At 45.9% G+C, this 71,482-nt stretch overlaps 1 protein-coding gene across 2 annotated transcripts; it reads left to right on the top strand.

Moving 5' to 3' along the window:
* The first annotated feature begins 22,395 nt into the window (after window positions 1-22,395).
* Snx3 (sorting nexin 3) lies at window positions 22,396-58,937 on the top strand. 2 transcript variants are annotated; one of them, XM_028890241.1, is made up of 4 exons: window positions 22,396-22,862; window positions 52,418-52,513; window positions 56,394-56,518; window positions 58,553-58,937. In XM_028890241.1, the coding sequence occupies exons 1-4, from the start codon at window positions 22,701-22,703 to the stop codon at window positions 58,656-58,658; spliced, it is 489 nt and encodes a 162-aa protein (XP_028746074.1). In that variant the 5' UTR covers window positions 22,396-22,700; the 3' UTR covers window positions 58,659-58,937. The 2 variants fall into 2 exon arrangements, with proteins under 2 accessions (XP_028746074.1, XP_037056404.1); XM_037200509.1 differs by having other exon boundaries at window positions 22,608-22,862; window positions 58,608-58,692.
* The last annotated feature ends 12,545 nt before the right edge of the window (window positions 58,938-71,482 follow it).

The following is a 71,482-nucleotide window of genomic DNA, read 5'->3' as shown; positions in this document are numbered from 1 at the left end:
CATGGTGGGTCAGTGATGGGCAGGACCACACCTTGACCAGGACGGCTTAGCTGGTCGCCCCTCTGCCTGCGATTTCAATCAGAGCCTTAGGCCAGGCCCTCAGAGACGGACTTGGCAGGCGGGAGTACTGTTTCTCTTCCTTTGTTTCTGTTGTGTGTTTCGCTTTGTGTTTTGAATCAGGGTCTCGCTCTGTAGCTCAGGCTGGCCTCCCTCAAATTCCGGGTGATCCTCTTGCCCTACCCCTTCAGCACTAGAATCAGAGGTGGGGGCCACGGCTGCCTTACCTCTTTTACTTGTTTCTTAAATTTGGCCCATGAGGACTGGTAGCTGATTCTAGTTTGTTAAGGCTGCCAAGCTCTGACCCCAACGACTGTACCCTCTGATTTACACATCCAACTGTATAGTTTTAATGTCATTGTTCTGATAGGAACAACTGTTTCTCCATACCACAGGGAACGTTTTTCCATCACCATTACTAATTTTAGTGTGACACTTTGTAGAAAAACATTAATTAATTAATTAATTAATTAATTAAGTTTAGTTTAGTTCTGGGTAGTGAAAGACCTTTATAAAAAATTAGGTTGTTTGGCTGGGCGGTGGTGGCGCACGCCTTTTTAATCCCAGCACTCAGGAGGCAGAGGCAGGCGGATCTCTGTGAGTTCGAGGCCAGCCTGGGCTACCAAGTGAGTTCCAGGAAAGGCGCAAAGCTACACAGAGAAACCTTGTCTCGAAAAACCAAAAAAAATTAGGTTGTGAGCTGGAGTGACAGTTCAGCAGTTAAAAGCACTGACTGCTGTCTCAGAGGACCTGGGTTCAATTCCCAGTACCCACCTGGAGGCTCACAGCCATCCATCTCCAATTCCAAGTGATCTGATGCCCTCTTCCAGCCTCCTCAGGCACCAGGCACACATGTGGTACACAGACATACATGCAGGCAAAACACTCATACACATATACATGCAGGCAAAACACTCATACACATAAAATGAATACATTTTTTAAAACATAGGTTGCTTCAGTCAGGCACACCTTTAATCCCAGCACTTGGGAAGCAGAGGCAGGCAGATCTCTGAGTTCAAGGCCAGCCTGGTCTACAGAGCAAGATCCAGGATAGCCAGGGCTACACAGAGAGCCCTGTCTTGGGGGGGAAAAAAGATCTCTTCACCTTTGACTGACTTAGTTATCACACTCAAAAGACACTCAGAGGGCATTTAGGTACCACTACTACTGTTCTGGAAAAACAATTGCCTTGGTCAGTGAGATTATCCCTTATTAGAAATTCCAACAGCTTAATAATGACAGACATGAAATCGGTAGTCATTTCGTGTCAAATGAGCAGGAATATCTACTAGAATTATTTGTGTGGCTGTGCAAGTACATGGAAGTGGCAAACTGAACATTACTCAGGTAAGCATCATATAATTGAGAGGAAAATAACTTAATCATACTTTTTTTTTTAAGGTAAGAAAACTAACTGGGTAATGGTGGCCCAGACCTTTAATCCTAGCATTCCTGAGGCTGAGGCAGATGTATCCTTGAGTTTGAGTCCAGGATGGTTTACATGTCAATCCCACTGGGCAAGAATAAGACCACAACCATAATTTTTGAGCCATATTTGAAGCAAACTTTATTAAATTCTGGTCAGAATGATGGTCATTTACCAGGTCCATGCCCATTAGCACCAAATTACACTAGTCAGAGGCTTATAAAGGCAAAACCAACAAGGCTATGTACTTCCTGCCTTCATCCAACCAGGTCAAGCATATGTCCTGACGTAGACAGGAAGTGTACATTATTTCCTGTCTATGTACCTCCTGCCTATGTGTGATCAAGCAAATCCTGTACAGTTGGGGCACTCAAGCTTCTTTACAGAAGCAAAAAACAGTGGCTTCTAATCTTACATGAACAACAGGCCTCAGCATTCCAGGAAGTTATCTGTCCTTGAGTAAGTGGGGCATATAGGTTAGAGGCATTTTTGTTTTATAGATCTTGTAAGCACAGTACTTTAAACTTAAAACACAACTTTAGCCATTACATACAGAGCAAATTTCAGGACAGCTGGGGCTACAAAGAGAAATCCTGCCTCAAGAAAGAAAGAAAACTAATTAAGAGACTGGAGAGATGGCCCAGGAGTTAAGAGCACTGGCTGCTTTTCAAAAGGACCTGGATTCAGTTCCCAGCATCCACATGGTGGCTCACAACCATCTGTAACTCCGGTTCCAGGGGATCCAACACCGCCTTCTGGCCTCTTTGGGCACAGGGCAAGCATGACACAGACATACAGGGAGACAAAACATCCATGCACATAAAATAAAAAGAAAATTAAGTAACCATTGTAAGTATTCAGTTGGAACCTCCAGCCCGCCCCTGCACAATGAGGAAAGTCCCATCTCTCCCCCCCCCCAGCCGCCCCGCCCCTCCCCTCTCCAAACTCCACCCTCCCAGAGAATCTCCAACATAGAAGAGGCACCAGAAAGCCCAGCTCGGCATTGCTGGTGGTGATTGCAATTCCCTCCTCTGCTGCTGCCGCAGCCCAAGTCCCCGCCTAAGTGTTCCCGCTTTGGACTCTACTTGAGTACAAACCCAGCTTCTGGCAGACACATCATCACCCCTCACCTACAGGCTATACAATCTCCCCGCTTTTAGTTCAGGCATGTGGCTTCTCTCGCCTCTATATCTGGAACTGGAGAACCCACCCGAGAGTTGCTTTGCTCAAATAAACCTGCTCTCATACTTTTTCAGTTCAGCTTGATCGGTCTTACTGCATCGGCTGAGACACCGATTATTGGGGGACAGAAAAACCTATTAGTAAGAAAGTTAATAAAATGTCAATCCTGCTGTTCCTGCAATCCCTGAAACAACAAAAAGAAAAGAAGCCGTCTAATGAGCACAGGGTCCTCACTCCAACCTCAGAAGTCATCCCTTCCTATTTCTATCTTTTACAATAATCCAAAGGGAGGAACGTTGGACATACCACCATCACTAACTGCCAGTGCGACATCCTCCACCGTTGCCATATTTCCCTTTGCCTGCCATCACGGCGTGGCCTGTCGCTGTCCCCAGCCTCACTCAGAAGCAGCCGTTTGCATCCCTCCCCATGCCCAGTAAATGTCTTATGTGAGGTCTGTTGCTTTCGGGGTGTGGTTTTTGTGGTGTTCCTTGGCCCCCAATCACCAAGATGCTCTTTCGCCGAAGAACCCTTTCAGCCTTCACTGGTCTCCTTGCTTTCTCTCTGAACCCAGTCTGTCCTCTGCACTACAGCAACGTACCCTTTCTAAACTTCTAAACTGACCCGTGCCATTCAAAGGTACCTTACCACATCACCGTCACAACAGGCTCTCTTCTCTCAAGCCACTCTGCTTCCCTCTCCTTGTCCTTATGTTGGCTTTCTTGACCCTGGAATTCACCAAGCCTTCTTCCTATACCTCAATCAGCAGCAAGGAGAAGGAGTTTCCAGCTGTACGTTCCACCAGCCATGACCTCACCAGCCTGCACCTGTCTCCCCACGCATCAGCAGTCTCCTACAGAGCCTCAGCTGACCTGGTACTATGTAGCCCCAAATGGCCTTGAACTGGCAGTAATCCTCCTATCTCAGCCTCCCATGGAGTGATTATACATGCGAGTTTCATCATATGCATTCCAGCTGCAAATTTGGAATCCAGGAGCCACTTTCAATTAATTTCTGACTCTCAACCCTCACACCCAATCCTTTCTCAAATATGATTGACCCTATTTGTCTTAAAATACCTTAAATCCGTCCACTGTCATTTGGTCCACCAGAGCTGATGTAGTCTCGTTACTCTCCAGATCACTCTATGTGTATACTGTGCTTCCAGCCATCTAAATTAGTGAGGCTTCCCTGTGGACCAAAGAATGAAAGAATGAAGCACAATTCTTCCTTCCTTCCTTCCTTCCTTCCTTCCTTCCTTCCTTCCTTCCTTCCTTCCTTCCTTCCTTCCTTTCTTTCTTTTTCTTTTTGGATAGGGTCTCACCATGTAGCCCTGGCTGTCCTAGAACTCGCTTTGTGGAGGCTGGCCTCCACAGAGATCCACCTGCCTCTGCCTCCCAAATGCAGGGAGTAAAATCGCTCACCAACACACCCAGCACAATTTCTTTATAACCAGTCTGAAAACAGGCATGGCTCCTGTATCTGATCAATGACTTGGGCTTGGAAAATCAGTGTTTTACCAACTATCTTGCTTTTATGAGCCTCTATATATTATTAATAATCCCAGAATAAGTAGGAAAGTAGAACAGTAATCCAATCTACCAATTAACTGCCCCCCCCCATTTCCTAAGTATGTATTCTGATACTATTTCTGGGTTGCTGCATTTTTCATAAGTAATACACATTTTAAGTCAGGTATAGTGGCACACACCTATAATCCCAACACTCCGGTCACAAAGGTAGGAAGATCACCACAAATTTAGGTGGCTGGAGCTGTACAGTTTTTTTTGGTTTTTGTTTGTTTGTTTGTTTGTTTGTTTTTTAAGTAAGTATTAGAAGAACTAACTGAATTTTAAATCTCCAGGACAATTCCAAGAATGTTTCAGGCCTAATACTTCATATGCATTGAGTATCTATGTTTCAGTTAAAACTCAGAAGCCTGGGAATCTCTGAGATAAAAGGATTTAATAATCTGTTATATCTGCTAGCCAGCAACCATGCTGACAGTGGGATTTTAGGTTTAGGATTTTTCTTTAATTTTTAAAAAATGTGTCTGTTTTTAGCTTGATATGCACTGATGTTTTGCATCTGTGTGAGGGTGTTGGGTCCCCTGGACCTGGAGTTACAGATGGTTGTGAGCTGCCATGTGGGTGCTGGGAACTGAACCCCGGTCCTCTGGAAGATCAGCCAGTGCTCTTAATCACGGAGTCATCTCTCTGGCCATCTCCCGGTTTGTTTGTTTTAAACATTTATTTATTTGTGTGTGGTTGTGTGTGAGTGTGTCCGTGCACACCTACGTGGGCCCACACACTCCTGTCACTACATGTGTGCCAACGCCAGAGGACAGTTTGCTGGAGTTGGCTCTTTCCTCGCACCACATGGGTTCTGGAGATTGAACTCAGGCAACCCTGGAGCCATCTCCCCAGCCCTATGGTGGGATTTTAAATAGATTTCAACAACTGGGTGTTCAGGGGTGGTGGCGCACATTTGTAATTACAAGCACTTGGCAGGCTAAGGCGGGAGGACCATGGGTTGAAGGCAGTCAGGGCTCTGTCGCCAGACGACATTCATTACTTTTGTGCTGCTGTGAAAAGATACCAGACAGGATCACCTAAAAGAGGGAAGGCTCCTTTAGCTCCTAGTGGCTAGATCAAGTGGCCTTACTGTTCACATGACGGTAGATTGAGAAGAAAAGCTTAGTGGCAGTAGGAGCCAGGCAACACCCTTCAGAGACCTCCCCTGAGGTGTGTTTCCAACAGCCAGGCTCTACATCCCTAGGCCCACAGACCCCAAAAGAGAACCGACAGCTGGGGAACAAGATTCAAAACCCGGGGCAGTGTGGCGGTGCTCCAGTTTAATCCTAGCCCTCGGAGGCAGAGGCATGCAGATCTCCGAGTTGGAGGACAGCCTGGGCTACACAGTGAGTTCCAGGACAGCTAGGGCTACATAGAGAAACCTTGTCTCAAAAAAGAAAAAGAAAGAGAAGGAAGAAAAAAAAGAAAGGAAGAAAGAAAGAGAAAGAAAGAAAGGAAAAAGAAAGAAAGAATCAAAACCTGAACATTTCTGATTGAAACCACAAAGAGCCTCTGTCTCAAAAAAAAAAAAAAAAAAAATTAAAAAAACCAACTATGATAACTGCTCTCTGATAATGTAGCCATTATAGTTCTGCTGATTTCTGTAACTAACGGATGTGCCGAAGCAATAAGAAGAACTGAACGGTTTTCTACATAGCCCACTTATGCAGAGGAACTGAGTGAGGTTGGCCTGCAATGAAGCCAGTCTTCATAACTCATGGTAAAACTTCGTGAACCTACTGGACTTGCTCTAGGCGACTACACTCAGAATGGCCTAGACTTCAAAGGCATCATATGGGTTTGCTTTTGTTTTCCTTTTCAAATGGACAGCTGAGATGATTTAGATAAGATTTAAGTCAGGGAAGTTTTATGTATCCAAGGATAATGGAGAAGTTCTCAAGTGAGATTCTGGGAGGACAATAACTTTAATAACTGAATAACTTTAATCCTGGATATCATGGACATTATCTTATTCAAGGGATGTTCGTTCCAAAGCTGAGTATCTCCTGCCAAAACCAAGACTGGAAAAAGTGAGGGACCAGTTCAGGAAAGTGTCATGAGACCAATAATGTCGACACACACCAACGTAAGGGTCCAATTTTCCCAGCATGTATCTCACTTAACGCAAGCAATTCTCATCAGCTTCAAAGGGAGAGATGTGCACCCACAGACCGGAGTTTGCCGTACCCAGGCTCACTCAGCAGGAATGCAGACTGTAAATTACGAGAGCGGGCTTCACTTTCTTTTTAGACAAATCAACCCAGCTGGATTTGGAACTGTTCGTTCTTGGAAATAATCAAAAGTCCCTTCTAATATCAAATCCACTTGGTTTGATTTCACACATCAATCCTGTTGCTTACCTAAGAAAAGCCATAGTCTAGCTTTATAGGTTGATGTGTAAAACATGTGATGTCTGAGATGGTCTCATGCCGCTTCTTAGAACCACACCAAAATTAATTTTGGTGGTAATTTTGTACACAGCAAGGGGGAAAGAAGTAGAAGAGATATAATTTCATGTTTGCTGTTCAACAATTTTTAAAAGTACATATTTATTTCTGTTTATAAGTAGTGCTTTTCAGCTTTAATTTGATACTTTACTACCAGGTAAATTATCTTTTAATGTAATTACTTTTATGTAATAATTATGATCTTGAAAGTCTGCAAAGTGATTAAAGGGCATTTTCTAAGAGATAGATTTCTGGATTTAAATCACACAATTTTTCTGCTTATGGTTTTAGCATTAGACCTAGTTTGTTATTATCATTATTAGTATTACTATTATTAAATACCTACAAAGTGGCACGTAGAGCATTAGACCTTTGCAACTACATAAGACTTGGAAAGGTCTGTTGGAGAAGTTGACACAGTCGGCCCCTCCCCACCTCTCAGCACGCTGGTTTTGACTCACTCTAGCATGTTCTCCACAGCAGCACCTGGGCCCATTTAGCAAAGATTTCAGTACAAATCACTCTGAATTGAATAGACATCTCTAAGAAGCATTACAATTGTTGCAATATTTTTAGAAACTGAAACAAGGAAATAAACAACTTCAGTAAAAGTGATTTAAATAACAAATAACGTGTCTTTATAAACAGCTTATCTCCTTGAGAACAAAGAATAAACAAGGAGACAAGAGGTTTTTTTTTCCCCTTCCACTATTAAAGCAGATCACAATATGAATGGGTGAAATGTCATGAATAATTGGAGAAAATCACAGAGTAATCTTCCACAAAAACATCTGATTTATTTAAATTGTCACTGTTTGTCTTATTAGAACCTTTATTTAACCTTGTTACCCACAATGCAGTATTCAAGTTGGTTTATCAAAAAATTACTTTGAAACTAACCACATTTAGAAAATTTTGACTTTCTTAAATGCAAACTATGGTGAGACAAACCTTTAAGGACACTACTTTGTTTGGAGTCTCAGTAACTGGTACTGCGTTCAGTTGATGTGCTTATGAAAACTCAAGTTTTGAACCTCAAATCACAGTAAATCAATCAAGGTATTCAAACATTCCATCAGATCTAAGCTCAAGTTTGTTATGGTCAAAAGAAGGCATCACTGTTTCCTATGGTTCAGTTAGCTCTGTCTCCCTCTTAGGACCTCACCAAACCCCACCAAGGTCAATCCCCACTGTCGCAGACCAGGCCTCAACGTATGACCTGAAAGCCATAGTCTCTGCACATAAGCCCATTTTCTTGTTGGCTTCTATACAGATCTCATAAGTCTGACTCTGTTCCAAACAGTGTCAAACACTCTCAGAGTAATAACTCTTTTGTTATTCTGTGAAGTAGTACTGTTAGCATCCTTATTTTTATGTATTTAGTTATTTAATTTTGTATGTGTGCATTTGCATGTGAAGACCAGAGTCAACACTGGGTGCCATTTCTTTCTTTTCTTTTCTTTTTTTTTTTTTTTTTTAATGTGTGTGTGAGTGTTTTGCCTGCATGTATGTATCTGTATCATGTACATGCCTGATGCCCAAAATGGCCAGAAGAGTAGGTCACATGCCCTGGAATTGAGTTTAACGGACAGCTGTGGGCTGCAGTGTGGGAACCAAGCCCAGGTCCTCTGCAAGGACAGCAAGTGCTCTTAACTGCTGAGCCGTCTCTCCAGCCCAGCTCCTTTTCTTAAATTTAGTTGTGAATATGCACATGTATGTGCACATGCATGCACACGGAGCTTGAAAGACAACTTAAAGGAGACAGTTTTCTTCATGCCACCATGTAGGTTCCAGGGATCTAATTCAGGTCTTCAGACTTAGTGGGCAAAGCCTTTACCTGCTGAGCCATATCTTGGTCATGGGTGTCTTCAATCAATTTCCACCTTCATTTTGAGACAGAGTTTCCCACTGAACCTGGAGTTCACCGTTTAGACAGACAGGCTGGCCAACACCCCTCAGAGCTCCTGCTGGGAGATGTCTTTTTGCACACTGTGAATATATGTTGTTCCCACTGGCCCATGGCAAGGCAGCTTAGAGCTCTAGCAGGCAGGAGATCCAAGGAGAGAGACAGGAAAGAGAACGGCAGAGTCTGGAGAGTCGTCAGCCCCCACCAAAGGAGCAGCAAGATGCCAGCACACTGGTAATGCCATGGCCACATGGCAACTTACAGATAAATAGAAATGGGTTAAGTTATAAGAGCTAGCTAGCAAGAGGCTTGCCATAGGCCATACAATTGATAATTAATATTAAGCCTCTGAATGATTATTTTATAAGTGGCTGAGGGACTGTGGGGCTGGGCGGACCGGAGGAACATGAGACTGCAGGGCCGGATGGGATCTGAGAAAACTTATGGTTATAGCCTCCTGTTAGGAGTTACAGGTGTGCTCTTTCATGTATGGCTTTTAAGTGGATGCTGAGGATTAAACTGAGTCCTCATGCTTGAGAAGCAGGCACTTGACCAGCTGAGCTATGTTCAGGCCCATTTATTTATTTGTTTGTTTGTTTGTTTATTTATTTGCTTACTTACTGAAGAACCAAAACATCCCTATTTCAAGCAAGCCCCTCACCCCAGCTTGAAATAGGCCTGAGTTTTTAAATCCTCAGAGCTGCTGACATAGGTCCCAGGAACTCAAAAGCACAAAGTCAGGATGTGTGAGGGACTATCTGGTAGCAACTGATTAACCACAGAATGCCCCAATGCCGGAGGTAGTCTATAAAGTCTGACAAACAATGGGTTAAAACTACAAAGTAAGATAACACAGAAATCCTGGAAAGACCCTAAAACTTGAGCCAATCAGAATTATACCCAGACCAGCACCCCTAACTGATGTGACCTTGTGGTTTCTGCCTTTAAAACCTGAGCTTGGGGGAGGGGTGGGGGGACCTCCTCTAGCTGCCGCTTCGTCGGGGTGCTCAACTGAGGTCCCTGCCACAGCTTGAACTGCTTCAATAAACCTTGCTTTTGCATTTCGGTGAGTTCGAGTCTCTGGTGGTCTCTTTGGGGGTCTTGCACCCAGGGTACAACACTTACTTATTTATCTATGTATGGGTCAGGGTTTTGCTATTGTAGCTGTGGCTGCCCTCAAACTTACTACTGTAATGTAGGCTGGCCTTAAGTTTGCAGCCTCCTAAATGCTGTGATTACAGGCTTGCAGCACCATGCCCTGCTTAGTATTCCCACTTTTGAGACAGGGTTTCTCTGTGTAGCCCTGGCTGTCCTGGAACTCACTCTGTAGACCAGGCTGGCCTTGAACACAGAGATCCACCTGCCTCTGCTTCCTGAGTGCTTGGATTAAAGGTGTGTACCAGCCAGGCGGTGGTGGCACACCCTTTAATCCCAGCACTTGGGAGGCAGAGGCAGGCAGATCTTTGTGAGTTTGAGGCCATCCTGGTCTACAGAGCTAGTCCAGGAAAGATGTAAAGCTACACAGAGAAACCCTGTCTCACCCCCACCCCCATCAAAAAAAAAGGTGTGCACCACCTCTGTCAGGCTGTCCTCTTTTTATATGTGAAGAAATGGAGACTCATCCTGGTATGGGGTTACAAGTCTCTAATCCCAGCACTTCAGAGGCAGAGGCAAGAGCATCACAAATTGGAGACCAACCTAGGCTATGTGGTGCTTTACAGCTTGAGCTGTAAACGAGATTCTGTTGAAAGAAAGGAAGGAGAGAAGGAGTTACAGAGGGAGAGAGGAAGAGAGGGAGGGAAAGGAAAGGAGGCAAGGCCGGCGATAACGTGCCTAACATTACCGCCCACCTCTTCCATCAAGCCTAGACTAAATAGAATTTTATTTGCTTATAGCATTGCCTCTACCATAAACAGATTTTTACATAAAATATAAAATATCAGCCATCATAAATTTACAATACAAAACCCAAAAATACGAGAATTGAAGCTTGTAAACCATGCTAGGGTTATGGACCATGGACTGGAGCTACCAGAGGGAACAAGACAGAGCAGAACCCTGCGCATTGTAACGTTAGCCAGACAAGTACTGCAGCAGGCTGAGAGCAGGCGAGAAGGAAAAATGATGCCTTAAAGTTCCAGTTCCAAGCAATAGAAAGTCAGCACCAGGGAACAGATGCAAATAATGGGACGGTGGTGGTGGTGGTGGTGGTGGTGGTGGTGTGGTGGTGGTGGGGGGGGGGGGGGGGGGGGGGGGGGGTGGTGGTGGTGTGGTGGTGGTGTGTGGTGCGGTGGTGGTGGTGGTGGTGCACACCTTTAGTTCCAGCACTTGGGAGGCAGAGGAGGGCAAATCTCTGTGAGTTCCAGGCCAGCCTGGTCTACAGAGCAAGTGGAGGAGAGCAGGGCTACACAGAGAAACCTTGTCTCAAGAAACCAAAAGAAAAAGAATGTCATAAATACCAGGACTTACTTGAGAGGAAATAGATGAGAATGATTTTGAATGAATTTAATTAGTGGTACAACAAGCAGAAATCACATATAGGTGCCTGTGTGAATGTGTGGCCTACTGACTGGCCATTGTTCTTTCATGTTTAATTTTAGTGACCTCCCTACATGCGTGCGTGCGTGTGTGCGTGCATGCGTGTGTGCGTGTGTAGGTCAGAGTTCTTTCCTTCTTCCCATCATGTGGATAGAATGAAGGTCTTTAATGTTGGTGTCACTTTTTGTTATTTGTGGTGCCTTTTACCATGCGAGAGAAACACGAGGTACAAGGAAACCCACTATAAGAGTTTTGATTAGCGGAGGGTAAAGAGGGGGTGTGCAATAGGCCTACTAGGAGCAAACAGTGTGGAAGAAAAGGGTGGGAAATGGGTGGAATCTGCTTTTATGGGTCCCCCCTGCGCATGTGCACAGGGGCTTACATAGCTACGCCAGGAATGTGCATAGATTACGAGATCATGCATCGCAACAATTATGTAGGACGCAAGGCCCTAGGATGACTAAGCATCCCACCTGACTGAGGGACAGTGCATGCGCCGTCATGTAGCCTGCGAGTGGCTAGGAATTCTAACAGTTTTATCCACTGAGCCATTTCACTGGCCCCTGAGTGGTCAATATCAGTGATATGCCGGTGATCCAGTTGAAGTAGTGACAGACTGGGGCACTGGAGAGCTGAGTGGACCACACTTTGACCTTTGGTAGGTGCCTACCAAACCCAACACACAGGTTCTAGATAAACACCTCCTGTGAAGGCACGCTCCCAGATGAAAACGTAGGGGCAACTTCCTTTGTAACTGCAACAGAGAGTCACACCTGCATGTGTGACTGGGAGTGTATTTCCCTACGGCTAACCCAGGGACAACAATTCAAACTTTTCATTTGTTTGCTGCTTCTGTGGAGCTAGGATCAAGCCCAGAACCTTGGACAAGCTAGGCAAGCACTCTACCGATGAGCTACATCTCCAGTCCAGTTAAGAGTTGTTTTTAATTGTATTTATCATTATTGTCATTATGTATGCTGTATGTATGATGGAAGGAAGCACGTGTACACACACACACACACACACACACACACAACACACACACACACACACACACACACACACACACACACACACACGGAGGTCAGAGGACAACTGTGAACTTGACAATTTCCACTCTTACATGAGTCAAGGGATCAATTGCAGGTGGTCAGGCTGGAACCATAAATGCCTTTATCTTCGCACCATCTCTCTGTCCCTAAAGGTCTTACTTTGTGGAGTTTGTGACCCCTGGGAAAAAACATAAACTCAATCCAATTATAATTAAAAAAATTATTGAATCGCTGCTAACAGGACCAACAATCTCTGAGCCAAACTTGAGACTGCCACGAAGGAGGGGTATGAGGAAGGACTTTTAAAGGGGAAAACCACATGAAGACCTTCCATATCTATGCAAACAAGCAAAAACTGTTCTGTTCTGCCAAGAAGTTAAGGCAACTCAAAGCAATCTTTGGTATCTGTGTAAGCAAGTTACAGAAGCCAAAAGGCAGTTAGCCATATCATAACAAGCAGATAGTCACGGCTGTCATCTCTGGGTGGGGGTCACCAAGTCAGGGTCACTGGGAACTTATCTTCCAGGGACTGGAGTCAGAGACAAACGGCCTGTGGGTACCAAGACGGCCGCCCAGCATTAAATGGAGCTTTTTTAGCCCTAACACTTGAGTGACTTTCTTCTCCAATATAGAAGTGGCAGTACTTCATTCCATAGAACGGAACAAATGCTCCAGTGAGACGAAAAGAGAAGTTTGGCTTTTATAGACAGAAAAAGGCCACAAAACAGACAAAAACTAGATTAATCATTTCAAAATACTTTCCTCACAAAGCAGGGATGATGGAAGACCGAGCAAGAGGAGAAAGGCTGCTGGCTACCTGGAATGGCTTAGTTTATGAAAGGACTACAGTATAGAGAATGTCATCATTGGGGCTGGAGACGTCTTGGTAGCGATGTAGAGATGTCTCAGTAAGTATCTCTTCCTGCACAAGCAGGAGGAGCCGAGTTCGAATCCTACCTCCCTGTAACAAACGAGGCACAGTCCTGGGCTTGCCTGCAATGGAGCCAGCATTTTTCTTCTTTTTACTTTTGTTTTGTTTTGTTTTTGAGACAGGGTTTCTCTGTGTAGCCCTGGATGTCCTGGAACTCACTCTGTAGATCAGGCTGGCCTTGAACTCAGAGATCCACCCGCCTTTACCTCCTGAGCGTTGGGATTGAAGGCATGGGCCACTGCTTCCAGCATGGTTTGTTTTTTTCTGAGACAGGATTTTCGGTGAGGTGACATGAGAGGAGCCCACACCAACATTCCCAGGTGTATCTTTCAAACTGAGCATCTTTTCCCTCTTAACTCCAGTGCTTAGAACACACCTTACAAAAACTCCAACTCAGCTTTTTAAAAAAATGTCAGGAGTCTCTCAGCTCAGGATGCAGTCCAGGCTGGCCTTGAACTTGCAATTTGCTTATCCCAGCCTCCCAAGGGCTGGCATTATAACTATGCCTGACCTTTTTCCTCGTTCCTCAGAAGATTAGATAAGCAGGTTAATTTGAGTTTGGTTGCGTGGTACTTTAGCGTGATTGACTCCATTGTTATTTTTAGCCTGTTCTTTTGTGGCCTAATACATTTACTTAGTCTTATAGTTTTTGTTGTTGTTGTTATTGTTTAGTTAGTTTGGTTGTGTTAATCCCACTGACTGAGAAGATCACTACCACAGTTTAAAGCCAAATTTGAAGCAAGCTTTAATTAAATACTAGCCAGGTGGATGGGCCCTGCCCAGGTCCATACCCAGGTTCCCGGGGAAATGGCCCAGAATCAGAGTTTGTAGCAGCTTAAGAAGGAAACCCATAATTCATTGCATTTCCCATCAGGTCCAATCAAGGGCAAGCATACATCCTGACGTACCTCCAGCCTGTGAACATCCCACCCACATGTGATCAAGCACATCAGTGCAGATGGGTCAGACAAACTTGTTTAGGGGAGTGAAAACATGTGACTTCTTATCTCCCATAAACAATAGCCTCCAGCATTTCAGGAACTCTCCTTCCTTGGGCAAGGGGCTTATAGATTGGAGGCATTTTTATTTTATGGCTCTCTTAGGCATAGAAATTAAAACTTAATGGGTAACTTTGGCTCTCACAATTGATTTAGTTTTTTTACCCCCAGACCTGGGGACCGAACCCAGGGCCTTGAGCTTGCTAGGCAAGCGCTCTACCACTGAGCTAAATCCCCAACCCCTGATTTAGTTTTTATTACACATTTACTTATCATAGTGTATGTGTGCCATGGTTGGTTCATGTGTGGAAGTCAAGAGGACAGCTTGCAGGAGTTGGTTCTTTCTTTCCATCACATAGGGCCTAGGTATTGAACTCAGGTCATCTGGCTTAGAGGCCAGCACCTTATCTGCTCTGCTTTGGTCTTTTGAAACAGGGTCTCATGTAACCCATACTGATGCTGAACACTGGATTCTAAGTGTGAGTATCCAAAACAGCCTCCTGTAATTTTTTTTCTTTTCTTTTTATAGATAGGGTGGGTCTCTCACCATATCCCTGGCTGTCCTGGAATTCACTATGTAGACCAGGCCAGTCTTTAACTCAAACTCGCAGAGATCACTTTCCCCTGCCTCCCAAGGGCTGTGATTAAAGGTGTGTTGACACTACACTCAGAACTGTTTATCCCTCTCTTTGGAATGTTCATCCCTCACACAGATACACCCAAAATCATAGGCAACTTCCCAGTCAATCAACTCCAGGGATAGGAAATAGTAAGCACTCACACATGTGGGAGGCTCTAATTTCAGTTCTTAGGGAAAAAAAAGAATCCAAACCATTTCAAGTTTCTGTCTCACTATTTACTTCTGAACCCCCTCCCCAAGACTCTGCTATGTGGCTCTTATCACACTCTAGATGGCTTTTATTTTTTTTATTGCTGTTGTTTTGAAACAGCAATTCTGGTTCTCTGGGTATCCCAGGACAGCCTTTAACTTCCTTCTCAGAGCTCCAGCCCCTCAGTTTCCACTGCCAAGTGCTCATTATGGCGGCACCATTGTTCTGTCCTATGACCAGGCTGTGCGCCACCTCCCCCTCGCATGTCACCCACACCCACTCCAGCCTTACACAGTCTGCTTAATACTACTTGTTTACAAAATGACCAGAAGGATCCCAAAGCCCTACAGAGGACATTTCTTTTTTTGTCATTGTTTGTTTTTTGAGATAGGGTCTCACTTTGAGGTTCTGGTGACGAGAACGTTTCTATTCAGTCAGAGAGATTACAAGATGCCATTGGTCCTGGGAGTGGGACTCCCCCTCATGCCTCGCTAATTAACCAAATATATCTGCCCTGGCTCTTTTTTTTTTTTTTTTTTTCCTTTGAGACAGAGATTTACTATGCAGGTCTAGGCTGGCCTCAAACTCATGATGCTCCAGCTGCAACCTCCTGAGTATTGGGATCACTGGCATGTGCTGCTCCCCAGCCGCTGCCCGCCCCCCCCCCCCCTACCCCCACCCCCACACACACACCAGAAGGTTGTTTTATGGAGATAAAACCTCTCAGGTGATCTCTTGGAGGCATTTTCACCAGAAAGAGACCTTTAACCTTTTCTCTCTCTGGTAGCTAATCTTTCTCCTTCAATGGGATTTCCTCAGAACTGCATTCCTCCTGGGAAGAAAGTCTGGACCCTTTATCTCCCTGTGCCTTGGATGATTATGAGACCGACCCGAGAGGCAGGTCAGAGAAAACCCTGAGCTTGCTCCTTGAGATTCACAGTTCTTTGGGGCATTCTTTCTAAACTGTTGGGAGCCTCTTCTGGTGAGCAGACTGTGGAGAGGCCCCGCTGAGCTCTCCTCAGAGCTTATCTGGAGGTCCTAGAAGGGGAACCCAGCTAATCCACACTGTCAGCAGAAGGAAGGTCCTCCTCCATCAGAGAAGGCCCTTCGCTTCCATCCAGCCTGCAACTTCCGGAGGGACGCTACCAATGAGGGAGGAAGGGGACATCTGCCTAGCCAGCCCGGGTGATCAACCAGCGGAGTGACGATGTCACGGCGAGACCACCCTCACATCACTGAGCTCTTCTCTGCCAGTCCTTGGCCTTCCATGCCCATTCTCGAGGAACCACTGCTAACCTAAGTCAGTGTAGAGAGAATCCTCAGCCTTGACCCCTGGTCACCTTCATCATCCCCGCTCAGGTCTAAACCCGTGACTTGATGGTAGCAAGAATCCTTTTAGTTCAGCTTAGCAAGGGTCTCCATATCAGGATGTCCCCTCTCAGTGACTCTCCACGCACTGACACCCTTACCCTGGCTCCCTGACGTAAATACCCACTTGTCTGTGCTGTGTTTTAGTTAGACCCCACTCCGACTCTGACACTCCTGGTGCACCAGTAACCGTCTTTTTTTCTATCCTTCTTGTCATTTTTTATCATTCAGAAGCTATTAAAGAAGACATTGCAGGGTGGTGGCCCACACCTTTAATCCCAGCATTCTGGCTACAGAGTGGATACAGGTGGATTCTGTGAGTTCCAGGCCAGCCAGGGCTGTAAAAGTGAAATTGTTTCAATAAGTAAATATTATAATAGTGACAAAATAAAATAAAGGAAGTGGGTGGCAAAAAACATCATTGGAGGCTAAACTGAGGGAGTCATTGTGATTCATATCACCAAGAAGTGCCCTTTAGCGGGCAGTGGTGGCACATGCCTTTAATTCCAGCACTTGGGAGGCAGAGCCAGAAGGATCTCTGAGTTCAAGGCCAGCCTGGGCTACAGAGTGAGATCCAGGACAGCCAGGACTACATAAAGAAACCCTGTCTCAAAACAAACAAACAAATTGAATAGATCACAAATGGGAAAAGGAAATATGAATGGTTCATAAAATTGTAAAAAGATGTTCACAAGCTGGGCAGTGGTGGAGCACACCTTTAATCCCAGCACTCGGGAGGCAGAGCCAGGCTGATCTCTGAGAGTTCAAGGTCAGCCTGGGCTACAGAGTGAGTTCCAGGACAGGCTCCAAAGCTACACAGAGAAACCCTGTCTCGGGAAAAAAAAAAAAAAAAAAAAAAAAAATTGTTCACAGGCACTCAAAATGAGGAAAATTCAAATCAGGATACCATTCAGACCAGTAAAGATGTTAAAAAATGATAACATGCTGTGTTTGTGAATCAACAAAGTATACTCCCATGGGTTGCTAAATCAAATGTCAAGAACTGAGAAACGGCTTATCTGTTAGAGCACTTGCTCCTTCAGAGGACCAGGATTTGGTTCCCAGAACCACAACTCCAGTTCAAGGAGATCCAGTGCTCTCTTCTGATCCCTTCTGGCACTAGGTACCTACACAGTGCACACACGTAACCACAGGCAAAACACTCTTATACATAACACAAATAAATTTAAACTTTTGGTTTGTTTGTTTTTCAAGACAGGGTTTCTCTGTGTAGCTTTGGAGCCTGTCCTGGAATTCACTCTGTAGCTCAGACTAGCCTCAAACTCACAGAGATCCACCTGCCTCTGCCTCCCAAGTGCTGGGATTAAAGGTGAGAGCCATCACCGCCCAGCTAAATTTAAACATTTTTTAATTAAAAATTTAATCAAGTGTCAACTTTAGAAAGAAAGGGAGATTTTTCAGGATCTCTATATATTAAGAATGCACCTGGGGGAGGGAGGCGGGAGGAGGGAGGACAGGGGAATTTGTGGCTGATATGTAAAATTAAATCAAATTATAAAATTAAAAAAAAAAAAAGAATGCACTTATCTTCTGGCTCAGTAACTCCAGCTACACAAATTCATCCTACAAACATACCCGATACTTGGGATCTGCCACATTCAAGGCCGTTCACTGCAGCGTTATCAAGTGAAAGGCTACATCCTGCCTAGTGTTTTGTCAACTTGACACAAGCTAGAGTTATCTGAAAGAGGAACTTCACTGAGAAAACGCCTTCAGCAGAGTCCATCAGATCACCTTTATGCACCTCCTCACCACCCAAACGGTGGCTCACAACCATCTGTGACTCCAGCTCTAGGAGATCCTGCTCCTCCACAGGCTCCAGACAGGCCCATGGTGCACATACATACATGCAGGCAAAACACTTACACATATAAATCTTTCTTTAAAAATATTTTTAAGAAAGCAGACTGAGCAAACTTTGGCCTCCCAACTTGTGGATTACAGCTCTGTGCCACCATGCCCAGCTGTTTTTTAAACTTCCCTAGGTACAGAAAGAAGTGAGATTACATGTTCTGAGTGTGGAGGTACCAGTGTAAAGTAAGAGATTTCCCGAGTGTATGGGAGTCTCAAATCAAGTTGGAAACCATGCATTTGGTGAACTGCTCGTTACTCAGTCTGGGATTTCCTCCAGAATGCTCAACAGTCTGGCGGCAGGGGTGTAGGAGACAGGTCGGAGTGGGAGGGTTATGGTGCTTTGAACTGGCAAAAGGTCTGGAAGGGACTAGGCTGCTCTTTGCCACGCAGGTCTCAGGTGTGCCATGATTCAGACCCTGGCCCTGGAGGGCCAGTTACTTGCTTTTATTATTTCCCTTGGAGATTTCTGGGTTTGGGGAAGTCACATTCAAATAAAAAAAGGAAGCAGTTGATAAAACAGATCCTTAACTGACAATTACAATGAAACTTATGGATCGGGTGTGCTGGTTCAGGCCTCTAGCAGCAGTATTTATTTGGTTGAAATATTGGGCACACTCTTTATGTTTCTTGTCCACTTGAACTTCCTTTCTTAAGAGGCTACAGGAGCTGGGTGGTGGTGGTGCATGCTTTTAATCCCAGCACTCGGGAGGCAGAGGCAGGTGGATCTCTGTGAGTTTCAGGCCAGCCTGGTCTACACAGAGTAACCTTGTCTTGAAAAACCAAAAAAAGAAAGAAAGAAAAGTAAAAAGAAGTTATAGGCAATGATATGCATAAACATTTCTCTTTTGAAACAGGGTTTCACTGTGTAGCTCTGTCTGGCCTGGAACTTGCTCTGTAGATCAGGGTGGCCTTGAACTCACAGAAACTCACCTGCTTCTGCCTCCCAAGTGCTGGGGTTAAAGGTGTACAAAACACCCAGCTCCTTATTTTATTTTATTATGTCTCTTCGTCTCTTTTTGAATAGTCCTGGCCTAGGTGTGGGGTGTCTTCCTTTTCTTTAGTGCTAGGGTTTGAGCATCACGCACGATGGTCAAGCTGTCTACCTCCACGCCACACGCTACAGTCAGCTCTCTCTCTACAGTGCAGATCTTGAGGGCTGAGCTCAGGTGTCAGGCTCGGCACCATTTTACCTGCTGAGCCATCCTGGAGTCCTTCCTTCTGTTTTCTACTGTGTGCGCGTGCGTGCGTGCATGAGAGGAGAGAGGAGAGAGAGAGAGAGAGAGAGAGAGAATTCAGGGAGACTTTTGTAATATTAGGAATATTAACCTTTGTTACCCAACTTTACATAAAAACACATCCCCTTTACACTCCATCTCCTGCATAACCTTGGGTGGCAGCCCTAGCCCCAGGCCACGCCCCCCATTTTTCATTAGAGCACTTTTTGCTGATTATTTTTTATTCAGAAAGTTCTGCCCTTACATGACATCTTCGTGGTCAACGTGACTGGATTTGGAATCAGTAAGGATAGATAGATACCCACTCCCAACAGCACCCCTGGGGCGGGAGTCAGGGCTAAAGAAAAACTGAAACAAATACCAGCATATACTGCTGTCTGCTTCCCGATCTTTCCAGATGTGAGGAGTCTCAGCTGTGCGCTCCCGCCACTGTGAACTCTGTGATGGACCAGGAGCCGAGATGAATCCTTTTCTCCTAAGTTGCTTCTTATTTATCACAGCAAAAATCAGAGGAACTAATACAGCTGTTTCCCACATTGTTTAAGATATAAAGAATAAAGTTGAAATTCTTTTGCAATGTTGAAAGGCTGGCTGGCTATGTTGTGTGCCTGTCTTCTTTCCTAGCTATAACTTCTGCTTCTTTGTAGAGGGGTGACTGGTTAAAAGAATTTGTGTTGGACGCTGTCACAAAATAAAACAAATGAAAAAGTTTGTGTTCTAGAGTTGAAAAGATATACTCTTCTCTTAGGGTTATAAGACTTTTCAATTTTCTCTAATTTTCTTTGAGACAGGCTCTCCATTTGAATCTCAAGCTGGTCTCCAATGGAGGTCCCCCGCCCCAGTCTTCCACTGCTAGGATTATAGCCATGTGCCACCACATTCAGCAGCCATTATTTCTAGACAAGGTTTCAGGTGCTCAAGCTGGCCTTGAACTTCTGATTCTCCTTCTCCACTGAGTGCCAGGTGATGGCCATCTGCCATCACCACCATTTAATGTGGTGCCAGGGTCAACCTCAGGGTTCCCTTGCATACTAGGCAGGCACTCTACTGACTGAGCTGCATCTCAGACCCTGTCTTCTTCTTTCTTTCTTCTTTCTTTTTTTTTTTTTTTTCTTTCTTTCTTTTTTTTTTTTTTTTTTTTTTTTTTTTTTTTTTTTTTTTTTTCTTTCTTTCTTTCTTTTTTTTTTTTTTTTGACATTTAAATCTTGAACTCATGTTTTTTAGGCAAAGGTCTCATGTACATACATGAATTTGGTATGTACCCCAGGCTGGCCTTGAAGTCCAGATACTTCTGTTATTTTTTTTTTTTCAGAGCTGAGGACCGAACCCAGGGCCTTGCGCTCTACCACTGAGCTAAATCCCCAACCCACAGATACTTCTGCCTTTCCCTCTGAGTCTGGGGATTTAATAATTTTGGTCACTGTTACAAGAACAATTTATTATTTTTCTCTTTGTCATTTTTTGTTTGCTTCCTTTGTTTTTTTTCCATTTCCATTATAACGAGGCATTTGTGTAGACAAAAAAAATTAGGCATCCGGCCACTTTATTCTCTTCTAGTTTTTTCTGTGTATGTGTGAATATGGTGTATATGTGTGTGATGTACACTGACATGTTGGGCAGAAGCCAACATCAATGTCTTCTATCACTGTTGGTTATTTCTTTGAGGTATGGTCTCTCCATGAACCTGGAGCTCACTGTTTTGTTGTCCCCTGCCCCCACCCTGGCTGAGAGCTAACAAACCCCAGGGATTCTCCTGTCTCCCCACCACACACACACACACACACACACACACACACACACACACACACGTGTTGTAGTAAGTGGTGGGTCCTCACGCTTGTACAGAAAGCACTCCTAATCACTGAACCTCGCCTCCAACTCTTTCTCCTTTTCAGGTCTCCCATACTCTGAAAACAAACTGCTAACTCTGGCACTTGCTAGCTTCATGATCGTGCTACAGTGCTGTTTTTCTAGGCTGGCCGGAAGCGTCTCTAAGGAACGGATGAGAAGCCGCCTATGAGACATGAGGGATGACAGCACAATGCAGTGGCTTCTGGTATCTGAGTTCTCAGCGCTCCCTATTTCCTGTCTCCCTCCTCAACCCCTCCAGAGTTCTTCTGTGGTCCTTTTTCCCATTTGTTTTAAGGGTTTATCTAAAGTGATTTCTAAGTGTAATACAGGCACATTTACCATGTAAAAACAAAACCAACTTACCAGGATTTGTGGGAAACAAGAGCGGCTTATCCAGACAGGATTCCTGGGGCTGGTTTTGGCTTGTCTACACTTGTTTTTAGGGGGTGGACCTGTCTTTAGACACAGTTTGACCTTGATTTGATCTTACTAGGTTTTAAAAACTCCACTCCCTTATTTTACTGACTTGAATCTATCAGTGTAGAGCAGGGTGTCCTTGAACTTCTGATCCTCAGGCTTCCACTATTTTGAGTGCTGGCATTACTTTACGCCAGGATTCAGGTCCTTCCTGGGGATTGAACCCAGGACGTTACAAATCCTAGGCAATCAATCCACCAAATGAACTGCATCACCAGCTCCCTTGTTTTTTGAGACGGGGGTTTATTTAGCTCAGGCTGGCCTCGAACTCCTGATTCTCTGGTCTCTAACTCCCAAATGTAAGGATGACAGATGTGAACTGATTCCTTTGGGCCGTTTATTCAAGGTTTCTGGAAGCGAGTTTCCAGGAATCACAGTGAGGCACTGGACGGGCTGTGTAGGCAGTTTTGTCTCCTCCCTGCAGTTCCAACTACTACCTTCAATGCGCCAAGACAGCTAAAACCGTTTCCGGGGTCCCTCCCGGGCGGAGGCTGAGTCAGAACCACCGGAACTCACCCCAACGCCCCGGCGCCCCTCCCTGCCGCGCCTGCGCGTCGCTCGGCGGCGGCGGCGCGCTCGCCCGATGCATTGTGGTTACTGTAGTCCCGCTGGGCCTCGGGCTCACAGGGTCCCGTGACGCCGCTGCGCCTCGGCCCCACCCCGCAGTGTCCCTCGGGGGCCGCAGCGGGGCCCTGCGTACCGGGGCGCGGCGTTCAGCCCAGTCAGCTGTTTCTCTCCCTGGGCAGAGGGCGGAAGCCCGAGCAGCCCGGGGCGGAGCTTCGCGAGGAACGAGCGCCTCCCCCCCGATCCCCCCGCCCGCCCGCCCTACGTGCTCGTTCGCCTCCGTCCGCTGCGCGCGAGCCCGGAGTCCCCGCGGCGGGCGGCGGCGGCGGCGTTGGCCGAAGGCGGAGGCGGCGGAGAGAGCCCGCGGCTGCCGCGGCGACAGCGAGATGGCGGAGACCGTAGCGGACACCCGGCGGCTGATCACCAAGCCGCAGAACCTGAATGACGCCTACGGGCCGCCCAGCAACTTCCTCGAGATCGACGTGAGCAACCCGCAGACCGTGGGGGTCGGCCGGGGCCGCTTCACCACCTACGAGATCAGGGTCAAGGTGAGGCGTCCCTCCCCGTCACCCGCCATCCGGTGCGCGGCCGCTCGGCCCCACCGCCCCCAGCGGGGCCCCCGCGGGGCCAGCGGCCGCCCAGGCCAGAGTCCCCTGCAGACGCCCCGGGCAGCCTGTCTGCCGGCGGAGGCGTGAGCCCGGGTCTCCGTGTTCGGTGTGCACCGGGAGCAGCCCGCTGGCTCGGTGGAAGGTGCTGGAAGAGGAGGAGGGCGTGGGCAGAGCTCTGCGTGCCTCTCAGGCAGCTCATCTGGGCATGCCATTTGAGTGGAAGAGGTAGATCTTTCCAGAACACTCTTCCCCCAAAGGGAACCTAGGTGTGACCGAGGAGGAGGGGGCTGTGCAAAGTTGAAACCCTCCCTCCTCTCTCTTTTTTTTTCCTGGACGCTTACCAAGACGTGGCCAAGCCGAGCTTAGCTGGTCTTTGCAGGCCTCTCCCAGGCTGCAGGGCTCACCTGGGTCCTACGCTTCTCCGAGCAGAACTTGCTGGGAGTTCACAAGAGCGTGACAGATTTTTTTTTTTGGTAGGGCCGAACCAAGCGTTAGCAGGATGGAAATGGTTGACCTTAGCGTTCTTGGCTGTCGCCCTGTTGAAGGCCTAGGTGTGGAGAACGTCACCTACCTTGGTACCCTAAATAACACCGGCCTGGGAGAGGGGACCCACTCATTCAAATGTGATTTTCACTTCAACTGAATGAAGGAATCAGCTGAAGTAGAAACATGCGTTTAGAATTTCATAGCTGGTGATTTTTGGCAATAAGTAATTTAGATGATTTGAAAGATGCTAAATGAAAATACTGCTTTGCTTTTGCTCTGAAGTTCAGGATTAAGGGTTTTGTCCACATTTAGAAAAATTTTTTATTTTAGCAATTCATCACTAAACACTAAATTATTAAAAAACATCACAGGATAATTTTGGGCTTAGAAGAATCATAACAAGTTACTGTTAGTGTTTTTTAAGTGAAGAAATTTCTCATTAATGTAGGCATTTTTTGTGTGGCAAACAAAATTTGCCACCCTAGGCATTTTTAAGTCGTGTGGCTCAGTAGTGTTAACATATACTTAGGTTGTGAAACTTACACACTTTTTTTTTTTTTTTTTTGGTTTTTTGAGACAGGGTTTCTCTGTGTAGATTTGCGCCTTTCCTGGGACTCACTTGGTAGTCCAGGCTGGTCTCGAACTCACAGAGATCCGCCTGCCTCTGCCTCCTGAGTGCTGGGATTAAAGGCGTGTGCCACCACCGCCCGGCAAATTTACACACTTTTAAAAAATGATTCTTATATAATTAATGACATGGAAAAAAGTTAATCATCATACTTTTACATTTATTTGTTTGTTTGCTTATTTATCTATTTGGTTTTTCGAGAAAGGGTTTCTCTGTAGTTTTGGAGCCTGTCCTGGAGCTCGCTCTGTAGACCAGGCTGGCCTCGAACTCACAGAGCTCCACCTGGCTCTTTATAACTGTACTGGGATCAAAGGCATGGGCCACCACCGTCTGGCTTATTTATTTATTTTAAAGCAGGCTCATATGTAGGCCTTGCCTGGGCTTGAATTGACTATGTAGACGAGGCTGGCCTCAACTGCTGGGATTAAAATTGCATATCACCATGTCTGGTGAATCAACAAAGTTGTAAGACATTAAACTTAATAACTTGGTCTTACAAGCTACTCTTTAAACCCTATAGATACATAAAACATGAGCCAGGTTAGTATTTTGTTCTCCATAAACTGTAAAATTCAGGCTCCAGTACACCTAAGGAAATATTTTTTTTTTCTGTCCTCTGGTTTTTTTGAGACAGGGTTTCTCTGTGTAGCCCTAGCTGTCTGGAGCTCTGTAGACCAGGCTGGCCTTGAACTCACAGAGATTGGCCTGCCTCTGCCTCCTGAGTGCTGGGGGCACCCGGCTGGAGAATGCACTCTTTTTTTGTTGTTGTTGTTGTTTTGGTTTGGTTTGGTTTTTGGTTTTTTGAGACAGGGTTTCTCTGTGTAGCTTTGTGCCTTTCCTGGGACTCGGTAGCCCAGGCTGGCCTTGAACTCACAAAGATCCACCTGGCTCTGCCTCCTAAGTGCTGGGATTAAAGGCGTGCGCCACCACCTCCCGGCAGAATGCACTCTTACACAAGCCTGTTTTAACTTTAGGGGCTAGATAGAGAGATGGCTCAGTGGTTAAGAACACTTAACTCCTGCAGAGGATTGGAGTTCATTTCCCAGTATCCACAGAGCTAGATCCTATCACCTGTAACTCCATGCCCTCTTCTGGTCTCCTTCACACAGCACAGACAGAAGAATCCCCCCACCACAACCCTCCAGCTGAGGACCGAACCCAGGGGCTTGGGCTTGCTAGGCAAGTGCTCTACCATTGAGCTAAATCCCCAACCCCAGAAGAAATTTTTTATTAATTTTTTTAAGGTGATGATTTTTTTTTTAAACACTGGGGGTGATTTTTGTCTGTACTGTGTGGCCTGTCACTGAAAAGCACTTCCTCTTTTGGCTTTATTCACCCGCTTGTTTTCTCCTTGTGCCAGCACGCAACTTGGCATTCCTGTTTCTGAACTTCCAGAGCTAGTGCTTCCTGTCACACAGTTCAGCTGGATCCACCTCCACTTCCTCCACTTAATAATGTGGTGCTTATCTTGCTGAGTACATTGTTAAATGGATCCTAGTGTGGTAATTCTCTTTCCAAAAATACACGAGCCCTTATTACTAAATAGTGGACCTGACATTTGGATGTAATTATTAATGGCCTGGCCATGTACATAGAAAAGTCATTTTTAAGAGTGATTAGTGAGTTTGATAATTAAATAAATTGTTTACCTACTCTGGTTTATTTTGATTCTAAGCCCGTTGGTTGTGTGTTAATGTCTAATGGCAGTACTGGCACCCAGTAATAAAACACAGTTGAGTTTTTAATGCTTAGAAAATGCTGTTGGAGTTTCTCTTAGTGTGTAGTGTATTGACTGAAAACCCAGGACAGCAATGTAGGAAGACATTCAGGCTTTATTTAAGCAGCACATGATTTTCAAGAGTAATTATGATCTATTAAGGTAGAATAAGACACCTTTAATCCCAGCACTTGTGTGGCAGAGGCAGGCGGGTCTCTGTGTGTTTGAGGCCAGCCTGATCTACAGAGCGAGTTCCAGGATAGGAGAAAAAAAAGTTAGAATGGCCATGAGATGGATACATTTATCATTTTGTAATTTTATTTATTATTCTTCTAAACTGTTGGTGTTCTTCCTAGTTTCTGCTGCCTGCCTTTGCTGTTGAATTTGCCTGTGGAAAGTCTTTTTATTTTTCAGAGTTCAGGTCCTTAAACTATCTTATAGTTATTCTCTAATTCTAGTCTTGAGAAAAATGTTCAATTTTACAGGGTCTGATTGAAATTGCTCCAATTCACAGGGTAATTTTATCTAGATGGTGGCACTTTAGAATACCAGTTTCCCAATCTCCATTTATCTTTTCTCGTTTGAGAATAGTGTTTAAGACTATTAGGATCACTTGATTAGTATCTCTCAGCTTCTGAAAATAATTGGCACAGTGTTATTTTTTTGTTTTAAATTGTTCTAATGGGTAGGTATGGCAGAGAACACCGTAAATGATTAAAGGTCTGGGAAAGCTCATGGTCTGGATTATTTGGCATATTAAAGAAAGGACTGAAAAGGAAACTCAGCCACTACTTATGAAGTTTGTGTTAGGTTTATTTATTTATTTATTTATTTATTTTTTTTTTTTTTTTTTTTTTTTTTTTTTTTTTTTTTTTTTTTTTTTTGTGTTAGGTTTATTTAAGTTATTTATTACAGTTATTTAAGGTCTACTTAGTACCTTGAGACAATGGTATCAAGCAGGAATAGGCATGAGGTTCTTCCTTGAAGTTTGAGCTAACCTTGGGTTCAAAGAATAAGTACCGTTTCCTGGCAGGACAAGTTACAAAAAAACTATTTAAGTTACACTTCCTTTCCACGAAATGGATCCTTGTTAGTCAAATCTGCCTCCCAGGACTGGATAATATAGTGACTGTCATCCAGTATTCACTCACAGTTTGGCCCTTTCTAAATATAATTATCTTCTAAATGAAAGTCACAGATAATTACCTTTTTTGTGTTAACTTGCTTCAGTTGACTTAATAAAATGGATGGATTTCCTTATCAAAAAGACTACTTGGTGCCAGGTGGTGGTGGCATATGCCTTTAATCCTAACACTTGGGAGGCAGAGGCAGGGAGATTTCAGTGAGTTCGAGGCCAACCTAGTCTACAAAGTGAAATCCAGGACAGCCAGGACTGTTAAACAGAGAACAAAACAAAACAAAAACAAAAACAAAACAAAAAATAAAGACTACTTAGCATGAAAGTATACCTTCATTGAGGCAAGTGTGATATAAAAGGGCCATGTTGTTTGGTACCTAACCAAATGTTGTTAGAATCTTAATATTCAAGTTTAAAGCTTAATACCAACATGGGTTGATAAAAGTTTTAACAAGGGGGATGCTTGGTAGAAGTAGCAGTGTGGCTAGATTTCCAACATGCCTTTTCCTAGCACTTAGGAGGCAGAGGCCAGTCTTAGTCTACATAGGGAGTTCCAGGCCAACCGGGGCTGCATAGTGAGACCATCTCAAGTAGCAGCTTGATAGCATTCATCGTTCTGAAGATGTATAGGTTTTTTCCTTCCTTCCTTCCTTCTTCTCTTCATAGCCCTGGCTATTCTGGATCTTACTTTGTAGACCAGACTGGCCTTGAACCCAGAGATCCACCTGCCTCTGCTTCTGGAGTGCTGGGATTAAAGGCATGGTATACCACCACTTCTTGGCAGGTTGTTTTTCTTTGGGTCAGTCCTCTAATACTAAAGTTGGAAATCAGTATTTAAGACTTGCAAGTGTTTTATTAAAGGGTCAACTTAGTAGTTACTGTGATTTCTGAGACAGGGTTTTCTATGGCCCACCAGGCTGGCCTCCGATTCACTATGTAGCTGAAGATGGCTTTTTAATCTCGGTTCCTTCTGCTCCATTTCTGATGTGCTGTATTACAGGTCTGCACCACCATGCCTGGCCAAAACAGAATTTCAGAAATGGAAGTTTTTTTTGTTTAAAGACAGGGTCTCATTTTACCTCTCTGACTGACCTTGAGCTCACAGCAAACCACCTGCCTCTGTCTACCAAATACTGGGATTAAAGACATGTGCCACTATGCCCAACTGAAAATCAGACCATTTAAAAACTATATTTATTTTATGTGTACGAATTCCTGTGCTCCACATTCATGTCTGGTGCCTGCAGAGGTCAGAGGAGAACGTTAGGTGCCCTGGAACTGGAGTTGTTAAGGTGTTTGTAAGCCACTGTGTGGGTGCTGGGACGAGAACCCAAGTTTTCTGCAAGAGCAACAAACAAGTTCTCTAAACTCCTGATCCCAAATTAGGACTTTTGATGCCAGAGATAGCAGCCCAGTCTCCACAGCTCTTTCAGTTAGTCAGTTAGACATGAATTTGGTTGGTTTCTTATTTGAGAAAGGGTCTCCCTATGTAGTCTTAGCTGGCCTTGAACTCACAGAGGTCCTCCTTCCTCTGCCTTCTGAGTGCTGGGATTAAAGGGGTACACCACCATGCCCAGCTGAAATGCTTTCTAATAAATACTCTATACATTTGAGGTCAATTGTAATTGACTTTTGAAAAACAAAATGTTTTGAATTTTGTGTGTGTGTGTGTGTGTGTGTGTGTGTGTGTGTGTGTGTGTGTGTGTGAATTTTCTGCCTGCCTGTGTGTGTGCACAAGAGAATGTTATAAAAGCAGTGATGGTTAAAAAGGGAGTCCTGTTGTTTTATATTAGACAGAAAATTTGTCTTCTACTCAGAGCAAGCTATCTACTTTTTTTTTTTTAAAGATTTGTTTGTTTACAGTATTCTATTTGCATGTATTCCTGCATGCAAGAAGAGGGAGCCAGATCTCATTACAGATGGTTGTGAGCCACCATGTGGTTGCTAGGAATTGAACTCAGGACCTCTGGAAGAGCAGACAGTGCTCTTAACCTCTCAGCCATCTCTCAAGCCCGCAAAGCTGTCTACTTAATGCACAAGAGCTGCTATGGTTATAATCTTAAGTATTTTGGTATGGGCTGCAGTTGTGTTTTTTTTTTCCCCTCCCAAGAAAACAACCTGACATTTATTGAAATGCCAATGAATGCAGAAACCCTCCCAGTTCTCATTCAGGATGCAGACACGTGGTGATGGACAGAGCTGTTGAAGACGGTCACTTCACCAGCAGTACTGCTAGGGATGCATTTTTGTTTTGTGTTTTTGTTTTTGTTTTTCCAAGACAGGTTTTTTCTGTGTAGTTTTGGTGCTTGTCCTGGATCTCACTCTGTAGACCAGGCTGTTGCTGGAGGGCTTCTCTCCAGGTTCCCCAAGCCCCGCAGTCCCACAATCCACTTATAAAATAATCACTCAGACGCTTATATTACTTATAAACTGTATGGCCGTGGCAGGATTCTTGCTAACTGTTCTTATATCTTAAATTAACCCATTTTTATAAATCTATAACTCGCCACGTGGCTGGTGGCTTACCGGCTTCTTTACATGCTGCTTGTCCTGGCGGTGGCTGCAGTGTCTCTCTTCCTCAGCCTTCTGCTTCCCAGAATTCTCCTCTCTCCTTGTCCCACCTACTTCCTGCCTGGCCAATGGCCAATCAGTGTTTTATTTATTGACCAATCAGGGCAATTTGACATACAGACCATCCCACAGCACCAGGCTGGTCTTGAACTCACAGAGATCCGCCTGACTCTGCCTCCCAAGTGCTGGGATTAAAGGCGTGCACCACCACTGCGCGGCTAGCAGCAGTTTTTTGTTTTATTTTTATTTATAATTTATTTATTTTTATATGCATTGGTGTGAAGGTGTCAGATCCCCTGGAACTGAGGTAATAAACAGTTGTGAACTGCCATGTGGGTTCTGGGAATTGAACCTGGGTCCTTTGGAAGAACAGCCAGTTCTCTTTCTTAACCACTGAGCCATCTCTCCAGCCCCGGCTGCAATTTTTTTTTTTTTTTAATTTAAAAAATACATGAAACTTGTTAAATCTACACCCTAGTTTTGATGTATTCAGATGTTTGAACGCTTTGTAGGAGATTCCAGTGTTGGCATGCTTGAGATCTAGAAGTTGACATCAGTAGGTAAGATGTGCCTAGGAAGAGAGCTGGAGAGGATCCGATTCTGTGCTAGGAAGAGGTGACCTGCAGGTTCCAAGAGGAGGATTCCTCACTTGATACCTATTATTTGGAAGTGCCGCCTTAAATATCTAAAGCAACCTCTGGTATAGCGAAGGAGGAGTAAGCCCAGTGTTTGCAGGTGAAGAGGCTGAGACCTATTCCTCTTCATCCCTCTATCCCTCTATCCCTTTCTACTTCTGGGGTGTGTGCGCCTCAGCGTGTGCAGGTATTTGCATGGCTGTGGAGGCCGGAGGTCCACTCAGCTGGGTCTTGTTCCTCAGGAGCTGTGTACCTTATTTTTGGTTTGTTTGTTTGTTTGTTTGAGACAGGAGCCCTCTGTGTCGCTATGGCTGGCTTGGAACTTGCTGAACTTGAACTCACAGAGATCCTCCTGCCTCTGCCTCCAAGTACCAGGATTACAGGTGTGCACCACAACACCCAGCCAACCACCTTGTTCTTCCTTCCTTCCTTCCTTCCTTCCTTCCTTCCTTCCTTCCTTCCTTCCTTCCTTCCTTCCTTCCTCCCTCCCTCCCTCCCTCCCTCCCTCCCTCCCTCCCTCCCTCCCTTCCTTCCTTCTTCCTTTCTTTCTTCCTTTCTTTTTAATTAATTTATTTAATGCTGAATGCTGTTTATTGAAGGAGGTAGGAGGTCTTAAATACAGGCTTATAGCACAATGGGAGAACCCCGGAAAGCAGAAGTTCGCTACTGATGTTTTACAATCTTGCATCCAAGCTGTTAATGCCCATTATGCAGGATACACAAACAAGGATCTTCCCTTAAGCATTCAGGAGGGTGGAACCCGGCAGGGAATTAGCATAGGGAGGGGTTTTTCTTTTGTTGTTGTTTTGTTTTTTTCTGGAAAGGGGTGTTTCACTTACACCTAGAGCTTGATCCGAGGCTGGTTGCCCAGGATCTGCCTGTCTCCGCCTCCCCCGCACCAGGATTACAGGATTTACTCCGCTCTGCTTTCACCTTTTCACCTGTCCCAGGGGTCCCATTGGTTCCTGCCTGGCAGGTTCCTTACTGACCGAGCTGTCCTCCCAGCCCACATTTTCGTTTCTTTGAGTCAGTGGCCCTGCCTCAGCCTAACTTAATGCCTCAGCCTCGGTGTGCTTGCATCCAGTAAATGGAGTTCCGTTGTCCTCAGACCTTGCTGTACTCCTCTTTTTAAGAACATTTTCCTTCAGCAGCCTCATCTGGCTGTCAGGACTTACCCCATAGCAGAAGAGACTTTGCTGATCTGCCACACTAGACTAGTGTCATTTGTCATGTGCCTTAGTTGCCCTGTTTCATTCATGTTTGTGGCTTTCGGGGTCCTGTGTCTCACACCAGAGGCTCCTGAAGGACAAAGACTGTCCTACCCACCCTTGCTCCACACCAGTTGCCACACTTGGCACATGGTGGACACCGGGACAATGAAGGTTAGGGACGTTAACTTCCGGAGGTCCCAACTAGTAGTGGTGAGATTTACTGGGATGTAAATCTGGGCGTTCCTGATAGAGTCCATACTTGTTCTCCACCCTCGCGTATTCATGTCACGTGGAGAGCTTTTGAGCCCCATTAGAGATCCTCTAAACTGGGGGATGAGGCTTGGGCGGTGGTAGTGTAACAAGCATCCCAGTAAGGCACTTACCACACCTCACTAGAGATTCTCTTAGTGTGAATACAGTGCTCTCACTGAGGAATACAGACAGTGAGGAAGTCTGAGAAAAGCACAGTTACGATCGTTAGTAGCCTTGATAAGGATAAAAAAGTTCTGAAAGAGTTACAGCAAATACATGAAACAGAAATGGCACACGCGAATAACAGTGAAGAAAACCATGGATGGTTTTCAATAGAAAACTTGTTTTGAAGGAGAGGCAATTTAAACACTAAGCTAAAGATGTCAGCCTCTTCAGCTTGGGTATTTAAAAAGGAGAGATGCAGACTCTTCACCTAGATGTAGGAGGGCAGCTCCCACCTTTTAAAAGGGTTCCTATGAGGAGGAGAGAGGGATATGAGACTTGTGGATAGAAATAGCGAAGAGGAGAAAGACAAAAGCACAGGATAGCTTCGGGAGGACCTGGATCAAAACCCAATGGCCCCTTCTGCCTCCTCCAAAGGGCTTTTTATAAAAGTGCCAAGGGGTAGGGCAAAAGACCTCCCCCTTGCTAGATCAGAACAACCACACAGTCAAGTCTAGACTCTTCCAAACACCTGGTAACCATGCCCATGGTCAAATCATCCTCTTATGCAGCCCTGCTGGGTAAAGCAAGCTCAGATTCTTGTATCCTGAGTAAGTTCGCACTACTATGGGTCTCTACACCTAAGCCAGGTGGCTTGGCCTCTACTATGTGTATTCTGTGTCAAGAAAGTAAGCCAGAAGTCAAGAAAAGCCAGATCCACATGTAAGGAAAAAAAAGTTAGATTTGAGTAGTTTCTGTGGGTCTGTTGCTTGACTGATCACTTAGAATGCTGGCTTTACTAAAACATGCTTGCTACATGCCCGTTCTGGATATGGTTGCTCTCATCTGTAAACCTGGCACTTGGGAGGCTGGCACTAGGATCAGTAGGAGTTTGAGACCAGCCTGGGCTACATAGTGACTTCTAGGCAAACCTGGGCTGTTTAGTGAGACTCAAAAAACAGACGTTTATACCATCCTGAAACAGGACTAGATTGCTCTGATCAGTTTTGTTTTTGTTTTCCCAGAACAATCCAATAGATGAACATGTACTATATTAGATGCTTGACTAAAAGATGAGTAGCCCTGAAAAGCTTGGGCTGGGGGCTGCGAATATTTTCTCTCTCTCTCTCTCTCTCTCTCTCTCTCTCTCTCTCTCTCTCTCTCTTTCTGCTTGGGCTGGGGTCTGTGCATATTCTCTCTGTCTCTCTCTGTCTCTCTCTCTCACACATACACACACACCTTTATTCCCATCATAGTTAACTGAGTTACCCTCTGGTACCCATGTAAAAAGTTAGTCATGATGGCGCTGGGGAGGTGGAGCTAGCCCAGCTGGCCAGCCCAGCCTGATCTGAGAGGCCTCCGTCCTGGTGAGAGACTCCTGTCTCCATCGTGGATGGATCCTGATTGGCCTCTGGTGTGATGTTGGTGGCACACACCTTTAATCCCAGCAGAGGTAGAGGCAGGCAGATCTCTTGAGTTCAAGGCCAGCCTGATCTACAGAGCAAGTTCCAGGACAGCCAGGGCTATACAGAGAGAGCCTGTCTCAAACAAAACAAAACAAAAAGATTGACCTCTGGCCTCCACATGCCCCAGAGTGCACACACACTTCAGTGTAGACTGGAGGTGGGGGTAAGTTCAATTCCAACGTGGAGCCCACAGTGAAAATGTGCATAATGCGTAGTGAGGACTAAGTCGGTCAGGAGGGTGAGTGCAGAAGACAGGCCAGTAGAGGGAGCACCTCTGTTTTCTGTCCTTCCCTGCCTGGGTCCTAGAATATGGGGGATTCTGACCATGCGGTTCCCCAAGACCCCTTGTCACTGTCTGACTGAAACAGTGCTCTACCCTGTATTTTATGTCTTGTCTCCTCCTCTCCTTGGCCCCCTTCCATGGCGCACGCCTTTAATCCCAGCACTCGGGAGGCAGAGCCAGGCGGATCTCAGTGAGTTCGAGGCCAGCCTGGTCTACAGAGTGAGATCCAGGACAGATGCCAAAAGCTACACAGAGAAACCTGTCTTGAAAAACCAAAAAAAAAAAAAAAAAAAAAAAAAAGCTCTTCCCTTGTGCCTCTTCTTCATATGACCTCTCTTCCCTCTTGTTGACTCCTCTCCCCTTCAGACCTCCTTCTGCTCATAGTCCCTTTCCACTTCAATGTCTCCCCCACACACACACACACATACACACAAATACACTTAGATCTTCTCACCCATGGGAGAGAGTGGTATCTGTCTTCCCGAGTCCAGCTTAGATCTTGGAACACAGTTCCATTTCTGATTCTGCTGCCACACGTGTAAGTACCACTTTTTGTTTATCCGTGCATCTGTTTCTGTCCACCAAGGCTGCTTCTGCGCACTCGCGGTTAGGCATCGTGCCGCTGCTTCTGGTGTGCTGACGGAGGGCCCCGATCACTTCACTGATGGACCTCCCTGTTCTAACACCCAGTGACTGCACCAGTTTCCATTCTCCCATCCGTGGAGAAGGGTTCCTCTTCACTTCGTGTCCTTGGTACCACGTTTCTTTTTTCATGACAGCCATTCTGACTGGGGTGAGATGGAATCTCAGAGCATTTTTTACAATGTATTTTATGCATGTGTGGGTTTTGGTGCACGTAAGCCATGCTTTCCCTGTGGTCCTGGCGATTGAAGTCAGGGCGTCAGGTGTGGGGGCAAGTGCCTGCTCAGCCATCTCCCTGGCCCTCACACGTTCAGTTGTGTTCCTGATGGTTGAGGATGTTGGACGTTTCATCGGCTGTTCGTATTTCTGTCTTTGAGAGCTGTCTTTTCAGTTTATTGACTGTCTGCTGATTGGTTGAGTTGGTTCTTGGTGTTGAATTGTTGGAGTTCCTATGCTGGGTGAAAGGAGGGACCGTGACATGTGCCCACGGCTGGTGCTCCTGGTGCTCCTGGTGCTGCCTCGACGGCTCCTTCAGTGCTCCCAGCTCCCTCTTTTGTGGAGCTTCATCTAGGGAGGCTGGTGGGGAGGGTCAGGACTGAGAACCATGGTTGTATTAACTTGGCGTGGTGGGCAGACGGTTCTCGTTAGGAGGCATATGCCACTTAGTGAACAGACAGATCGTTTCCAGTTGGATGGGCAGTCGGTCGGTGGAGCGGCCAGATCTGCACAGCTGGAAATGGGGGATGAGACAGAAGCAGACGAGAGGTGAGGGGACCGGCTGCTTGACTCCAGAATGTCGTTACAGAGGAGGGTGCGTGGGCAGGAAGTGCAGTTGGGACCCGTCCTCAGTACTGCAGAATGGCTTTCTCCCTTCCCCGTTCTCTTACCGGACATAAAATAGCTTGCGTGTGTGTGCACACGCGTGCTACACTTTATCTATTTAACTAGATGGCTGCTGTTCGTTTTGGTTAGCATTACGTGGTGATGGTGGTATGGGGAAAGTACTGGTTCTTTAAACCAGCGCCATTTAGTGGCATGCTGCTTCAGCCATTACCTTTGTATTCTAGTGGCTCTTTTGTTCTCATTGTCTCTTATCCAACAACATATAAACCCTCATACCTTGTTCCTGGAGAATTTTAATGTTTTCTATTTATCATTGTAAAACCAAGGATGATTCTATAACTTTTGTAAATAGCAATCTTGGTTGGTTTTTTTTTTTTTTTTTAGAACTAGCTTTGTAGCCCAGGCTGGCCTCAAACTCAGCCTCCTGCCTCTGCCTCCTGAGTGCTGGGGTTAAAGGTGCAGCCATTCATTGCTGCTGCCACCACCCCTGCCAGGTTGCAATTTGTTTTTAAGGAGGGGTAAATTACTCTTTTTAAAAAATCATGAATCAGGGCTGGAGAGATGGCTTGGAGGTTAAGACTGCCCTTCCAGAGGACCTGGGTTCAATTCCCAGCAGCCACGTGGTGGCTCACAATTGTAACTCCAGTTCCATGAATGAGTTCAGTGTTGTCTTCTGGCCTCAACAGGCACCAGACATGCAAGTGGTGTCCGTATATGTGAAGGGAAAATGTCCATACACATAAGACAAAAAATAATAAATTGTTAAAATGTCTTAATCCATGAGTCCTAGGTAATATTCTTATTGAGCCAAGCATCTTCCTGTTTAAATAAACTTGTTTAAAATGAAAAAGAATTTTTTTTTTTTTGAGACAGGATTTCTTGGTGTATAGACAAGGCTGCCTTAGAACTCACTTTGTGAGTTCTAGCATCGAACTCAGATCTGCCTGCTTCTGCCTCCCGAGTGAGTGCTGGGACTAAAGGTGTGTACCCTCACACATGGCAAAATGAGAAAAAAAATGGGGTTCTTTATAAATATTAATTCCAAGTGAAATGTATAGTTGGCAAAGCCTTTTCTTCCATTCTATAAACTGTCTTTTCACTGTGCTGATTTTCTTTGCTGGGAGAAGCATTTTTTTTTTTTTTTTTGGTTTTTTGAGACAGGGTTTCTCTGTGTAGTTTTGGTGCCTGTCCTGCATCTTGCTCTGTAGACCAGGCTGGCCTTGAACTCAGAGATCCGCCTGCCCCTACCTCCCCAGTGCTGGGATTAAAGGCATGCGCCAACTCCGCCCAGAGGGAGAAGCTATTTTATTTTATTTATGGTATTGGAGATTAAATCAGAAGCCTCAGGTATATCAGGCAAGCATCTTGTCCCCAGTCAAGAACCTTTTAACGTGGTAGAGAAATGGCTCAGTGGTTAAGAGCACTTGCTCTTGAGAGGACCCAGATTCATTTCCCACGTGGCAGCTTACAGCCACATTTAACTCCAGGTCCAGGGGATCAGATGCCTTCCTTCTTCTACCTCCAGAGACTCCAGACACACATGTGGTACAGAGACATACATGCAGACAAACAGCTCACATAAAAATATTTTTATTGCCAGGCAGTGGTGGCTCACGCCTTTAATCCCAGGACTTGGGAGGCAGAGCCAGGTGGATCTCTGAGTTCGAGGCCAGCCTGGGCTACAGAGTGAGTTCCAGGACAGGCACCCAAACTACACAGAGAAACCCTGTCTTGAAAAACAAAAAACAAAAATTTTTTTTTACAGTTTTTAATTCCATTCCATCCTACTTGCCAATTATTAGAATTGTTTCCTTCATTGTTGGAGTCTTTTTTAGAAAGTCTGGGTCTGCCTAAACCTTGAAATGTTTTGCAGATGTTTCCTCAAGTGCTGTGGTTCCCAACCTTCCTAATGCTGGGACCCTTAACACAGCTTCTTATGCTGTGGTGACCCCCCAACCATAAAAATGTTCATTGCTACTTCATAACTGTGATTTTGCTACTGTTATGAATCGTAACGTAAATATCTGATATGCAGATGGTCTTAGGAAACCCCTGTGAAAGGGCATTCGACCCCTACCCAGAGGGGTCACGACCCACAGGTTGAGAACCACCGCTCTAGTAGTTTGCGTTTCAAGTCTAATGTATTCGCTCTGTGGTGATTTTGTGCAGGCTGAGAGATCGTTGTAGGTGCATCTTTGACATGTGCACATCTGATGCGTTTCCCCAGCATCATCTGTTTGTCAGAGAGCAGGTGTCTGGAGCCGTGGCTCTCATCCTGCTCCTGCCTGCTCCGTGTGTCTGCCTGGGCTGGGTCCGTGGTGTCTTCTTCCTGGCACTGGTGTGATTGGGTCCAGCATTGGGATGGGCGGCTGCAGCATAGCTTTCTGCTAAGGGGTGCTTCGGCTGTTTGGGGTTGTTCCTGCTTCGTTTGAAGCTTGAGATTGTCTGTGAGGAATATTTTTGACATCTTGATGGGGATTTCAATACCTCTGTGTGCTTTTGGTACTAGGGCCATTTTCACAATAGTGATCACACCAATTTTTGAACATAGGTGCTCTTAACATCTCCTGGTGCCGTCTTCAATTTCTTTGGTGTTTAAAGTTTCTTTGTAGCAATCTTTCACCTCCTCGCTCACCCCCCCGCCCCTTCTCTTTTAAAGGCAGTCTCACTGTGTAGCTCTGGCTGTCTGGGAACTCCCTACATAGACCAGGCTGGCTTGAACTCACAGAGATCCTCCTCCTGCCCCTGGATTACAGGTGTGCGCCACCACTGTGCCTGGCTACCTAGCTTATTCCTAACTTGTTGGTTTGTTTTGTTTTTTGAAGCTCTTATAAGTGGGATTTTTTTCCTGATTTCTTTGTCAGCAGGTTCATTATTGCTGTACTAAAAAGCTCCTTATCTTTGTATGCTGATTTTGTATCCTGCTACTTCACAGAAAGTGTTATCTGAGTTTCCTGCTGGAGTCTTTAGAGGCTTTTGTGGAGGATTGTGTTGTCTGCAAATAGCAATAATTGAACCCCTTCACTTCCTATTTTTCTATCCCTCTGCTTCTTCCTCTTGTCTCACTCACTGCTCTGGTTAAGGCTTCTTCCTCTTGTCTCACTCACTGCTCTGGTTAAGGCTTCTTCCTCTTGTCTCACTCACTGCTCTGGTTAAGGCTTGCAGCGCTGTATTGAATAAGAACAGAGCAGGCCCGTCTTCCTGATTTTAGTGGAAACGCCTTTTCAGTCTCTCACCATGTCGGTTGTCGGTCTGCCCCGAGTAGCCTTGTTGTGTTGACCTCGTTCCTTGTCTCCCTAGTTTCTCCAGGGATTTTATCGTGAAGGGATATTGAGCTTTGTTAGAATAACCATGTGATTTCTGCCCTTTATATATTCTTTATTAAGTTTATTGATTTGATGTGTTGAACCATCTTTGTATCCCTGGAATAAAACTAGCTTGGACATGATGCTGATTTCTTAATGTGTCTTGTCTACCTCTTTAGACTCTGTAGCCCTGCCTGGTGTGGAACTAGCCTGTGACACAGGACCTCATTCACACCAGGCAGATAACCCTACCGCTTAAGTTACATTTCCTGCCCTACCCCTAGTTGAAAAAGTACCCTTTTTGAGACAGAGTCTCAGTTGTCCAGCCTGGTTCTCTTCAAACTCACTATCCCCCTGCTTTACTTTCCCAAGTGCTAGGCATACAGCACCATACCTAGCTAGTTGCAGATTCTTTTTTTTTTTTTAAAGATCTATTTATTTATTATGTATACAGTGTTTTGTCTGCACATATCCCTGCAAGCCAGAAGATCAGATCTCATTACAGATGATTGTGAGCCACCATGTGGTTGCTGGGAATTGAACTCAGGACCCTTGGGAGAACAAGCAGTGCTCTTAACCTCTGAGCCATCTCTCCAGCCCCCTCGTTGCAGATTCTTAAGTGACTGTAATTATTTCCTATTTCAGCATAACTGTTCCTTGTGATATACCTAAGATAGTATAGTCTGCTCTTCTCTCAAATTTAACTCTGCTCCTTGTCCCGTATTGTGTTTTCCCAGAGACTGTCTGTACACAATACAGGCTTCTGTTCCCTCAGAGTTACCGTCTTACAGCAGCGATCCCGTTCCTGTCACTCTCCGGGTTACCTACCGAGTGCCTGCTGAATAGCTGATGTGGTTGGTGTGTCTTCCTTTCTTCCGCAGAGGCTTCTGGGTGGGACAGTGCTCACAGGAACGTTACAAGAAGGTGAAGGCAGACGCCGCAGCACCCCTCTCCGCCGTCACTTCTACCACACTTTATTGGTCAGAAGCAAATCATGAGATTAGATTGGGGGTGTAGCTCAGTGGTAGAGTACCTGCCTAGCATGCGCCAGGCCTCGCGTTCATTGCCCAGCACTACTAAGGAAAATTTGTGACAGAATGTATCTCCTTCACCATGTATGTATGTTAGGAATTTCCAGTTTCTATGGTTGTGGCAAGATTCCTTTCTTGTTTCTGCTGCTGTGCATTCCAGGCTAGCTGGTCTGTGAACTTTCAGGAGTTCTGTCTCTGTCTGTCTGCCTCCTTGCGGTCTGTCCAACTATAGGCATTCTGAGATTGGAAACGTGTGGGTGATGCTGTGTGTTTTGTTGTGGGTTCTGGAGATTGGTGGGAGAGCAGTTTGACGACTGAGCCATGTTCCTGGTCCTGAAAGATCTTGAAATAAGATTGTCCAGAATTCCCCGGGTAGGACCCAGTGTAATTACAAGGGTCCTTAGAAGTGAAACGTAAGCAAGAACGTCCTGGGAGGGAGGGAGGGAGGGAGGGAGGGAGGGAGGGAGGGAGGAGGGAGGGAGGGAGGGCAGCCATCTCTCCAGCTCTTCCAACTAACTCCTTTAAAGATAGTAAACCTGGATTGTTGGAAGGTGTTGAGTCTCTCATAAGATGTTCCAGGAGCAACAGAGAGCTAATGATAATGGTGCCCACAGCCTCGAAGACTCAGTAAGGTCTGACTAGGCCTGAAGCTAATTCTGAACCTTGATCAGAAGAAGGTCACAGCTTTATGTCACTTCTTCTCCAGCTGTCTAGCATCATTGTCCCTTTCCTTCTGGTAAGCCAAGATATTTGGCCAAGAATTCTAAAAATACTTTTCTTTGGGAGTCTGGGGATGGGCCTCAATAGATACAGTGCTTGCCTAGCATGTACAAAATTCTGAGTCTGATCCCTACCACCGCATAAACCAGGCCAAATCTGTATTCCAGCAGAACAGATGATAAGAAGTTCATGTTCAGGGCAGGAGAGGTAGCTCAGCTGGCAATCCTGAGGATAATCCCTAGTACCACCTAAAAACGTTCAAGTCATCTTCAGTTGTATAGTAACTTTGAGACCAGTCTAGGATACAGGAGACCCTGTCTTGACCCTGTTCCCTCTCCCCACCCCACCCCATTGGGCATATAGCTCAGTTACAGAGCACTTGCCTAGCATATCTGTGTTCAGGCTGAAAAAAAACAAACCTTTTTCTCCCCATTTTTAAAAAAAATTTGAGTATCCAGCTAGAGAGATGGCTGAATGAGCACTTGCTGCTCTTCTGGAGACTCGATTCGCGGTTTCCAGTGCTCATGGAGTGTAGAGGCTTTCTGCTTGTAATGCCAGCTACAAGGGGTCCACTGCCCTCCTGACCTCCAGACATACATGTGCCCACTTGCACACATGACATACATACACATTCAGAAAAAATAACATACGTGTGTGTGTGTGTGTGTGTGCGCGCACGCGTGTGTGTGATGAAATCCAAGGAAAAAAAACTTTAAAAAAAAATGCTGGGTATAGCCGGGCGGCTTTAAAAAATACTAGATATAGCCAGGCAGTGGTGGCGCACGCCTTTAATCCCAGCACTCGGGAGGCAGAGCCAGGCAGATATCTGTGAGTTTGAGGTCAGCCTGGACTACAGAGCAAGATCCAGGACAGGCACCAAAACTACACAGAGAGACCCTGTACACACACACACACACACACACACACACACACACACACACACACACACGGTATAGTGATGCATGCCTCAGACTCTGAGTTTGAGCCCACCTGGTCTATAGAATGAGGTCCAGGACAGCCAGGACTGTTACACAGAAACCCTATCTTGAAAAGTCAAAAGAAAAAAAACGGTGTCTGAAGCTGGGAGCCGGCTCAGTGGATAAAGCACTGGCCGTGCAAGCATAGTGACCTAGTCCTGCTCTCCACCAGCCACCCGACAGCTGGCGTGGGGCAGGTGTCTGAGCTCCAGCAGAGAAGCAGGCAGACTCCAGAGTCAGAGACCCTGCTTCAAAGGAGAAAAGGTGATTGACGGGGCTGGAGAGACGGCTCAGTGGTTAGAGCACTGGCTGCTCTTCCAGAGGACCTGGCCTTGATTATCAGCACTCATGTGGTGGCTCACAACTATCTATAATTCCAGTTCCTGGGGATCTGATGCTCTGTTTTCTGGTCCCCCAGGCACCAGGCACATGGTGGTACATGTACGTACGTACGTACATACATACATACATACATACATAACACTCATACACATAAAATAATAAAAAATGTAAGTAATTGAAGACATCCTAATGTGCTAGGATTAAAGTCATGTACCACTATACCCAGTTATTTTTAGTTTTTGCTGGCATATATTAATTTTACTTAATAATGGGTTTCATGATATTTTATACATGTATGTAATGTATTTTGATCATATTCACTTCCCATTACCCTCTCGTCCCTCCTCTTATTTTTTTCTTTTCCTAATGAGGCCCCCTTCTACTTTCATGTTCCTGATTTGTTTTGCAGTTTAATTAGTTATTTACAAGAGCATGGGTAAGAGATTCTTTATAGGAACATGGACAACATACCATTGACTGCACACTGAAAAGAAATACCTGCCTTCCCCAGCCACCATTAATGAACTGCCTAGAGGTCCTCGGTGAGGGCTTCCTGAGCCTTCCTCATTCCCCAGTAATGTTAACACCTGTAAATCCTCAGAGAATACAGGGCCTGCTGAGCTTTTCCATGATGGAATGTTGGGGAACCCAGTCTTGTCTCAGGCCTGCTGAGAATGCCGTGGACATCAGTGCCAGCAAGGCAGCATTCCAAAACACCCCACCCCTTCTTTTGGCCCTCTGTCCTCCCACACCCCCTCTCCCATGGTGTTCCCGAGCCTGACTCAGGCTGAGGGTTCCTGTATGTTAGTCAGGCACTCTGCCTTGAGCTTCCTCCCCCAACCCTGGTGCACTCAACAGTCTCCTACTTACTCTTTGTTGTTGTTGTTGTTGTTTGGTTTTTTGAGACAGGATTTCTCTGTGTAACAGTCCTGGCTGTCCTGGATCTCAGTCTGTAGACCAGGTTGGCCTGGAACTCAGAGATCTTCCTGCCTCTGCCTCCCAAGTGCTGGGATTAAAGGTGTGTGTCACCACAACAGTCATTTATTCTTAATCCTATGACCAGTTATGAGTCTGCAGTGTCTACTGCCCACTGTAAAAACAGCAAAAGCATTGCCAATCTATGGGCAAGAAACTATATGTACTTGGTTGGCCTCCGAATGCTGGGATTAAAGGCGTGCGCCACCACCAGCCGGCTTATTATTGGTTTTTGTGAAGAGGCTTTATTGAGCTCACTCCAGCAGGGTAGCAGTAGCAACCCTTGCCTACATTGACACTAAAGATCAAGTGCAAGGCCTGTGCTAGACAACTGCTCTATCACTAAGATCTACCCCAACCCTCTTTTTACTTCATACATTTCTTTCATGCTCCATATATCTTTTTTTTTTTTTTAAAGATTTATTTATTTATTATACAGTGTTCTGTCTGCGTGTATCCCTGCAAGCCAGAAGATGGCAACAGATCTCATTATAGGTGGTTGTGAGCCACCACGTGGTTGCTGGGAATTGAACTCAGGACCTCTGGAAGAGCAGTAGTCAGTGCTCTTAACTACTGAGCCACCTTTCCAGCCCCCATGCTCCATATCTTGAAGATGAAAGATCTTACATTGTTTTTGGTGGGTGGGTGAATGATGTGGTACATGTGCACTGTGTGAAGATATGTGTGCCCAAGCATGTGCATGGAGCCAGAAGAGGACCATCTACTCTATGTAGGAGCATACACACGTCATAGTTCCCATGTGGACTTAAGGGGATTTTGTGGACTCTGTTTCTTCCTTCTAGAACCTTCACACGAGAGTTCTAGAAATTGAACATTGAACCATCTTGCAGGGCGAGTCTCATTCTTTTAAATAAACCAATCCAATATTCCTGGCACAGTTTATTCAAGAGGCTTATTTCCCTTTGTATGTTTCTTTTTGCTCATTGTAAAAATAGTTGACCATATTTTAAAATTTATTTCTGGACTCCATTTATTGGGCTCCCTGCCCCTCCTCTCCCTTTTTTGCATTTTTTGGGGGGTGGTTCGAGACAAAGTTTCTCTTGTAGCCCTGGCTGTCTTGCAACTCACTTTGTAGACCAGGCTGGCCTCAAACTCAGAGATCTGCCTGCCCCTGCCTCCTGAGTGCTGGGATTAAAGGCGTGCACTAACACGCCAGGCCCCCTATTTTTCATTTTTAAAAGGCACTTATTTATGTGTGAGTGTGTGTGCACCTGAGCTGTGGCACAGATGTGGAGGTCAGAGGACAGTTTACTGAGTCAGCTCTCTCCCCCATGTAGGTTCTGAGGGCCAAACTCCCATGGTCAGGCTTTGGCAGCAAAGTGCCTTTACCCATTGAGTTGTCTGGCCAGCCCATACACTTTTGATTATGTAGATCACAAAGTGTGATGTCTCCAACTTTTTCCTTTCTCAGAATTGTATTAGCTATTCAGTCTTTTGTGACTCCCTAAGAATTTTAAGATTATTGAATAGAGCCAACTAAGTATATTCTTTGCCCCTGTTTTTATATTTTAGATTACAATGATTTTTGCATACCATTCCCAGTTCACATTTCTCATTGTATTCTGGATCATTATCCTTACCAGAGCAAAATATTGTTCATATTCATCTCAGCTATGTCAGAATCAGTTTGATGTTGAGTTTGAATGAGAAACAACCCTATCTATCCCCATGGGCATATTCACATTTTACCAGTTGGTGCCCCTTTTGGGGTGGGTTTAGGTGGTACAGACTTGGTGGAGGAGGTGTGTCATTTGGAGTGAACTTCAAGCCCCTTCCAGTTTGTTCTCTCTGCCCTGTGCTTGTGGTTCAAGATGTGAGCTCTCCTGGCTGGGCGTAGTGGCCCAGGCCTTTCTTTAATCCAGCACTCAAGAGCCAGGGGCAGACAGGGCTCTGTGGGCCTGGTCTACACAGGGAGACCCTGGGTGGGGGCAGACAGGGCTCTGTGGGCCTGGTCTACACAGGGAGACCCTGGGGGGTGGGTGGGGGCAGACAGGGTTCTGTGGGCCTGGTCTACACAGGGAGACCCTGGGGGGTGGGAGGGGCAGACAGGGTTCTGTGGGCCTGGTCTACACAGGGAGACCCTGGGGGTGGGGGGGGGCAGACAGGGTTCTGTGGGCCTGGTCTACACAGGGAGACCCTGGGGGTGGGGGGGGCAGACAGGGTTCTGTGGGCCTGGTCTACACAGGGAGACCCTGGGGTGGGGGGAGCCCTGTCCTGCCACTCTGCCTGCTCTTGATGCCCAGCCTTCCTGCCGTGATGGACTCCTGGCCTCTCAAACCCTGAGCCCACCTCAGCTCTGCTTTTTCGTCATTGTGTTTTATCACAGCTACAGGAAGGGAAGCAAACCACTACACTCCTCAGACTGTTTGAAGTGCTTCTAGGTGGTAGTCACTTCTGGGGATGATTCTTAGGGTTGGGCAAGTTGGAAAGATTAAATACAAATTTTAAAGCTTTATACATATAAAATGTGAAAAAAAGTTACAGTATTTACTAGCATGTTAATTAGTAGACCTGTTTCTCCCACCATCAGTCTGTAGAATTGTGTACTTGTTTGTAAATGTGTATATGATTTTCTTTTACAGTGGAATTATTATACACTTCTGTTAAAAGTTGTTATTTGAAAACCTTCCATGTTCTTGGCAATTCACAAGTGAAGAATATGAACAAAGTGGGAAGAGTATATGGAATTACTTGGTTTATGCATTAAACTAGTTTAAATAACTCTTTGTTGTCCTTTTTGGAAGTTATACCATAAAGGATACTTCCTTAAAATAATGAGGAATTGTATCATTGGAAGGCCATGTCCTTAGTGTTTAAAAAAGAAGAAAGAAAGAAACTAAATACGTTGGCCTACTCACAATCTCCATTTCAAAGGTTCTTCAGACTAAAAGCTTATTCTTCACTTAAGTGACTTCTCTCCATCCATATTTAGGAGTTCATCTAGGTTATAAACCATATCTCTGGTTATTCATGCTGTTCCAGATTGGGTAAAACAAGCATCGAGAGTAGTGGAGGGCGAGGTAATGGCTTAGGCTGCAGCTTATCCTTTATCTCTAATGCAGATATTTGAAGAAACCACTGCTGAATGAGAGCCTGGAGGGGCATCCACTTACTCTCTTAGGAGTGGCTGGATAGAGTGTGCTCTGTGGAGTGTGCTTTTGATGTTGTTGCCAGTCTTTTCAAATGCACACGTGACACTGTCTGAAGAAATACTAGAAACACCCGGTAAACATTTTTCTGTTATCTATTGTTAAGCTATATTCAGTCGATGGCATTTTAAAGCTTGGTTTTCTGCTTAGTATCAGTGGTAATCAGGTTACATATAGGGTGTGTGTGAGCTGCTGACTTCAGGAGGTCAGCCTGTGGAAGTGTGTAAGACAGTAATGGGAACTTACTGTGCTTAGACTCAAAGAGAGTACTTGTTTTAGATCTATGTACCGTGCTTTCAAAAATTTGTCCTGCCACTGTCCATTTAGAGTCCTGATGATCTTACCCGTGTAATTAATGAATAATACAGTTTTTGTGGGAAAAGAATGGCTGGTTTCTATAAGTAGCAGATTAAAAGTACAGGGCACATAGATCTTTTTCTAACATGGTCACTGTTTTGTTTCTGGGTTGTTTGAAGTACATTACCAGCAAAAGACTGTACTGCACAGTTCTCTTCTGGCTTTGGTTCTTGTTCTTTCCTAGTTTTCTCTTGGTCTTTGAGACAGGTCACGTGTAGCCCGGACTGGTCTCAAACTTGCTTTGTATCCAAACTCCTCATCCTCTTCCTCTCCTGCCCACACACTGGGATTGTAGGTGTGCACCATCATGCCCTACTTGGTTTTCTAGTTTTCTCTGTGTTCATGGTTTTGTAATCTAGTCCATCTTTTTCATGAGCTAAGAAGAATTCAGTTTTCAACTTGCAAATGAATAGACAAGATGATACATAGATGTACCTATCACCCTATAAGACCCATCATGTACCCTATGCCGAGTCAACAGATTGTGAACATAATTTAGTCACATAGTGTCTATTTAGTCACATAGTGTCTGCCAGGCAATGGCCCCTTTCTGCAGTCAAAACTAGTGTCTGTGTTAGGTTAAAAGCAGGCACATGGATTGGTGGTGTAACTAGTTAGTGAGATGAATGTATGTGTAGCATGCAAGGGCCTGTATTGTGTTCAGTCCTAAGTACTGATAAAAAACATTTGGGCAAATTCACCCAAATGTGTAGTTTTTCCAAAAAGCAGAATTCATTTTGTTCTCCGTTAGTTTTGCAAGTCTTGAGCAGTATAAAGAACAGATTTTAGAGGAAGGGGAGAAGATGCTTGAAAGGCCTGGGTGAGCAGCAGGGTGGTTTAGTTTTTACCTAAAAATGGACAGTCCTAGACTCAAGGCCCAGCTCAGAAAATAAGGCAGAGGTTGGAGAAAGAGAGAGGGGAATGGGGAAGGAGACGAAGTTACCTCCGTTGGAGAAGTCTGGCAAGGCCGACTGTACCTTAACGTAAACCACGTGCCCTGTGAGCACACCTGAAGTGGGGTCCTCAGAAAGCATTAGCATCCCTGCCAAAATGTCTGACTGTCTTGATGGAACCAAGTGCTAAGAGTTAGGAGGGCTGGAGAGATGGCTCAGCAGTTAAGAACATGCACTGCTCTGGCACAGGACCTGCATTTGGATCCCAGCACCCATGGCAGGGCAGCTTAGAACCACCTAAAAGCTCAGTTGTTTCGATCATAGAAGATCTTTCCCAAACAGTGATTATTTTAATTCACGACCACACCCATCTTCCAGATTCACCCCTGTGACTCAGAGCACATGCTCTTTCAGAAGACTAGTCGGGTTCCCAGCACCCACATTGGGAAATGCAAAACTGTTTGTAACTCCAGCTCCAGGGAGTCCAGTACCTCTGGCTTCTGGACACATGCACCCACACTCACGAGCACGCACAGTCAGAAGAAAACTCTCAAAAATAAATAAAATAAAACAAAATCCCAAGACTAGGGAGCCGACGGAGGAGAGCTCTGCAGGGGAGGGAGAAGTCAGGACCAGCTGGGGCGGCAGAGTGAGTCCCTGTCCCACTTGTTGTCACCCTGGCCAAATCGCTCACTTAGTTTCTGCTTTTGTTGTTTCCCTTCTTAAGTGTTTTTGGTGTATAGATGTTTGGTTGAGGAGATGGGGTGGGAGGGGGGCTGTACTGGGATCGGTCCCAGGGCCTCGAACATACTAGACAAGGTTCTGTCAATGAACTGAACTCCAAGTCCTCTTTGTGGTGCTTTAACCACACAGATTCAGAGTTTTATATTAATTGTCTTCTATTTCTCTTGGTGTCTCATAAGTTTCATGAGGGCCAAGACTGCATTTGATCCATTGATTTAAGTAATGATTCCATATTTAGCCCTGTTGTCTTACAGATGCTTGGTAAACAATAGATGAGTCTTCCGAAGCTGGGAGCTTGGGGCACTATCCGGCCTCGGGCCATTTATAAGCATTAAATAATTTGAAAGTAGCCAAACAAGAGTTTGCAGTCCAGTAGTGATAGTTCAGTGGTTCATACAAAGACATGGCAGTTACTTCTTTCTCTTTTGATCAAGTAAGTGCAAGTGATCTTCTAACTTACCTTTTAGATTCGTGTGTATGATTGTTTTGTGCTGCCCCCCCCTCGCGTGCGTGCGTGCGTGTCCGTCCGTCCCCTGGAACTGCTGTGAGCCACCATGTGGGTTCTGGGGACCAAATGTGGTTCCTCTGGAGGAATAACCAGTGTCCCCAAATGTTGAGCCGACTCTCCAGCCCCAGGAAAACTATTGTGGAGACATGTAGCACAGGCTGGCCTCAAACTTTCTGTGTTGCACTTTGAATTTCTGACCCTCCTGCCTCGACCTCTCTAATTCTGGGATTGCTAGATGCCGCTACACCTGATTAGGAGAAACTGACAGGCGTTTTACTCAAGCTCAGTATTCTAAATGTAGTGGGAAAATAATGATTCAGTTGTTTGTTTTTAGAGTGCCAGAGGGTCTTGTTCGAACTGGGCAAGTCCCCTCCCGTCACTGGTGCCACCCTAGCCCGGAGATCCGACTAGACTTTGTCAGAACTCCAGAGTAGCACTTGTACAAGAGAATTATAGCCAGCTGAATAAACCTAAAAGATCCTTTGCCAAATATATAAACTACTAGCTTATAATATAGCCTTTCCCCTCATTCCTCACTCAATTATAGAGAATCAGATATAATCATGATTGTGTCAAAAGTTCAGAAGGGAAAATGGGAGGGAAAGTGAGCTGAATTGGCACTCTTCCCTCAACGTTGTACCTGTAAGCTTGATATGTTGTTTCAGAGATTAACTTTATAGACTTCCGTACCCAGAAGTATGAAAATTCTTGGGGACCTCTTTTCACAGGCTTGATCTTAACATACTGAATAAAGAGAGCAGTTAATCCCTTTGTAAAGTAATTTGAGAGGAGGGAATTCAGAACGTAAAATCTCACCTGCAGAAAGCACTCAGTCTGTAAAGACCTTTCTGTCTTTAGACACTTACAAAGACTTCATATTTTAATGCGGAAGGGTGAACCTGGTTAAAAAGCCAATGGATGAAATTAGAGAGACATAATCCAGTGCTTTCTTTCTGGGAATTATCATCCTGCTCTCCAGGGGACCTGAGTTTTTTCCTTCTGAGGAGTGAGAATGCTCCTCTGTATAGCAAGCCAGCGTCTCTAAATACAAGTTTGACTTTTAGTATAATAAGAGTCTTGTTAGGTGCAATTTTGCTCCTAGTCATTAATACAATGAACAAATGTTGTGGTTACCTGGGAAAGAAAACTCAAGTGCTTTTAAACCTCCTGTGAGATTTGGTTTCATGCTTGAAACGTATACACTGTTATGCCCAATAGCATGTGTAGAAGCCGCCGGCACTAAGATATACAGCGTAGAGGTTAATACACTTTGGAAAAAAGTGACACCACTGCAGAATGAGCGAGCTCAAGGTCCTGAAGAGAAAGCCTTTCATTGCTGGGTGACAGCTGTTTACTGCTGGCATTAAGATTAGCCGATGAGAATTTTCTTAGCGATGGACGCTATAGCATGATGCCTTGATCTACCAAGCAGGAAGTCTTTCCTCCAGGGGCCTCTTAATTTTTTTTTTCCAACAGTTTACAGTTCCCCAAGTGCAAATACTGAATTAACAGGATTCACCCAAGAGAGTAGGTAGTAGTAGTAAGTGAGATTTTGATAGAGCTTGGCATTTGTTACACTAAATCATTTCTGAGCTCTGTAAACTTTGTGACAGGCATCTCTGTGGGTCCCAGGTTGACCTTGACTTGACATCCTGCTTTGCTCCTGAGTACAGGAATTTTAATTCTCACATCCATTTTCTTCTGCTAATGTTGTTTTGTCATAAATCTTTTGTTTCTTTGAGACAGGGTTTCTCTGTGTAGTTTTGGTGCCTGTCTTGGATCTCTCTCTGTAGACCAGGCTGGCCTTGAACTCACAGAGATCCACCTGCCTCTGCCTCCCGAGTGCTGGGATTAAAGGCATGTGCCACCATGCCCGGCCATAAATCATTTTAATGGCTTTAGTAGCTTGCTTTTTTTTTTTTCCCCCCTCTGCTAGGGCTTGAACCTGGGCCTCAGTTTTCCAGTTAAGCCTCTACCACTGAGCTGCACCCCAGCCAGTTTTTGTTTGTTTTTAACATTTATTTATTTGTGTGTGCACACATGGACATGCCCAGTACCCATGTGGAAGTCAGAGGACGGCTTGCAGTAGTTAGTTCTCACCTCTGCCGTGTGAGTTCAGGGATTGAGTTTGGAATTGATAGAAAATGCACTTTTACCTGCCAGGGACCTTCTTGTCACCCAGGAAAGAAAAGATGGATGGGCACACACCTTCAATCCCAATGCTCTGGGAGGCAGACAGGCAGGTAACTGTGAGGTCAATACCAGCCCAGTCTGCCGAGTAAGTTCCAGAGGCCTTCACATCTAACCACCCCTCCACTCTCCACCCCTGCCCCCCCAAAAAAAAGTTGGCAGAAATAGCAACAAGTAGCCTTTGCAGTCCAAAAACTGTGTTGCATTATGACTAGCCTCAACATACTAGGCATCATGTTCTTTTGGTTATTGTTTTGGTTTTTTTTTTTTGAGACAGAGCTTCTCAATGTATCCCTGGCTGTCCTGGAACTTACTGTGTAGACCAAGCTGGCCTTGAACTCACAGAGATCTGCCTGCTTTGCCTCCTGAGTGCTGAGATTTAAGGCATGCGCTAACACACCGGCTATGTTCTCAGTTCTTAAATATGCTCTCTTCCTATAAAAATCTGGCTCGCGGGGCGTTGGTGGCACACGACTTTAATCCCAGCACTCGGGAGGCAGAGCCAGGCGGATCTCTGTGAGTTCGAGGCCAGCCTGGGCTACCAAGTGAGCTCCAGGAAAGGCGCAAAGCTACGCAGAGAAACCCTGTCTCGGAAAACCAAAAAAAAAAAAAAAAAAAAAAATCTGGCTCTATAAGAGTAGTTTACCTACTGTGACTTAATTTTAACCTCACATAGGTGAACATATTCTACCACTGAGCTACAACCCTTAATCGCCCTTTTGAAGGATGTGTGAATATGGGTATGTGCCCAAGAGACCAGAAGAAGATATTGGATCTCTTGGAGTCCCATGACAGGTGGTTGTGAGCCATCCAGAATGGGTGCAGGGAGCTAAAGTTTGAGTTCTCCGCAAGAGCAGCACTTCCTCTTAACTGCTGAGCCATCTCTCCAGCCCCTTAGTTGCCTTTTTATGTTAGGGGGGGTGTTTGTTTGTTTGTTTGTTTGTTTGTTTTTGTTCGATTGTTTGTCTCTTAATTTTCTACTAGATAATTAAAGAAATCACAACACTGTCCCTGTCCTTTTTTTTTTTTTTTTTGGCATTTTTGAAGAAAGCAGTTAAGGGTAATATTTAAGGTTCAGGAAGATGGTTTAGCAAACAAAGTGCTTGCCCTGCAAGCTGATGACAGGAATTCAGTCCGGAACCCATGCTGAGAAGCTGGGTGACATGGTGGCGAGCATGGCGGAGCCATAGGAGTCTCTCACAGCTGGCAGGCCAGATACAGGATACACAGCTTAGTACTAAAACAAGAAGCCCTACCTCAAAACAAGGTAGAAGGAAAGAACTAACTCAGAATGTGTTCCGACTCCACACACCTACCCACTCTCCCTCGCACACACTCGCACGGTCTCTCACACATACTCAAGACACACAGATTTCCAAGGAGAAACCAAAGGAAGGTTGTAATTTTGGACTGGAGATGTAGCTCTGCCCAGTATGCAGAGCTTTGGGTCAATCCTGGTACCACAGAAAGAAAGGTGGGTAGTGCCTGGCCAGGGCAGGAGGATGGCCTGCCTGGATAAACAGGGCAGGAGGATGGTCTGCCTGGACACACAGGGCAGGAGGATGGCCTACCTGGACACACAGGGCAGGAGGATGGCCTGCCTGGACACACAGGGCAGGAGGATGGCCTGCCTGGACTACGCAGGGCAGGAGGATGGCCTACCTGGACACACAGGGCAGGAGGATGGCCTACCTGGACTACGCAGGGCAGGAGGATGGCTTACCTGGATACACAGGGCAGGAGGATGGCCTACCTGGACACACAGGGCAGGAGGATGGCCTACCTGGACACACAGGGCAGGAGGATGGCCTGCCTGGACACACAGGGCAGGAGGATGGCCTACCTGGACACAGGGCAGGAGGATGGCTACGGACACGGGGGGGGGGGGGGGCAGGAGGATGGCTTACCTGGATACACAGGGCAGGAGGATGGCCTGCCTGGACACACAGGGCAGGAGGATGGCTTACCTGGATACACAGGGCAGGAGGATGGCCTGCCTGGACACACAGGGCAGGAGGATGGCCTGCCTGGACACACAGGGCATGGTGATCAAGGCTTATTAGCCTAGGGAACAACTGTCTCAAAGTGAACTGTGAAGGAGGAGCGGAGACAGCTCGGTGGTGATGTGCTGATCACCTTACAGAAACCATGGAGGTACTATGTGTGCCATGTTGTCAGTGGGGCAGACACCTTCCTCCCTTTTGGAAATGCCTTAATGTGTTTCAACTTAGTGCCTGTTTTGGTTTCAGACAAATCTTCCTATCTTCAAGCTGAAGGAATCGACAGTGAGGAGGAGATACAGTGACTTTGAATGGCTTCGAAGTGAACTAGAGAGAGAGAGCAAGGTAAGCATTCTTTCTTTACTTACAGTACAGCCTGAGATCCAGAGTGTGTCGTAAAGTGGGTGACAGCCAGTAGAGGGCCGGCTGGCGATGGGTCCAGCTCACCTCGTACCGAGAGGAGAGCAAGCAGTGGCCACCCTGTCTCAGCTCTTTTCCTTCTGTGCTCAGCAGTGCAGTCACGTCTCAGTCCTTCCTGCTCTTCCTCCTTCCTTCCTTCCTCTTCCTCAATATCAGTATATTTTCCAGTTTTGTGTGACTCCTAGTCAACATTTTTATTATCCCACGTGTATGTAGAAGTTTCATAAAATGTTGCTCTTACTGTGTGATACATCCATGTTCTTCAGATAAGCTTGCTGATGGGTATCAGGGGCTGATACACATGTGTGTGCTCATGAAGGCCAGAGGTCGACTTTAAATACCTTCCTCTATCACTCTCCACCTTGCTTTTGAGGAAGGTCTCTCACGGAACGTGCAGGTGGATGTTTCAGCTAGGCTGGCTGGCCAGCAAGCCGCCTAGATCCACTTCCTCCATCCCCAAGTTCTGGGGTGGTAGGCACTGCCACTCGGGAGCTTAATGTGGATAGCAGGAATCTGAACTTGGTCCTCCTCATGTTACACCCCAGCCCCCAGACCAGATACTGTTTTTTGAAACAAGAGTCTCATGTAGCCTATAATGGGCCTCTGTGTAGCTGAGGATGACACTGACCTCTTGATCTCCTGTCTACCTCCTGAATGCTGGAGTACAGCCATATGTCACCAGACCTAGTTATACGGGCTGTTGGGGATGAGGCCAGGGCATGCGTATGTGAGGGGAGCACTCTACAACTGAGCCACGTACCCAGACTAGACTTTATTTTTTATTTATTTATTTTATTACTATTATTATTATTTTGGTTTTTTGAGACAGTTTCTCTGTGTAGGTTTGCACCTTTCCTGGAATTAGCTCTGTAGACCAGGCTGGCCTCGAACTCACAGAGATCCGCCTGCCTTTGTCTGCCTCCCAAGTGCTGAGATTAAAGGCGTGCGCCACCACCGCCCGGCCAGACTAGACTTTAAATGGCGACCATGATCCACTAGCGCACTGCTGCTTCTACTTTGAAAGACACCGTTGTCTCTATTGCTAAGAATTGTCTTATCTTAGGAGACAGTTTTGGGGTTATTTTGTTTCTAGAATGCAGTAGAGAGAAGCTGACTGAAGTAGATGAAAGGTCATGTTGCTCTCTGAAGCTCAGTAAAATAAAAATGGCAGGAAATGAAGAGAACCCCTGAAACTGGAAGAGGGAGAGGTAGGAGCAGAGCAGGTGATGGGTCTGGTGTGCAGTGTACATCTGAAGACTGTTCTGGGGGCTGCAGATGCAGCTCTGAACCAATTAAGGTTCCTTTGAAGGCTCTCACATTCTATTAGACACGTGGCGGTTGGTGGTGGAGAGGTGGAGCCCTCGCGCGCGACACTGCAGCAGGACTCAACTGGAGGTCTGCATGCGCTAAGCAGACTCCCACGGGAGCTCTGGAGTCCGAAAGCCTGAGCGTGGCCCACAGTGCTTCGTGCTATATTGAGCATGTGTTTGTACTCCAGATACCAAGAACATACTAAGGATGTAGCAGTTAAAACTTTGGGGGCCACCCACACATTCATTCCCGGGGTCTTTGTTCTCCCACCCCTGAGAAGCTGTAAAAACTGTATTGTTGTAGGGCTGTGACTGTAGACCAGCAGAGTGTAGTTTAAAGGCTAGCCTAGGGGGGTTTGGTTTGGTTTTGTTTGGGGGTTTAGTTTTGGTTTTTTCAAGACAGTCTCTCTGTGTAGCCCTGACTGTCCTGGAACTTGCTCTATAGACCAGACTGTCCTTGAACTCGCAGACAGGGTTGGAAAGAATGCTCGGTGATTAAGAGCACTGGCTGCTCTTCCAGAGGTTCAGGGTTCAATTCTCAGCACCCAACGCGGCAGCTCACACAATTTGATGCCCTCTTCTAGTCTGCAGGCATACATGCAGACAAAGTACCTTTATACATTAAAAGTAATAATAAGATAAAATAATAGAAAAACATGCATATGTATGTTAAATAAAACAAATTGAACAGTTTAAGAAAGTTTTAATAACCATGAGGAAGCAGTATTTTGATAGACTGCATTTTTTCGAACATAGCATGTACTACACTGGAATGTTTAAAATGGTTTCTTTTTCTTTCTCTTGCATTGGTGTTTTGCCTGCATGGATGTCTGTGTGAGGGTGTCAGAGCCCATGGAACTGGAGTTACAGGCAGTTCTGAGTTGCCGTGGAGCGATATCATTGTGCTTTTGGTTCTCACTTGGTGGCTAACACTGCTGCTGACCCGGTCATTTCCTTGCTGGCTATTTGTGTATGTTCTTTGGAGAGATGTGTGCAGAGATCCTGTGCCTGTTTCAGTGGGTTGACTTTTTATTACAGCCTTCTGTCTAAAGTGTAAAAGACAAAACAGTCAAGCTTCCTTATTGTGTGTCTCTGTCTACGGGCTTTTACTTGGCACTTAGGGACTGTTAAGCTCTCGGGAGTCCAGCCTCTGAGCATTTTGTTCTCATCATTGCCAAGAGCAGTACGTGGGGGTTACTCTGTTTTATAATCTGTGCTTTTCAGTAAGGCCTGAGCTAGAAACTGAGTAACCTTCAGTGTCTGTTTGCCGTTAGGGTTGATTCTCTGGCTTTCGTCTTGATATACGCTAACTTTCAACAGTATACTCACCAGAAATCTCCCTTTTACACACATGCACAAACGTAGTCTTGGATTCACAGATTTTAATGTAAGAAGTATTTGTTTGTTTCAGACAGGGTCTCATGGCGCCCAGGGTGGCCTCAAACTCACTGTGTAAACGAAGATACCCCTGAGGTCTTCTTCTCCTGCCTCTGCGTGTTGAAATTATGGGTGTGCTCTGCTTCTCCTGGCTGTGAACTGATAAGAAGAGCTGCGATGTGTAGCTGTCGGCAGAGTGCTTCTCTGGGGAGTGCAGAGCCCCAGTTAGTTCGCTTCCCAGCACTCACAGACCTCCATGGCAGCACATGCAGGCAATCCCAGCACAGGAGATCCAAAGCTGAAGGTCATCCTAGCTACATAATGAATTTGAGGCCATCGCGGGCTACATGAGAGAGACCCTGTCTCAAAAAAGAGGAGAGGATGGAATTCTAATTAAGTCTTTTCATACCTCTTACAAATGACTGGATGTAATGCTGGTGAGATGGCTCAGCAGATAAAGGTACTTGCCAGATGACCTGAGTTCAGTCTCAGGAACTCACACGGTGGAAGAAGAGAAGAGCTGTCTCCTCCAAGTGTCCACCTGAACCTGACACTGAGCTGCGTTCTCGGCCTTCTGTGTTTAGAGTTATGGTGCCATAGTGAGGGCATCTTTGTCTCCATGTTGTGGGGCAGGGTCTCATTATGTAGCCCTGGCTGGCCCAGAACTCACTTGAGATCTGCCTGCCTTTGCCTCCAAGTGCTGGGATGCATGCATCACCACCATTGGTTTATAAATGTTCTTTTTTTTTAAATTTTATATGCATTGGTGTTTTGACATGGGTGTCAGATCCCCTGGAACTGGAGTCACAGACAGTTGTGAGCTGCCATGTGGGTCCTGGGACTTGACCCGTGTCCTCTGGGAGACCAGTCAGTGCTCTTAACCAACGATCTCTCCAACCCCATAATTTCCCTTTTTATTACATTTTATTTATTCAGTGTGTGTGTGTGTGTCCACCCATGTAAATGTGTGTGAGCACATGAGTGTCACACTGTATGTGTGCAGGTCAACAGACGACTTGTGGGGTCTGGTTCTCTCTCCACCATGCTCGCCACTGACTCCGACTGAGCATCTCCTGGGTCATCACCATCAGGAACTGACTTTGTGCGTGTTGTTTTAGGTGGTAGTTCCCCCACTCCCTGGGAAAGCATTCTTGCGGCAGCTTCCTTTTAGAGGAGACGATGGAATATTTGATGACAATTTCATCGAGGAGAGGAAGCAGGGACTGGAACAGTTTATAAACAAGTAAGTACTTGGCCATTCCTCAGGGAAGGAGGAGAACCGTGCTTTGACATTCGTGACTAATAGTCGTTAGTTTTTGTTTTTCACTATTTTATCTTGTGGGTTGGATGTCTTGTCTGCGTGTGTGTCTGCTCCCCATGCGTACCGGGGATTGAACCCAGGTCCTCTCCGAAAGCAGCCAATGCTCTTCACTGTTTAACCACTCGGGGACCTCGTTAGCCCTAACGACTTGTCATGAGTTAATCCATGCTGCCTTTCCTTTGGGTCATTTCCTGACCTTTTGTACTATTTAAATGATGTGAAAGTGTCTCCAAGTTCAACACCGTGTGGTAAAAAAGTGAGGGATTTTGTGTTGACCTGTGTTTTATATTTGTTGTTCTTGGATAATTTATGCAAATTACATTTAAAATAGCATCATTCAGAAAACAGTTTTACTTGTGATTCTGATTTAAGGTATGTTCTCTTGTGAGTAATAATGTACAATACATTTTCAATCATTTTGTTTGATTGCAGGTAACAATATTATCAGCATGTTTTATGTAAAAATGTACATTAAAAGTTTTTTCATGGAAAAGTGTTTTCTTTTGAAAAAATGTAAGAAAATCTAGGATTGTTTGTCTTTTAGTAACTGTTGATAAGCTCAAACCAATATTCTTTCCTTGTTTTTTTGTTGTTGCTGTGTCTTTGTTTTTTATTCGAGACAAGGTTTCTCTTTGTATCCCTGGCTGTCCTGGAACACGCCTTGTAGCCCAGGCTGGCCTTGAACTCAGATCCACCTGCCTTTGCCTCCCAAGTGCTGGGACTAAAGGTGTGGGCTACCACCGCCTGGCTTTTAAAGAGATGTGACCCAGCACTTGGGAAGCTGAGCAGAAATGTGTAAGGTCAAACCCAGCCGGGGCTGCAGGGAGAAGGCTGAAGGAGGGAAGGGAGTGAGACAGACAGACAGATGGACAGACAGTGCTCAGGCCCTACTCAGTGCTGCCCCTGACCCGGGCCGTGCAGTCCTCCAGCCCTCCTGAGTAGCTGAGGCCACAGGTGTGCCGCCGTGCCCACTGCGAGCGTGTACCGGTGTCCGTTCTCCCAGGTTAGCCAGCTTTAGCAGATGCGGCTGCCTGAGCCACACGCTGTTCAACGCATGCCTGGGTATCTGTGAGTGCTAAGTAGAGGGTTCCTGCTCTAGCACCCAGGTCTCACTGTGTAGCCCAGGCTGGCCTTGAGCTCTCAAGATGCTGAGATGACAGGTGTTCCCCCCCCCACCCCCCGCAGTTAGATTTTTGGTGAACATACTCTCTGAGAAGGCAGAGCTAAGCTTGGCCTGAACATAAGTCGGACCCCAGTCACAGAGGGAAGCTTCGAAGTGGGGAGGGAAGAAGGAAGGAAAGCAGACACACACGTTTGTTTCCTCCTGGTGAGCCTCCTCTACTTCTAGTTCAGAACTACACCCGGTTATTATTGCTTTATGTTTGCCCAGGCTGCCTCAAACTCAGAGTCTCCTTGCTCAGCCTTCACTGTACTGGGATTACAGGCATGGGCTGACATGCTGGTTTGGATCCTATGTCTTTAAAATAAATTCTTAAAGTCCAGTGAACTATAAAATGTAAGTTTCTTAGGCATGTACCAACTATTGAAAAGCTAATTGGATACACGTTCCAGAAACACTACAGAGTTTTTAAGGTTATTTTTATTAGTTACATTTACCTGCGTGTTTGTGTGTCCCCACTTCGGGACCTGTGTGAAGGTTAGAAGATAATTTGCAGTCATTTCTTTCCTTCCCCCATGTGGGGTTCTGGGGATTGAACTTGGGTCATCAGACTTGACCGAAGGCACCTTTACCCGTTGCACCATCTCTAAAATGTTCCTGAATCACTTTATGGACCAAAGGAAAAGGCCATTATTTGATAGCATGGCTGTATGGGCAGTTCGGAATAATACTTACAAATCGTACATATTTCCTAACCTTAAAATGTGTTTGTTTTGACCCCTCCTACACCATCTTTAATAAACAGTGGACTAAAAGTTTGTATTTTTTATTCCCAGGGTCGCTGGTCATCCTCTGGCCCAGAATGAGCGTTGTCTTCACATGTTTTTACAGGATGAAATAATAGATAAAAGTTATACTCCATCTAAAATAAGACATGCCTGAGTTTGGACAGAAGAGGCAGAAACGAGACCATTAACGATTCATCCACACCAATGAAGAAGTTGTAACTAACTTAGCATGCTGCACAGACACTGGTCCACCTGCCTGGGTATACTAACACTCACGCTCCCTGTCATCTCCCTTAGTCATTTGCTTTAGTGGAACGCCCTCGTTGAGCCTCTCTGCTAGCTCTGCCCCGCCGTGTCCGTGTGCACACTGTAGCCTCACAAGCCCCTAGAACCCGAGTCCCTCACTAAAGTTGCTGACCTGGTCTTATCTGCAGTTTCTGTGTGGTGTTTCTTCTGGAATCCGACTGACTAGAACATTTCCCCTACTGTGTGATGCCTCCACTCGGTCCTCATTTATGTGCAGGAGCACAGCGACCGTTTGTCTCCAGGGCCACACACATGAGGTGTGCTTTGTCTGCAGAGTGTGTCTTTCTTCGGGCCTGTAACCCCTTCACATGGAAGATTAATGAGGGAAATCTTTATATTCTGTATAAAAACAAAATCAAATTTATATACTAAAATCATTTGTCTAAAAATTTAAGTTGTTTTCAAATAAAAGTTGAAATGCAATTCTGGTGTGCACTGATTGAATGGCCTGCAGAGCCTGTCCTTTCTCCCATGGCTTTGTGCTTACCTCGCTCACTAAGAGGGATTATACACTAATTATATACTTCTCATTCCCGTAACTCCATTCCTCTTTAAACGGTGGTGATACCAAATACACCACCACCTTTTGAATGGGGTATTTTCTTTAAACAGCAGCAGAGTGGTGCACTGAGAAAGCATTCCTGAAGGCTTACTGCCTTGTTGGGAAGGACTGTGTGTTGGAGAAATGCTTTATAATCTCAAGTAATTCTTCAAAAGGCCTTTTAAGATAAGTCAGTACGTGCCTCCTGTTTGTCCGCAGTTGTCCCCCGGGCATCTGAATGACTTGCTGGAACTTGGGGGGTGTACTGAGTGGCAGGTGCGTGCTCTCTCTGTAATTTGGCTTGTACTAGTGGTACACTTCCCCTTTTGAGGAGAGGGGCACTGCCTTAGCAGCCTGGCTTACATAAACGACAAGACCAGAAAATGCACAGCTTCTTTCTGCACATCAAGTGTTCTGACCAGACTCAGCGACTGGGATGCAGTTTTTAGTCTGCACATCTGCACATCAAATGGTCTGGGACTCCATTATGATTGGATGTTAAGTTCCTGGAAGAGGAAATGCCATCCTCTAACCCCAGAGCATCCTCTCTGGAGACAAGGGAGTAGCCCAGACTGACCTCAAACTCCGTGATGCGCCTGCCTCAACCTCCCAAATGCTGGAATCACAGGCATGTGCCAGCACATTCAAACTTGAGACAGTATATGAGAAGAAGCAAGCCTAGGTCTTGGTCAAACCCAGGATAACCACAAGCAGACGGCAGATGCAATGAAGTCACAGTTTCAGTAAAAGGCCTCTTGTTGCTCAAAACAGTATTTCACAATTTCATAAAACCAGTTATTGAACCACTACAAGATGTTATAAAGCAGCCAGGCATGGTGAATACCTGTAATCCCAGCATTCAGGAAACAGAGGCAAGAGGGTTATATTGAGTTCCGGACTTAATCTGGGCCACATAGCAAAATTGTTTCAATAACAGAAGAAAGGTGTACACTGTAGGAGTAGAGAGATGGCTCTGTGGTTAAGAACATTTGCTGCCCTTGCAAAAGCCCTGATCCAGTTCCCAGCACACATACACGTCTAACAGCTCATTACTGCCTGGAACTCCAGCTCCGCGGATCCGACACCCTCTTCTGACCTCCAAGGACAGCTGCACTCATGTACTTAAACTATCAAGAGACACATGATTTAAAATAAAAATAAATTATCAGATCCCGAGAACCCATGTGAGACCTGGGTGGGCGCGTCGCTGCCTGTAACCCCAGCCCATAGGAAGTAAGTTCAGGATTTATTGGGGAGCAGTCAAAGAGGACCCCAGCTTTGACTCTGGTCTCCACATTTCTGTACACACGTTCAGTACCCATACACAAATTCCAACACAGGAACACCACAGAACAATAATGTGCAAATTTGATTTCAGTGAGCCGGGTGATAACATCAAGGCTGGCCACTTTTGCTAGACAAAATAGAAGTAAGGGGCTAACACAATGACGCATCGGGTAAAGGTGCTTGCTGCCATGCCCGGGGTCTGAGTCTGATCCTTGGGACCTACATGGTATAGAAGGAGAGAACCCACTACTACCTGTTTGTCCTCTGGCCCCGGTTCACACCTAAACACACAGGCAAAATTTGTGTTGAAAATTTCAAAATGGAGTCAGGCATGGTGGTGCACATGGCTAATCCCAACACTCAGGCAGAGGCCAGCCCAGCCAGAACGACATAGCAAGACCCTGTCTCAGGGACACCGTGGTGGCTCTGCTAGGTAGTTCTTTTAAGCAGTTGTTCAACTAGGGGTGCTGTTTTTCTCCTCCCCTCCCCCCTCAGTGGGGACATTGTGCACTGTCTGGATTTATCTTTTTGTCACAGCTGAGAGGTGGAGTCTTAGCAGGTCATCTGTGCGGCTAAACCTCCCCACCAGGAAGACAGTAGCATGGGCCTTTCCACTCACTGGGACTCCCTTGATTGTGGTCCTTGGAGAGGGGGCGTACTGCCTGCTTGTTTCCAGGCTCATTTCGTCAGGATAGGCACGCTCTTGGAAAGTCAGAAGGGCTGGTTTTGCTCATGCCTTTTCTTTAAGAGAGAGAGAGTGAGTGAGTGAGTGTGTGTGTGTGTGTGTGTGTGTGTGTGTGTGTATAAGTGTAGTGCCCATGGAGGATGTGTATCAGCTGCCTTAGTCTAGAGTTAGACACAGCCACCTGACAGGGATCCTGGGAACAAACTCAATTCCTTTGGAGGAACTGTCCATTCTCTTAACTGCTAAGCCAGCTCTCCAGCTCCCAGAAAAATGAGAGGTTTTAAATTGAGCACGAAGTTGTCTCTTCCAAGTAATAACCTCTGCCTAATGTGAGAGGAACTTTTCAGCGCTGGCCTCTAGCTAAGGCTGTAGTCGGCGGTAAAACTACACCTCGAACCTCAGCGATACAAATGTGGGTGCTGTTAATTCTAACCACACAGAGAAGAGTCCTAAAGGCCCAAGCCGACCTAACAGAACACACTGGATGTGGGTTCCAAAGCCTTGGATGGGTAACTAAGGAACTTCAGGCCCTGCCTATGCAGTAAGCCCCGGTGTCCGCTTCTGCCTGCTGCAGTCAGTTCAGCAGGGCCTTTAGTAACTCTCAGGCTTGTTGGGGACCGTGGTTTCAAGTGTCCCCGATGGGCTTATGTTTTGAGTGTCTGTTCCCAACTGTTGATGTTGCTATAGGTTGTTGTTGTTTTTGTTTTTTTGTTTTGTTTTGTTTTTTTGGTTGGGTGAGAGGTCAGTGGAGACAGCGAGAATGAATTCCTAGCTGCTGAAGTCAATCAGTAGGGGCTTGCTCTTGAGGGTTATCGGACAGCCGCCATGTGAGTGGTCAGTGCCTCTGTGAGGTCTCTGCCTCCAGAACACCACTGTGCCTTCCCCTGACGGCCCCGAGGACACAAGTCAGACCCCTCCAGCCCTTAAGTTGTTTCTCCGCAGAACTTTGGTGCTGGGGACACAAAAATAGTTAACAGGATTAACTGTGGAACTCCGTGGAACAGCAGCTTCCGGGATGTGGAGAAGCTTCCCTGTAGCCAACCTAATTCTGGGCTTGGAGACGTTGCTCAGTTGGTGGAGTCCTGGCCTACCACCCGGGAAGCCTCAGACTGCATCCTAATAACTGGCCTCAGCCACTTGCTACGGGCATCTAGAGTAGCAAGGGTGATTGGCATTTGGTTTCCTGCTTGGGTGTTCTGCCACCAGGACCCTGTGGTTTTGTGACCTAGGGCATGTTGCGATGGGCCACTCTGAAGGAATCTCCTTCCTCTGTAGGGGCAGAAGTGAAGAAGCCTGTGATGAGTTCCCAGGCCACTGAGTCAGTACAGATAAAATACACTGGCCTTTTGGAAGGACAGATAATTCGGGGTGCTGGGGCCTGAAGATTACATGTGCTTGCTAGCATTGATTAGTATAACACCCAAGGGTTCCGTCTGGGGAGGACTTTGAAAGTGTAGGGTAGAGTGTGGGCCCCCAGTGTCTCCAGTGTGCTCTCCGGGAGTGCAGAGTCCTATGGAGGTATCATTCCCCTTGACACGAAAAGACAGACTCCCAAATCTCATGAACTGGGCTCAGGATGGATGACCAAGGATGTCTACATCAAAGGGCCCCCACATGGTGACCTGTTCTGTGGGCAAGGACCGTGGCTTTCCACAGAGTTGACAGTGTGAAAGGCTGGGTTTCCAGAGGTCCTCAGTCTGCCACGGTGGGAAAGGCACTGTAGGAGCTGAGCATGAATGAGGACCTGAATGCATGGGTTTGGATTTAAGTTTGGCTTCAAGTCAGTAAACATCACATTATTCTGGAAGACTGAGTCAAGGGCCTTTTTAAACTTCCCAGGGGGGAAAAAGGCCAGGCGCACGCCTTTAATCCCAGCACTTGGGAGGCAGAGCCAGGTGGATCTCTGTGAGTTCGAGGCCAGCCTGGTCTACAGAGTGAGTTCCAGGAAAGGCGCAAAGCTACACAGAGAAACCCTGTCTCGAAAAACCAAACAAACAAAAAACTTCCCAGGAAATCCTCGAATAGGTTGGGCACTCCCCTGAGAGGAGAGACCCTATGATGATGGCCATATTTGAACCAATTCGGCCAGCTTCACCTTTAAAGTCAGGAAATTAAGAAAAAATACTATCAGACCTTGAGAAATTATTTTTGTTACTCTTGATACGGCGTGAACGAAGTATTCTCCTATTCTGAACTCAGAAAACATCCGCCCTTGGTCTGGAGGCTAGGGGCTGATTTCACGATCCCAGAAGGGCGTTTCGAACTGCCTTCACTGTCAGAGCGAGGGCTGTGCATGGGAACGGTCCCCTAAACTCGGTGACACCCGAGTGCTGCAGCAGTGTGGGGGAGCAGAGTCAGCCACCAGCGAGGTCAGGCCTGGGTCACTGTCAACTCGTCCTGGCCAGAGAGTGAACACAGAGCAACTGTGAGGACAAGAAGGGGACATGCAGTTCAGGTGGAGGGCCAGGGGTGGCCATTCAGAGGCAAGTGTGCCGCTTCTGGGCAGCATGAGAGTTGGCGCTCCTCCAAAGACGTGGGGGAGGGGGTGGCTGTGTGGTAGAGCACTTGCCTCAGGCGCAAGACCCTGGACGTGATCCCCAACACACACACACACACCCCAAAACAAAAGGCCAGACCAAACCAGCCCTCTCTTGGACCCCTCAGAATTGCGGTTCCAGAGCAAACTATCTCGTCCGGGCCTCCTAGGGTCGTTCACCTAAGAGAATCAGCTGCCGCCGGATTGCTGGGAGGGGCCTCGGGAGCTAGAACCTGGTTGAGAACAGAATCAGGTGGCTCAGCCTGGTGAGGGAACTCTGCCAAGCCCGACTACGTGAGTTCAGCCCCCAGGACTCGGGAGGAGGGGAGAACTGACTTCCCCCAGATTGCCTCTGATCCCCACACGCGCACCGTAGTAGTAGTGTGGATTTTTTTGCTTGCGTACTTGTTTTTAGAAGAGAATGCAGACGGCTTGCTAGTGTAGACTGACATGAGGAGCCTGAGGAATCCCTGGAAGTCACGCCTGTACAGAGGCGCCTCGAGGTCTGAAGACTGACCTTCAGGAAGCCCCCGGATCTGATGCAGCGAAGATGTAGAGAAAATAAAACCATGAATAATCCTGAGAAAACAGGCAGAACCTCCTTTCTTTCCCTGGTCTTCAAAGTAAGACCAGAGTCTTCTACCCAGTAGGGACAGGTGCTCTTCCTCATCAGCCTCCTTCCTGCCAACGGGGTTAGGACTAAAGAGGAAATGCTGTAGCCAGGGAAGGGATGAGGGCCACCAAGCTAACCGACAGAACCTTGGAGATACCCTTGTGTGTGGCAGAAACCCAGTAAAAGCTGAGGTCTGATCTAGACACAGTGTCCCCCGAACCTTCCACACACCCGGGGCTCTGGTGTAAGCACAGTGGTTACAACCAGCAGCCCTTCTCTGAGGAGTAACAGGAAACCTAAAATAGAGAGGCAGGAACAAAGACACCAGAGGAAGGTGAAGCCTCCAGCAGGTAAGAGAGAAAGAAAACTACCGAAATGAACAGTCCAACTCCGGCCAGATTGCCATACAGTTTTTCTATTACGGCCTGTCCTGTTTGTATGGACCAGTGCAGCGTGTCTGAAGGAACAAGCAGTGTCTGAATGGAAGAAAAAAATGAGAGGTAAACCAGTTAAAACCAGAGAGGAACATCACAGGTGTCTAGGATTACCCATCAGAAGTCACTGGTCAACAAGTTAAATGTTCTCTCGGAAAAGGTAGACAGCGCACTAGCATGGGTGGGTAGTGTAGAGAGCAAAACATAGAAACCTCATTTCTGCCAAGAGAAGAGCTGGGACAGATTTGACCTAGAGCGAGGTCACATGACCAGTAGAAAATGAGCCCCTAGTCTTGGTGACCCGCAAGCCGGCACCTGTGGCGTGCATCGGGCGCTTTGGCAGGGAGGCAAGCAGATGCGGCTCCAGCTGTGTAGCTGTCCCAGGACAGACCTGACATCTGGCCACAGCGTACTAGAGAACGTGTTTGTGTTGACAGTCTGAAGCGAGGGAGTGCTCTCAGGGTTGGTCCGAGATGTGGCGGAGGGTAACGCGGTGGCCTCGTCATTACCGAGCTCTCTGGTACATTTCCTTTCCTTTCTCGCCAGATTATACTTTAATCCCGTTGTTTTCCTGTTCGGTAAATCCAAACCATGTTTGACCGGTTTATTCATTGCAGTCCCTGAGGTGAAGAAAGTGTGGTCCTTTCAACCGGCGGGGGATTTGCTGTCGTCTCTCTGCAAAGGGATTTTCTTGGGCGTAATCTGAACGCTTTGACCTCTGGTGTTCTTTTCCCCTAGGCACAGATCTGTGCGGCTTGACCCTTTGTGTGCTGTGGATCCCAGACAATGCTCTGCCGCCCTGAAGGACAGTGGCCCCTGATGTCAGGAATGTTAATCTTGTAGCGGCTGCTTCTTCAGGACCTTGCTGCTCTTTGCCCCCTCAGCCGGCTTCTCGTTGGCATCTGCTCCCTCCATAAGGACAGACCTGCCACTTGGGACAGTGTTCTAGAAAGGTTCTGCTTGAGAGCATTTTGAGAGTTGACAGCCTGACTCCACCTGATTGTGAGGGACACAGTCTCAGGACTGGTTGGTTTGGTGAGCTTGCTGCTCCTCACAGAAGTTGGGAGAGATGAATTGCTATAACCTCCGTGGGGGACAAGCTGACAATCACTGCGATGCGATGTTCATAGTATATACTGAGTGTTAGTTGAATGTCCCTGTATTACGTCAGAAACCGCAACACTGGCTACTGAGGCGAGAGGAGAATATTTCACTTTTTTTCCTTTTTTGGCAGGGTCTCACTGTAGGCTTAGGCTATCCTAGAACTAGCTGTGTAGACCAGGCTGGCCTCAAAATCACAGAGATTGGTCTGCCTCTTCCTCCCGACTGCTGGGACTTCCTCCCATGGTGCCCAATAGCATTTTACCTATTAAGAAAGCAGCCTTTAATCCCATCTCTCAGGAGGCAGGGGCAGGTGGAGCCCTATGAGTTAGAGGCTAGCCTGGTCTACAGAGCAAGTTCTAGAACGACAAAACCCTGCCCAGCGAGCATGATTGTGACTTACAGAGACATTGCAAAGATATTACAGAGAATTCCCAGAGACCTCGCCTAGTAATGAGCAACCACAGCACATTTGTTATAAGTAGGAAACCAGTACTGGTATGTTATTAGCTAACTCCAAACTTTAACTTTTGCTAGTTTTTCTAGCATTCTCTCTTCATTCCATATTCCTTTGCAGGTCCCCAAATTACAGTAGTGTGGTGTCTTATTAGCCTTGGGCGGTCTGTGACATGTGGAGCTGCTGCAGCTTTGGACTATTCAAAACTAAGTAAAAGTTTAAAAAGAAAGTCTCATTAGAACCACTAGGAGTCTTAGAAAGAATCCAACCAACCCTCTCTTTCAAATATGGAAAGGAATTCTCAGAGTACCACCCTAAACATCCCCCAGAACCTGGGCTAAGAGGGCCAAGAGGCAGGCCGGGTGTCAGGCCTGCACCCCAGAGGCCTGAGTTCAGCCCCAGCTGTTTCCAGTATTGTTTCTGTCTGGCTTCTTATATTCCACCTGAGTGTACTTCATCTAACATAGTATTTTGCGATCCATCCATCTTGTACACATCGACAATTTCCTTTCAAAATCAAACTGTTAAGGGCTACAGAGATGGCTCAGAGATTAAGAATGAGTACAGCTCTTGCAGAGACCCAGGTTCAGTTCCCAGCACCCATTGAGTGGCTCACAATCCTCTGTAACTCTAAGGAAGCTGACCTCTGGACTCAGTGGGCACATATACTCACAATCACACAGAGACACAGAATGTAAAAATAGATCTTTTTAAAAAAGATTTTTGGAACCTGGCAGTGGTGGCATGTACCTTTAATTCCAGCACTCACTCAGGAGGCAGAGACAGGTGGATCTCTGTGAGTTCAAGGCCAGTCTGGTCTACAGAGTGAGTTCCAGGACAGCTAGAGCTACAGAAGGAAACACTGTCTCAAAAAACCACACACACACACACACACACACACACACACACACACACACACACACAAAGGAAAATCAGATAAAAAAAAAAAAAGCAGTTCTTTGGGGAAGTATGAATGATGCCTGAAACCCATTCACAAAAGCAAATGTGATCCAGCTGTGAGCCGTGCTTATTCAGAAAGCAACACCAAATAACTCTTTTTGGGGAAACATTAGTCTAATTTCACACCAAATAAAGATGTGCTTCAGAATCCTAGTCCTTCAGGCCAGGTACTCCTTCCTGATGGGGAGAGAATGAGGGTGAAGTGGTGGGCTGGGGTACAGTGTGAGGACACCCTCCTTTCTCCCAAAGGAGCCAGAATACAGCTCTAAAGGTGAGCGCTAGAAAGTATGCCTCCCATCTGTCACGCCAGGGACCAGTGGTGTATTCCTCCTCCCCCTTCCAGCCCTCCTAGAGTCCTCCGGCTTCCAGCCCTCCTACAGACCTTTCTTTGTTTTTGTTTGTTTGTTTGGTTGGTTGGTTGGTTTTGGTTTTGGTTTTTTCCAAGACAGGGTTTCTCTGTGTAACAGCCCTGGCTGTCCTGGAATTCCCTTTGTAGACCAGGCTGGCCTCAAACTCACAGAGATCTGCCTGCCTCTGCCTCCCGAGTGCTGGGATTAAAGACGTGCGCCACCACCGCCTGGCTTCTATACTCCTTTCTTTAGCTGCCGAACTAATATTTCGTGTAGGTATAACTACGCACAAGTGGCTTTTCCTAGGACTTGTAGTGGGATTCCCAAGAAGGTGGGAACCTCCTCTTGACTCAAGCAGGGACTATACACATCTCTTTAGACACTCTGCCACCTGGAAATTGCCTGAATGCAAGACTAAATCAGCCTTGGAAATTTCAAATCAATTGATTTTTAAGTATTAAAATATAAACTATCTCATGAATATAAATGCAATAAATATATCAAGCTATTAAATTAATAAGAAAAACATGATTGGTGGCTTGGGTCTTGAACTCTGGCTATGTGAGGAAGCACAGAAAAGACAGATGCTCACAACTGGGAACCTCAGGTGTTTATAAGGCACAGTTCGGTCTCTTTAGGGGGTCTTTGTAGTCTAGCAGTCTTAGGCTGTAAATGTAAGAGAGGAGAGCGCCACTTGGTAGTCTTTGCACACGCTGACCAGCATCACAGACACTCAGACTCCCAAGGAAAAGCTCTGGCGTTCCTCTTGAACCTGGCCCATATGGGTAACAGATTTTTGCATGTCCTACGAGTCTGAGGCCATGAAGTCCTCTACAAGGCCATGCCCATGTCAGCAAAATGTATTCACTAAGGAACTTCACTCACTCATGGCTTCCTCCGCTCCCTCCACATAGTAGATTATTTGGAAAACAGACAAAAAATAACCTGCCTGGGATCCCACCATTTTTTCCTGCATATTTTTATTTGGCAATATTTATTTTGGTTTGGGGAGCAGGTCCTGTTTTGCTTTTGTTTTTGTTTTTGAGACAGGATCTCACGCTATAGCTGTGGCTGACCTGAAATCACTATGTAGACCAGGCTGGTCACAAGGATCTGCCTGCCTCTACCTCCCTAGTGCTGGAATCAAAGTTGTATGCCTCTGCACCCAGCTGGTGATATTTATTTTTTAACCTGTCATTCTACAATTCAAATGACTCTCCCAGCACTTTAGAGCTACAGTAAGAAGGTCCAACAAATAATGCCCTCACAGTTCAGATTACCGACTCAGCTCTTAAAAGTGATCTACAAATTTGTCTGGTCTTCATAAACTTTCCTTTACTTAAGAGATAAAAAAAAAGAGAGAGAGATAAAAGTAGCTGGCCAGTGGTGGTGCACATCTCTAATCCTAGCACTCAGGGAGGGGAGGAAGGAGGGAGGGAGGGAGGGAGGAAGGGAGGGAGAGAGGGAGAGGGAGAGGGAGAGGGAGAGAGAGAGAGAGAGAGAGAGAGAGAGAGAGAGAGAGAGAGAGAGAGAGGGAGGGAGGGAGAGGAGAGAGAGAAGGAGAGAGGGAGAGGAGTGGGAGAGAGAGAAGGGGTGGGTGGGAATGGCCGTGGTAGAGTCCTTGCCTAGCATATTCAAGGCCCTGGGTTCAATTCCCAGTACTGAATAAATCAAGTCTACAAATGAATCCATTTTGTTGGTGTGCGCTAACACATGCCAATAGGCAACTACTATGGAGGTCAAATAAGAGAATCATGAGTTTGAACATCCAGGGCTACTTTTGTTGTTCGTTTTTGCTCTTTTGAGGGGCCTGCTACCCAACTCCCAAATAAATCATCCACAGAGGCTTATTCTTACTTATAAATGTCTGGCCTTGCCTTGGCTTGTTTCTTGCCAGCTTTCCTTAACTTATCCTGTCTACATTTTGCCTCTGGGCTTCTCGTTCTTTTACTTCTGTAAATCTTACTCTTACTCTGTGGCTGGCTGTGTAACTGTGTGGCTGGCCCCTGGAGTCCTCCTCTTTCCTTTCTTGTTCCTTGATTTTTTTTTCCTCCCAGATTTCTCCTTCTATATCTTCTCTCTGCCTGCCAGCCCTGCCTATCCCTTCTCCTGCTTTTCTATTGACCATTCAGCTCTTTATTAGACCATCAGGTGTTTTAGACAGGCACAGTAACACAGCTTTACAGAATTAAACAAATGCAACATAAACAAAAGTAACAGCCCTTAAAACAATATTTTATAGCATTTCCCCCTTTTTGTCTATACAAAAAGAAAGGTTTTAACTTTAACACAATAAAACTATACACAACAATGACAGTTATCGAGTAGGAATTATATTTACAATATTCAGTCCATTTGCAGTTAGCATATTTAAAGAAAATAACACATTATCTCTCCTATCTTAGTGAATCTAAAGTTTTACACCTAACTCACTTTCTATCATAACTAAGGGAAACTGCAGCTATAACTCTCTAGTATTCAACTCCATCAAAGCCCCAGAAGGGTGTAATATTATCTAACAACAGAGACATTTGGCTGCCTGGACAGTCACCCAAAGTTCCTCTGCAATTTTGGGGCATCCATCTTCAGCCTGCAGGCCCAGAATATTGGGCAGACTTCTCAGTGGAGCAGGAATTTGAAGGACTATCCTGCCTTGTTTTGGCAAAGTTCATCAGTTTCCCCCACCTTGTGGGTCCTGTATGTCCAGTGCACAGCACACTGTCAGCAGTCAAAGGCAAGAGCAGTTTCTGTGCCCAGTGGCTAACCTTGCCACAATGACAGCAAACTCCATGAGGAGTTTCTTCAGTGCCCATCATCTTCTCTGAAGTAAATTAGTGCTGCCAGGAGCCGATGTGTCTCATTGTCATGAAAAACTTTAGGATAACATAGCATTTTAAATGCCAAATTCTATACGTCTTTGAAGGGTTTGAAAAACATACACCTAAAATATATCTATTTAATCTAGAAAACATACCTAACATATTTATAAATTTGATTGTTATAAATGACTAACTACTGACCTATGTTTCTTGATTGTCCTATATAGTTTATGATAATAATTTTCAAAAACAAGAACTTTACCTTACATTTTTATTTTATTTATTTATTTATTTATTTTGGTTTTTCAAGACAGGGTTTCTCTGTGTAGCTTTGCGCCTTTCCTGGAACTCACTTTGGAGACCAGGCTGGCCTCGAACTCACAGAGATCCGCCTGCCTCTGCCTCCCGAGTCCTGGGATTAAAGGCGTGCGCCACCACTGCCCGGCTACATTTTTAAATGAACTGCATAGGTACAATACGTTAAATAAGAACAGAAACATATATACAGTATGTGGTAACAAAAACACCCTTAAATTTGCATCAATATACAAAAACCCTTTAAACAAGAGTAGAAACATATATACACAGTCGAACGAAAATAATTTTAAATTTGTATCAATATACTAAATGATAACAAACACCCATAACCTACCAAATAACCTAAAGCCCCCCACACCCTCTTGAGAATGTAAATATTGTGTTCTCCAAACTGCTTCCTGCTGTCTATGGGCAAAGTATCTTTAGGGTCCCAGGGAGAAAATTTTGAGATAATGACCAAGTCCTAGGAAGATCAGCAGTAACCTTTGTTGATAGCTATCACCTGTCAAGTTTCAGGAGTTCTCTCCTGTTCAAACCTGATCAAGGAATCCACAGCCTCTCATCTCCCATG

The sequence above is a fragment of the Peromyscus leucopus genome, chromosome 8a (assembly GCF_004664715.2).
Source record: "Peromyscus leucopus breed LL Stock chromosome 8a, UCI_PerLeu_2.1, whole genome shotgun sequence".
Taxonomy (NCBI): Eukaryota; Metazoa; Chordata; class Mammalia; order Rodentia; family Cricetidae; genus Peromyscus; species Peromyscus leucopus.
The sequence above is the reverse complement of the archived record's forward strand: the minus strand, read 5'-3'. Positions and strand labels throughout refer to the sequence as shown.

Coding starts and splice junctions, on each gene's coding strand:
- Snx3 (XM_028890241.1), top strand. CDS start 22,701: ATGGCGGAGACCGTAGCGGACACCCGGCGGCTGATCACCAAGCCGCAG. Junction 22,863..52,417: donor CCTACGAGATCAGGGTCAAG/GTGAGGCGTCCC, acceptor TTTTGGTTTCAG/ACAAATCTTCCTATCTTCAA. Junction 56,519..58,552: donor CTGGAACAGTTTATAAACAA/GTAAGTACTTGG, acceptor TTTTATTCCCAG/GGTCGCTGGTCATCCTCTGG.